Below are 60,948 nucleotides of genomic sequence, written 5' to 3'. Positions count from 1 at the left end.
AGATAGTTTATGAATACAATTTGTATATATACTGTGTTTAACGTAACTTATGACATACTCTCAATACCGCACTTTCTCGAGCTGCACTAAAGATTTTCACTCTTCTCTACATGTTAAGTTGATGATGATGTGACAATAAAGCTTGATTTGAAATATGCTTAAAATATATTTTTCTGATATGAATTCATAGGGGGTGCCAAAAATTGTGCCACACATATATTTAAGATTTTTGGATAGACCTGTCTTGTGTTTGCAATTGTTTGATATCCATAAGAACACTGTATTTTTGTGAATTTTTTTAACAAAAGATCAAAACGTTAAACAATAAAGACAATTTTTCACAGTTTTCTTTGCTCGTATTTACCAAGGGTGCCAATATTAGTGGAGGGTACTGTATATACACACTGCTGATCCAGCTCACCCAGCAGCGAGATCCCAGCGTTGGCGCAGTGACCGTGAACAAAAGACAGGGGAAGCAAGGCAGCATAAGAACTAGGCTAAAGCTAAACCCGCATCGACCATTGCTCCCAAGCATCTTTCTTGCAAATGTATGGTCTCTGGTGAACAAAATTGACGAACTGCGGCTCCGGATAACAACAAACAAATGGATTAAGGAATGCAATGTCATGATTTTTACGGAAACATGGCTTGACACCAACATTCACAGCAGCACCATTGAGCTAGAGGGTCACAGTGTTTTCCAGGCAGACAGAACTGCAGTGGGCTCTGGTAAGCGCAAGGGTGGAGGACTGTGCATTTACATTAAGAAATCTCTAATGTAACTGAAAGTCATTGCTTGGCTCATTTAGAGTATTTGATGATTAAGTGCAGACCCTTCTATTTACCAAGAGAATTCTCAGTCATTGTTTTGACTGCAGCGTACATCGCTCCGGATGCTAATGCTAAGTTAGCTATGGAAGAACTGCACGCAGCCATAAGGAAACAACAGTCTGTACACCCCGATGAAGCTTTTATTAATGCTGGAGACTTCAACCACTCTAACTTAAAAACTATACTTCCCAAATTTTATCAGCATGTCTCCTGCTCTACTAAAGGGGACAACACACTGGACCATGTATATACAAACATTGCTGAAGCGTACAAGACCATTCCCCTACCTCATTTGGGTCAGTCTGATCATCTCTCTTTGTTCATGCTACTCAAATACACACCACTCATCAATCATGTGAAGCCATCAGTGATGACAGTGAAGGTATGGCTAGAGGGGGCCATTTCTTCATTACAGCAACAATTTCAGGACACTGACTGGAATATGTTTGCCTCACAGGCCACCTTGGGCTCACACACAGACATCGACATTTATACATCCTCTGTAATGGACCATATCAACATGTGTATTGACACCGTCACTACCGTTAAATATGTGAAAAACTTTCCTAATCAAGAGCCATGGATGAACTCTGAGGTCCGCCTTCTGCTGAAAGCAAGAGATGCTGCTTTTAAATTCGGCAATGCAGAGGCCTACAGCAGAGCCAGGGCTAACCTAAAAAGGGGCATTAGGAAAGCCAAGCATTCATATAAACTTCACATTGAGGAGCACTTCCACAACAACTCCGACCCCAGACACATGTGGAAAGGCATCCAATCTATTACCAACCACAAACCAACAATACAATCTCTACCAACCAGCGATGCCTTCCTCCCAGACGAGATCAACCACTTCTTTGCTCGCTTTGACCAAGGTATCAGACATCACAACACAAATGGTAACTCCTCCGTTGACCCCCCACTATCACTCTCCACAACTGAGGTGTACTCAGCACTAAGAAGAGTAGATGCACAAAAGTCAGCTGGCCCTGATGGAATACTCCGGCTTGTGCTGAGGGCATGTGTTGGTCAACTGGCACAGGTCTTCACTGACATTTTCAACCTGTCATTGGCCCAGGCCTCTGTTCCCACATGCCTGAAAAGTACAACTATCATACCTGTGCCTAAGCATGCAAATGCAAAGTGTCTGAACGATTTTCGTCCTGTTGCACTCACCCCCATTGTTATGAAGCACCTTGAGAAACTGGTACTGAGTCACCTCATAGCGGGCCTCCCACCTACACTGCACCCACACCAGTTGGCACACCACCCAAACAGGTCGACAGAGGATGCCATTTCCACTGCTCTTCATTCAGCCCTCACCCACCTGGATAACAACACCACATACATAAGGATGCTGTTCACTGACTTTAGCGCTGCATTTAACACGGTCATTCCCACTAAACTGATCACAAAGCTCAGTGACCTGGGTATCTGCACACCCATATACAGATGGATTCTGGACTTTCTATCCAACAGACCCCAGGCTGTAAGGTTGGATAATCACATGTCTTCAACCCTCATTTTGAACACCGGCGTGCCACAAGGTTGTGTGCTGAGCCCACTGCTCTACTCTCTGCTCATCCATGACTGTGTTCCTCTCCATCACTCCATAACTCCAACGTCTTCATCAAGTATGCAGATGATACCACAGTGGTTGGCCAGATCAGTAATAACGATGAAGGGCCTACAGGGAGGAGATACAACACCTGTCAGCATGGTGCTCCACCAACAACCTCACCCTCAATGCCATGAAGACCAAAGAGCTCATTGTGGACTTTAGGAAATCGAACGGCAGCAGACACCCCCCATCTACATCAACAGTACTAAAGTAGAGCATGTCTCCAGCTTCAAGTTCCTGGGTGTTCACCTCTCTGAGAATCTGTCCTGGCATCGGAACACCTCAATTCTAGCAGGAAGGCGCAACAGCGTCTTTACTTCCTGAGAACACTGAAGAAAGCTCATCTGCCCCCTGAGATTTTAACTAACTTTTACCACTGCATCACTGAGAGCATCCTGACCAACTCCTTCACAGTGTGGTATAGCAGCTCTACAGTGTGTGAAAGAAAAGCCCTGCAAAGGGTGGTGAAAACAGCCCAACGCATCATTGGCACACAACTACCTGCCACTGAGCTTCTTCACCATAGCAGATGTTTGCGCACACAAAATCATCAAGGACTCCTCACATCCCAGTCACAAACTGTTCAACCTCCTTCCATCCAGGAGAATATACAAGGCCATCTGCACCAGAACCAGCAGGTTCAGGGCCAGTTTCTTCCCTACAACCATCACCCTACTGAACTCTACACTTCACCATTAGGTCACTGATGTCTCACTGATGCTTTACTGTTTTTCACTGCCTGTAATCATCATGCCGTTCTGCTTCACCCTGTGCTTCCGGTGTTATCTCTATATAATAATAATAATAATAATAATAATAGTAGTAAACAATTGTTAATTCATAGCATGTCCTAGTTATCTTTGTGTATGTGTATATATGTATGTATATAATATGGATAAATGTATCTATATATGTATAATATAGATATATAATATGTATACTATCTGTACATACACGGTGCATTATCATTGCTACTGTTGTACATACTCTATAGATATATTTATATATATAGTCCTACTGCTACCTGCTCAACAGCTTCTGTACATACTCTCTGCCATATCCTATTTATTTACTTGTACATATATTTCTTATATTTAACTGCACTTGTTCATTTGCACAATTCTACTATTTGCACTTCTGGTAGTTGCTAAACCGCACTTCATTGCTGTGTACCTGTACTATGCAATGACAATAAAGTTCTATCTATCTATCTGTTTATTATGTAGGAAGCTCTGAGTTGTTTCTATGTAGCACCATGGTCCTGGAGGAACGTTGTTTCGTTTCACTGTATGCTGCACCAGCTGTATGTGGTTGAAATGACAAAGCCACTTTGACCTTTACCCAACTTTGAGTCATGAAAGTGTACAACCTATGGTCTATTCACAGCATACTGCGAGCACAAGGATCTAAGAGCAAAACTGGGAAAGGAAACTTTACATAGACTACGGCTGAGAACAAAGCAAACTAGAAGAGCATTCAGACAAAAAAAAAAAAAAAAAAAGAGAAACAGTATAAATACTCCTCACAACTTACATTTGATGGTGCAATGCACTGCAATGACAATCCATGCATTTCTCATTTGACAGTTGAGTCTAATGTGTTTCAGATATTAGCAGCCAACCATCATCATGTGATCAGAAATGCTCATAGGTTTAAAGTCATTGTTAAAATATTCTGTATGCTCTTTAAACACATTATCATTTATTTACCAGAGGAAAAAGAGATCAAATAGCACTACCAAGCAATTGAAAATTCCACAGAGTTCCTCAACCAGAAAACTATACCAGACTTAAAGGAGATGAATTGTAAGCTTCGAGCTGAAGACCACATGCTGAAGCTGAAACATATTTGCCATCATATGAGGCAAGATTTTTAAAGAATTTTTGACACCTGAAATATTGGACAAAGAACTTGGCATTACAGAAGAACAATATGGTATATGAGACTACGGGTAGCACAGTGGCACAGCGAATAGGACTGCCACCTTACAGTGCATGGGTGGTGCAAGAGGATGCAAGCTCGATCCCCACTCAGCCCGTACTTTGGAGAAAAGCATTTGATAAATTAAGTAATGTAAACTATACATTGACATATATAATGTACAAATAGATAATGCAATGTAAATTATACACCAACATACTGTATACTATTGAAGATTTTCACAACTAAAACGTAGCCAGCAACCTGTTTTGTGCATTCCCTTTAACTTGACAATAATAATCATATTGCACACTGTTTTGTACATTACTGCAAATACAAATCTGCTCATTCTTGGGAGATTGTGTATTGATATTATACTGCTGTAAAAATGACAATGAGTGTAGATGTACAGTATCAAAAAAAGTCAAGTACTTGCCTATGTTTCTCAAGGCGGAATGTTAATGCGTGTAATGAAAAACAGCTGCCGATAGTCCCGTAACTGTCCACCTAACCGGGTTGGTTCAAGGTTCTAACTGACAGGTTAATAAACAAATGGGCATCTGTCTGGCATTTTTCTGCATGACAGGTGAGAGCTGAAAGCTGCTCAGGTTACTTCTACACTCTGGTATATTAACTATAATGATTGGACAGAGGTGGGTGTGGGGCACACTCACAAATATATTCAAACACCAATACAAAAACCCAAACGGCTTAAAGTAATTTTCCACAGAAGTAAATCTTCCATATGTAAAACATAAGCTTTCTGGATGCCTTATGAAAAAGAACAGGTGACAATGGAGTTCAGCTGTGGTCTAGACAGGATTACTTGGTTGTTTGGCCAATAGTCTTTTCCCATGTGACATATAGTTGTGCCCATTTAGAGTTCCCAGTATATAACTGGAGCAGTTCAGTTTAGAAAGTTCTCTATTATACAAGCACATTGTACAATCCTGTAACTTGAATCAGCAACCAAGTTATGACTCTTGGTTCTTAATCTCTGTACTGCCAACTGCCCTTTAGAAACATGCCCCTTGACATATCATCAACGTTATAGGCTCTCAGATGAAAAACTAGAGCACCTTCTAAAATTTCATATGGTGGATTGTTATGGTGATTTAAAAAAAAAAAAAACATTTTCACCTGCATACTGTTCATCCATCCATCCATCGTCAACAACCGCATGTCCCGAGTCGCAGTGAGCTGAAGCCTAACCCGGCAACACAGGGCGCAAGGCTGGAGGGGAAGGGGACACACCCAGGACGGGGCGCCAGTCCGTCGCAAGGCACCCCAAGCGGGATTCGAACCTCAGACCCGCCACATAGCAGCCACCACGCCCCCCCTCACACTACAACTTAGTAATTTTCCCTGCACATATGCACTTATATGTACTGGGTGTACCTCAGATTTTAAAAAAAAGTCTACATTCAAATTAAAAGGTCGAAGCTCTTCAGCCAGTAGGTGAAATTGCTTTGCATAAGTGTTCTTCATATTCAACTTCTGGGTGAGATAACAGATGCGTCACTGCAGCAGTTAAATTTCTCAGTAAGTGTGGCTAAACAAAGGAGTTCACAACAGTCAAAACAATTAAACAAGAGTATAATCTGTCCTTGAGACCATAATTTGATGTCTTTCAACCTTTTCTAACAATTTGCATAATAAGCCTCATTGAACCATGCAAAGCACTGCCGCAAAGACCCAAACAGCTCAGAGGCAAAGGTAGATTTATTACAAGTTCTCAATGGAGACCCAAATGAATCCAGTGTGCATGCTAGTAAATCTAAACTACCCACAGCGTGCATATGCATGAATCTATACATGTGAGATTGATCTGTGATGTGTTGGCATCCTGTCCAGGGTGGAAGTGCCAGGTACCCTATGCTTATGAGACAGGCTCTGGACCACTGCGATCCTGCAATAAGGAAAGTGTGGAAAATGGTTATCCTAGACCAGGGGTCGGCAACCCGCAGCTCTTTCATCCCTCTGCCGTGGCTCCCCGCGGCTTTGAAAAAAATAATGTGAATAAATGGCTATTTTACTGAAATTATGTTGTTATTTAGTTTTATCAATGTAATAGTTATTATTTTGTAGATTAAGGTGGTCTTGTAGCGTAATATAAATACGTAATAAAACGTAATATTTTGTCAATCAAAATTTACGTCCCAGCTCTGTATTGGTTGATACCATTGTATGCTTCACCTGTCGCCGCCCGGCAAGCGACTTGTCTTAAACTTTTGACCCCCTCACGGATGACAGCTTGCAATCCTGCGTGAAGATCAAAGTGACGTCTTACAGCCCTGATATTAATCAACTGTGCAGTGAGGTTCAGGAGCAGAAGTCACATTAACCAAGTAAACAAAATCATTTAAGGAGTTATTATTTTGCAAATATATATTTTTACATTAGACCCTGAACTGATGTAGTTATGTTTTATATTCAGCTTGGCGGTTGACTGCTGTAGCTATGCGACTGAGGAAATCAACCAATGACGGCAACCTTTAGAATAAACTGGCATTTTTTTGTTTGCTCTTTTGATTTCTTTTAAAAAAAATCCACAAATAAGGGATAAATAAACTTATACGTTCCAGTGTCTTTTTTTTTCTTTTTTTTTTTAGAGTTCAAAAGAATTTGTTGTTTTGGTTGTTACAAATAATTTAGAAATAAAATGTCACTCGTTTTCTCTTTGTAGTTCCTTTATTTCATAAATGTAACAAATCATAGTCTTTATATACATAGCATAAGTGTAATGAAACTATATATGCTGTGTTTTCTTCATTTTAGGGATCAAACTGGGTTTGCGGCTTCAGATGGGTTTTATTTGGTGGGAAACAGGCTCAAATGGCTCTTTTAATGCGAAAGGTTGCCGACCCGTCCTAGACTTTGCAAGTCGGTTTCAGTATAAAATTAACCACGTGGTAGTCAAATGATACATGGGGGCGCAGTGGGTTTGACCGGGTCCTGCCCTCCGGTGGGTCTGGGGTTCAAGTCCTGCTTGGGGTACCTTGTGGCGGACTGGCATCCCGTCCTGGGTGCGTCCCCTCCCCCTCCAGCCTTACACCCTGTGTTGCCGGGTTAGGCTCCGGCTCCCCGTGACCCCACATGGGATAAGCAGTTTCAGACAGTGGGGCAGGCACAGTAGTGCAGTGGGTTTGACTGGTGCCTTGCTGTGTGGTAGGTCTGGGGTTCGAGTCTGGCTTGGGATGTGCAGCGGCCCTGTCTTTCACCCTGTGTTTGCCTCCCACATCATGCAGAGGAAGGACCTGGCAACCCACCTCTGTTCCTCCCTTGACTTGCCTTTGAAACCATGAGAGTGGTCGCTATGGGTTGGCTCCAACTCGGCACCTTGCATGCATGCAGTCAAATGATAAACTATGAAGAAAAATCTACATGCCTGCACTGTTACCAACAGCTGCACAGGTTGGAAGCATGACTTTAGAATACTCTACATGTTGTACTGGAAAAAAACAACTGATTATATTAATACAATAAAAAAGCTAGACCTGCAAAATTGCCAAAAATTAGACCTGTTTTACATTTAGCAGACCCTTTTCTCCAAAGCAACTTGCAATGATTTATCCATTAGTATGGCTGGGTAATATTTTTGCTGGAGCAATTACAGTTAAGTACCTTCCTCCAGTGCACTACAGCAATAGGTGAGATTCAAACTGGCAACCTTTGGATCCCAAGTCAGCAGGTCTTACCACTATGCTAAAAGATGTGTTTATGGAATCAGATATTATGCATTTAATTTGATCTGAAACACAGTCACATTCAAGCCTCTTGCTTTTCTCTATGCTTTTCTCTTCCAGACTTTGTGCTTTTGATGCAAAATAAAGATGTCTTTTTTCTACAGGAACACCACTACAACATTTTAAACTCCTCCCACACATGTAGGTCAGAAGAACTTGCATGCTGTAAAATATGTCGAAAAAATGTTATACATTTTAAAAATGTCTTTGTAAATTCTTGAAAGGCAACAAGCAATTATGTGGCACGGAACAGCTTTCCACAGACAGGATACTGTGGGTGATGGTTTGTGGATTCAAGTGGAGCTATTGAATCAGAACTGAGGATGGGAGGACAGACAAAGCAGTTAAATACTAAACTGTATTGAGAAACAGAAGTCACCGATAACACCATTTGCTCCAATTAAACACACAAGCAAAGGTCTGTAAGTCAGATGCAGTAATTACCTTCATTCAGAAATATAGTGGCTGACTGCTGATATTGAGGTCATGTGTTTTAAAAGAAACGTGTGAAACCTGCACTACCTACAGCCATTCAAGTCCAGTAGAGAAGGCCTAGGTGCAAAAAGTATAAAAATTCACTCTGAAATCACAAGAATTGAATCAAACTGAAAATGAGTAAAAATTATTAATCACAGTTCCACTTCCTGAATCATGAATGAAATGACTGTTACATGCAAGATATGGAGCAATGCGACATCCACATTCTGATCTCTAATCCAGTGGACACAGAAACAAAGGCTCTATCACAGTTGTAATTTACCTAGAAGTATGTGTAAGCCCTGATTGCTGCCACAGATCACAGTCCCAGCAATCCAAAACATCATTTTTTTTGCTCAGAGCAGCAACTGACATTTCCTTCACCATTACCTTTATACAACTATAATTCAGTCAACCTGGAAGTGACAGCCATTATGTGCCACACTGCAGGACACCTTTTGAAATGACCCTGCTCAATGTCCTACCCCCAAACCCAGACATTCTGATCCCTATAAGGAGTTCCAGATGAACCTACAGCATGTCCCACAGGACAAAGATCCTCTTGATATCTGATTATTCATTCTATTGTTCACAGCCACAGGTGCTGTCACTCAAGGAATAGCATCCTCAATGGACAATTATCAAACCGTTAAGCAACTCAGCTCTCAAAATTCACTAGTCTAAGGCATAAACAGAACACTACTGTTTCTTACCGTTACCAAATGCAAAATATTCATTTGGAATCAAATTTTTGCTCCTAGAGGAAGGTATATTGTAGATTATTTTAATCACAGATGGCAGGCCATGCAAGATGACAAAAGCAGAGAGACACACAGCACATGCCAAGCTGCACAGAAAACATTATTAACAGAAACTATTTGAACAACTTAAATACTTGGGGAACAAAGCATAAAGGCCTGATCAATGTTCCTGGCTCTGATGAAATGCTAAAGAGAACATTTAAACTGTGTGTAACCCTACCCTAGAGCCTTTGGTTTCTTGTGACTGAGAGATGGATTGTGACAACAATGGCAGCAGTGTAGCAAAACAGACACACTGCTTCCAAACAAAATTCACAACCCAAATTTGTGTTGTTCTTTCCGTGGGGCCTCAGGCAAACTCAGCTGGAACCGTTAAAACTGGAAACAGAACTGATAAGGTATCTGCAGAGAGTCTGCTAAACTTTAAGCACCCCCTCCGAGTTACCAAACCATGAATAACCATAGTCTAATGTAGAGAGGTTCTATTCCCCAGGAATGCCATGTAAACACGACAGCATAGCAGAAAAAGGACTCAAATGTTAAATAGCAGACATGCTGTAAACTGCGATAAGTAGAGGGAACCACTAGAAAAAAGAATAACTGTGTTATTGATGTGGTGTTTTGTGCATTCCAAAAATGATGGGTGTAATAGATAACTGTAATATTAAAGTAAATCATTAAACATTAAATGGTAGAGAACCTGAGAGAGCAATGCAAGGGCCGACAGTAAGCTACGCATCGTGCATGACTGCCGTGTGAAAAAGTAACACCTGTAAGGTGGGTGAGCACAGGGGGGTGAGTGCAGGTTATTGAATACAATATGAGCTTAGGTGAATGAACACAAGTGGCTGAGGACATCAACACTATACAATGAGGATACCGTAGAGATATATGAGAAATGATGTGTGAAATGCCTCTTTTGCACTCCTGTCATGTGTCATCACCAGAGAGCAGAGTCAAGGTTTTACATACTCACCTCATGTCCAGAACAAGTTTGGAGGGAAAGAGGAGAGGCACTTCTTGTTCGCTCATCACTGGCTAAAAGTGCCTGAAAATAGTGGTTATAAGAGCAGCGCTCATTAAAAAAAGTTTTCAGTCTAGGACACATGCTACTGTAGAGAACAGTGAGCAGTTCTTGTGTGCCAATAACTTTGTTACAAAAATGGTTATAGGCTGTACTGTCATGCCAAATTTAGCCTAAATAAAATGCCCTAGAACATGTTTTGCAAGTTTTAAAATAAATTTGAATGATTTTTAGAAGTTCCACAAGTCTCGCAGCTGTTCTCAGGTTCCTTTCTTCTCCCACACAACATACAAGCAAAGCATCCATATAGGATAATGATTTTATCATGTCCAGTTATCCACTGCCTTACATTTATTCACTGGGCAGATTGTTTTCTCCAAAGTGATGTATGAATCAGCATAAATTTTGATTTCACCATAGGCAAACTGCTTTAAGGCATGATTACTGAAGCGCTGCTAGTCTGTCTGATACCACAGTCTTTACTGTAGTACATTACACAAGCAGCTGCCTCTACAACTGACACAAATAGTCTCCTCGTAGCTTAAAGATAAAGGAGTCCTGAAAAACCCTTTGGGAGGTGAACTGTCATAATTTGCAATTGCCATTAGCTTCACCGGCAGAAAGTAAAGTGGTGGTTTAGATTTCATTTTCTGAAAGGGAATGAGGCTTTACTGGGAGTCCTTATATGGAAGGGGGAGGCGAATGTCAAGATCGCCAATTCAGTAATGAAATCAACTTTGTCTCTAAAGAACAAGGTAAATTTGTCCTCAGGTAGTGTGGAGGAAGGTTGTGGAGAAGGAGGGGTAAGAAGGGTAAATATGGATGAAACAATATCAAAAAGTTAAGGAATTTTGAGATTTCTGTATTGAATAGAAGTTTATTAAAGCATTGCATTTTTCCTCTAGTATTCTTCTTAAAATGTGATTTTTTTTTTTTTTTAGCTACTTTGTCTGCCATGTGTATTTATTATTCTCTGGCAAGAACCATATTTTGTGAAGAATGTTACACAAAATATATATTTCATATTTTCATCTTTAAAAATGTAAAAATGCTATTACATATTCAACCATGTTTAAGTGAAACTGTCATTGTTCATGACCTTTAAAAGAGATTAACACTGAATTCTATAAATTCACCACCGTCTGTTTTGAGTAACCAGTGAAAACAAGTGAATATTTTTTGAAGTCTGAAATGCACTTGCAACAGCTTTCTAATGTCCTCACTATAATTATCTCTCTCAAAAAATAATAAATTTAAATCAACCTGCTTGAAGAGCTCAGCTGGAACAAAGAACTGCACAAAAGATGCCCAGAAAAGGTCCAAGAAATCCATGTTGGGTGGGACAGACAAGCACCATAATGGAGCCACTCCACCATATTTACTGTGTACTCCAAACTCCCCTGTGTTTTTTTAAATCACTTTACATCATTAAATGACTTTTTGTCATTAAAAATTTTGTTGTGAAGGATTGATAAAAACTGAATTTCTGATTAAAAAAAAACACTAATTTATTACAGTCAGTTGAGGCTAAAAGGACTTAAGTAAACATAGATGCCACCCTTAACCTGCCACCACACACCAGCTGAGTCTTGGCTACATCTGAATATCCTGTTCACAAATACAACCAGGATCATAGACAAAACACAATGCCGGCAGAGTCCTACACCCAAACTGAAAGGATTCTACTTAATGCCAACAGTCATTTTCATGCTCAAACTCATCTATGCTCAAACAAGAAAACGACAGTGGCCTGGTACCCCATATTCCTGTAGTACCTTTGATAGCACAAGCCAAGGGACACATTTATACACCTTTTCCAAGTCCATAAAACATTTGTAGACTGGACCAGTGTTTTTCCATTCTCCCCTATGAGAAGTAGAAGAGCTGATCCACTGTCCAACCTGAGGTTCAACTATTGGGCAGTCTGCTTGTCAGTACCTCGGTAAAAACTCTGCAAAAGAGGCTGGGGGCTGTCATCACCCACTGCAAGTTCTGTAAAGGCTTTGAACATAGCTATAATAATAAATATGCTGTAAGACTTTAATTTTAACATTACTTTTAATTTTGGGGAAGCTGAACATTAACAACCTAGATTATCTGATCAAATTTTAAAAATATGCAAAAACTACAAAAAAATTGGTACTTTCTCACAGTAGATACAATTTTCATACAAAAAAAAAAAAATCCATCAATTTTACTCAAATCTGACTTACCATGCTTTATTTGCAGATAGAGACATGTATCCTAACATTGGTCGGTTCAAACCATAGGGACCCCACTATAACACCCTTAAAATGTTGAACCTAAACTCACAGCCGAAGGTATAAACGATTAAGGATCATCGTAGGATCCATGTTGATCCAGCTGGAATCCTTCACTTTCCTTTTGTTCATCTCTTTAACTATAATATTGCTTTTACAGACACTAAGCTGATGTAAACAGACCTGTAGACATCATGTTCTGAACCTGGGTGTCAATCCCTTGGGCAAACTGTCGCATTTTCTATCAGTGACACGGGCACAGGATGTCAAGGGTATGGCAAAGAAATTGAAGTAAGCCCAGTCATTTATTTCCAGTAGTCTGGGTAGTAGAACAGACTGCAGACTCTTGACAGCTTAAGTTAAATCTGTTCTCAGTCTGCTGGAAATGGCAGAAGCTCAGCGTGCTGTATCGTCCTTACTTACACTCACTGGACTTAATTACAATTCTCCACCACATGTCATGGATCTGAGAATCATAAGGGTCATCAGATTCTGTCCCACAACAAACTTAAGACTTGTGAATTTGTTCTGAGGTCATGAGATTTTTATTTTTTATTATTTTTTTTTTTTAATCGTAAACCTCACCTCTGACAATGTAGAGATAGTAAGTCTAGACTACCGGAACTAGAGAGGGATGGAAATTAAAATAAAACGTACCGTAATACTAGAAATGTACAAACAAACAAAGCAGCAAAGAAAATGTTCGCGGCAACGCAACGACGACGTCGCAGCAATTTATAATTATTCTTTTTACTGCCAAATAACACTAACTGAACAGCTACACACAGAACAGTCGTCTGCTTATTAATCTATCAACAAACTACTCATTCAGAAGTTACTGTAGCCATACAGAAATCGAATATTACTTACTCTGAATTTACTGAATTCCATGTATTCAAACAAAACCGCGTCACATAAAGATGTTTCTAGAACAACGTCTGCGCATGACCGTTTCAAGGACTCCATGTGAACTCTTAAAGAGGCAGCGCCATAAAACGGTAAGAGCCGTAACACATCTCGCCACTTCGCTGCTGTTATAAAATAAAAATTATCTCTGATTTCCAGTGGGTTTAACATTCCAACATTTCTCCTGGGGGGAGAGGCGGTTGTGGGGATGAAGAATGAAGAATTCCAAAAGAAGAATTCTATTCTTCTTTTCTACAGGAGACCAGTACCTGAATGAACTGAAGACTGCTGCGCAATATAACGAAATTATACGGTATTCCCTGTTCTTTACACACAGCCACATAAACAACAAACATTAAAGTATAAAAATAGAAAATTAAACAATTTAAGCAGGATAATGCAGTAGGCCAGTAAGACAGTAGGATAACAGCAATAAAGCACAAACACTAAAGTATAAAAATGGAAAATTAAATAATTTAAACAAAATAATAGACTACTGAGACAGTAGTAAAGCCAAATCACTATAAAAGTGCAAAATCAAGTAATTCTAGTGAATCAGACTTTAAGAGAGGGATATACGTTTTGCTCATGGTTATATTCTTTCCAGTCTTTGGGCAGGCAGCGTCAATGTTTGTTCTTTTTACCTCAGATTTTTGCATGATAACCCTGTAGGCCTGTAAGCGCAGGAGCAGAACTCAGTTCAGTTTTGTGTCCTTTAATGTCTCAAAAGCAACATTGTTGGTGATATCACTCACCCGTGTCATTTTTAATTAAATAAATGAAAACTCTGCTGACGTCAGATAAAGCCTTTAAATGACCGAGATCTCCTGAGCATGAGCCATAAAAATAGCTTCACGGATGGAGAACAATAGTTGACAAAAATTCTATATTTCATTGCATTCAAAGGTCTGCCCATGAAAATCTGTGGAACCATTGGAAGTGCGGCCATGAAAGCCTTTTCTTCATCTCAGTCTCGTGTGTTTCAGTCCTGTTCCTGCTCTGCAGTACAACTCTGCCATATCCAGAAGTATGGAAGCTATGCCCAGGGGGCCAGGAGTGCCACGTATTATGGTCACGAGGAGCATACCTTGCCAGCTGTGCAGCATGATCGCCAAAAGCCATTCAGGGAAACGGGCTGCCTCCCTAAAGCACAGATCGCAGAGACAAAATTATAATACAGTTGATATTGAGCTAACAATAACTGGAACATAAATTGAAACCTTGAGTCAAGAAGACAACAACGGCAATGCTTGGAGCTTCTACAACTTGTACTAGCTGTACTTTTAGAAATAAATTATACCAACCAATTAACATTTGGAGCCAGAATGCTAACCACATACTGGAAAATTAGTTACCTGACTCTGAGTGCAAGATATGGAATGTGGTCGTGTCACTAGAGTTTAAAATCCCGTATTTTGCATCCTCTAAAGGTCACATTCATTAAACACCCTGTCTAGCATTCCATCCATGCGATGACACTTTCCAAAGCAGTGCGTTAAAAAACATTTCAGTGTTATGTTTTCACTTTTTCAGTGCATCATTAATAAATGGTTTTTCATGGGTGAAATAGCTGAGTGAATGCAGCACTGCTTTGTTTGGTGAAATTTTATAAAGCAGCCTATCTGAATTATATAAAGAACAAACTATAAGATATTTATAGCTAAATGTTCTTCTAATTTCCATGTACTCATATTCTGCTAAACATATTCCTGCTAAATGTATCTTTTTATCTACAGCAGGACACCTTGACAATTTTTCATCCTCTTGTCTTCAGATGTATCATCTTTGACTGTATCCATTAGACCCTTTCTTCGCTGGCACAGTAATTAAAATAGTCATTGGGCCCTTGAGCCTTCATGTCATGAAAGTTGAAAAATGAGGAACGTGGAGAAGAAATTCACAGTTTGAATTGTGAAAGCTGTTTGGCACTAAGCTGAAACACTTTGCTCATGCCTGTTCAAGCCTCGACCATGAAACGGCTTTGTGTCCCTGGATTTTATACTCATAATCAAAGATCAGGCGGCTCAAATGTACCCACCCTCTAGCCCAAGATTCCACACAGAAAGCAGAAAGTGAAGCCCTATTACCATTTCAACTTTTAATCAAACTACCATGTTCTACTACAACTTTAAGACTGTTTAATACCATGTACACTGAATCAACTGCGTGTATACTGAATGTTAAAAATTGTTTGGAAAAAGAAATTACAAAAAAATTGTATTCGTAACTCTTAACAATGTACAAGAAAATAATGGCTACACAGCTGTCAGAACAGCAGCAGAAGAAATGTTGCTGTGTTTAAACAGTTGTGCAAAGCATAGAGCTTCCAGATGTTCGCATTGGTTGTAATGGGTGTTTCAACACATACGCTAAGCTGAGGGCCTGCAATCCACAGCAATCATGTACTCATCCTCAGGCTGCACTTTATCAGCTGCACAAATGCATTCACCACAGGACTTGTGTTGCAGGGCATGGATCACAACATTATGCTTTCCAGACTGGTTCCCTTGGGCTGTTTATTTGGTGATGTCCCCTTCTGACTGCATGTCTTTTGGATGAAAATAAACTCAGTCCTAAAATTTCATAAAGAATTTTATAAACATATTTCAGTGGTGGGGGGTGCAGTGGCGCAGTGGGTTGGACCGGGTCCTGCTTTCTGGGGTTCAAGTCCCACTTGGGGTGCCTTGTGACGGACTGGCGTCCCGTCCTGGGTGTGTCCCCTCCCCCTCTGGCCTTACGCCCTGTGTTGCTGGGTAGGCTCTGGTTCCCCGCAACCCCGTATGGGACAAGCGGTTCTGAAAGTGTGTGTGTGTGTGTGTGTATTTCAGTGGTGGGGGCATGGTGGTGCAGTAGGTTGGAGTGGCTCCTGCTCTCCAGTGGGTCTGGGGTTCGAGTCCCACTTGGGGTGCCTTGTGACAGACTGGAGTCCTGTCTTGGGTGTGTCCCCTACCCCTCCAGCCCTTCGCCCTGTGTTGCCGGGTTAGACTCCAGCTCCCTCCAACCCTGTATGGGACAAGCGGTTTCAGATGGTGTGGGTGTGTATTTTAGTGGCTTAAATTTAATTGGCAAAAATCTGTTAAATATCATTACAACTCAACCAGAAATCATATTGATGATCCAGTATATTTATCCATTATATGTCTTCAGTGCACTAGAATGAAATAACTGTGTAACACAGAACAGCTAGCAATAATAATAAAAATCTTAAAAATGGTATGATATAGCTATAGGTTGTGAATAAATATTTTTGCATTTTTTTGAGGACAGATGTACTGCTTACGCTGTATCTGTTAATAGCAAGTTGTCACTAGTAGTAACTAACTATAAGAAATAGATTTTAACTTATCTTTCATTCATTTTAGCAATAGTAATTGTTGCTATTTCATTTTGCTGAAGACATCAGTTATTTAGGGGCAAAGTTTCTACACATGAAAGAACTCCTAAGAGGAAAAATTTCTCAATACCAAGATGGTTTTAATCCTAAATGATGAGCAAGAAGTTTCTTCTCAGTGACTTATGGTAACAGAACAAGACTATAGTAACTGGATCTGTTTGGGTTTTTCTGAGTAATAACACCACACAAAAGACAAAAGGAAATCCATCATTCCACTTTTGTCCTGCAACATAAGAGGTCTTCAGAAAATATTGATAATTTTGATTTGAGAGTATGTCTAATGGAGACATGTTTCTTTCCAGTAAGGCTCTTATATAAGATTTCAAGCTCAGTTCTGAATCTAATATGTCTTATTTTGTTTCATAACAGTTTAGGATACTGGTTGCATGCATGATGTTTAATTTAAAATGGTTTGAATTAATTCTGGGGATGAGGGGGAAAGTACCATCTAAATCTGATTTTTAATGCAACCGGCCTAATGTTTAAAGTAACACTATAAGTGTTCATTCTTATTCACAAAATTAGATTATAAAATTGGATTGGATGGGCAGCATATATCCTGAAGAGCCAATTCAGTCATATACCCTTTTATCACAATGGCGCATTGAAAACATGTTTATTATAAGGTGTGTTTAATCTGTTGAGAAAGAGGTCTCAGGAGATTCTGAAGTTGTCACCAGTTGTGAATTCATGGCTTGGCAAATGGCACAACAATTAGAAAGCATAGCAGAGAAAATGTGTGATGTCAGCTAAAATAAAGAGGGATACTGCCTTCAAAAGTAAAGACCATACTGTGTCATCTCGCTAATGGCACATTTTGTTAATGGTCTCTGCAGGGGTCTGAACTTGCCTCAAAAACTTCCTCTCTGTTATTTTCTCCTCTGCGTTGTATGCTAGTTCTTGAGGTCTATGGCATTGTCTTTTAGTGTTGCTCTCCCTTTGAACATCTTTTCAGAGTTGAGTTAACTCCAAACTCCCTTTATGGTGAATAGCTTCTTCTTTAGCTTCCTCAACACCTTCCATGCCTTTTGTGCTCACACAGCAGGCTTTCAGTTTACCTTGGTGTTCCCTTAGATAAAAATAATCTTTGAAACCCTATTAATAAATTCAAATGAATAAACTGCAAGTGAAACGTTTGTATAAATAAATCGCAGGCTTTGAGTAAATTACACCAAAATGGTAAAGACAAGAGAATCAAACAGATTTTCAAAGCTTTGTGGAAAATTGTAAAAAGTATGAAAGAATAAACAAGTATTAATTCCAAAGATTATTTTCCTACTGCTTGATTCTATTTCCCTCACATCATCATGCCATCCTTTGATTTGGCAGGAAAAGCATATATGTTGCTATTCATTTTTTTCTCCCATGCTGTGTTTTGTATTATCAGAACCTCATTGCAGAGCTGTGCTTTGGAATTGTGAATTTAATCTTCACATTTCAAACGCTTAATCTCAGTTTGGTTCCATCTTAAGCAGAACAGGGACAAAACAGTACCAGCTGGTAGGCTTTGTATCTTTGGCCAGTCAATGGCCCTGCATGATGAAGCCGCTGTTGGTTTCACTGGATGAACCTAAGCTAGTAACTCAGTAGTCTCTCATCTTTCACCTGTGAGGTGTAGAACATGCACGTTTACCAATGCAGTTGAAGAAGGTGGCCTTGTGAATTGTTTGGGTAACTCAAGTATCTTTGAGGTGACCCCAGGGAGAATGTAAAGAGTGGACCTGCCATGAATAATACGCTCAGTTGTGAATAGTGGTTAAGGTAGCATAGAGCTACGTAGTAAAAGTTCAAGAGGCTTCTCATATTTCTGTGCTGTTGTGAGATATAAAGGAGCCACTGAAATTGAACAAAAAAAACTTGAGGTATGTGTGTTCAATGGGTGGAAGACCAATATTCTTTTCTAAATGTACAAAAGTGGGAGACTAGACAGTTGACTTAACGGCACAAAAGGAATAACAGTAAGAAAACAGTTCTTGGAAATGTGACCATTGTGGAAACGTGTTTGGCTTTCTAGAAGGTTTGGAATAGTTCAGCTCACCTTCTCTTTAGAACTTTTTACCATGGTATAATCATCTTACTTTCACTGCTCTGAAAGTTCTTGGCTTGGTTCACTATGGTTTGGTACCAGAAAACGAATGGGGAAAGAGCAATTTATTTGTATATTACACAGCATTTACATAATGTCAAGGACTCATTTTGAAGCAGTTTCTCCTTTTATGACTATAATGCCCACTTTTTTTTGAAACTCAGTATCTGGTGGCTAGCAAAGGTAAAGTGCTTTAAGCCACCGGTGGAAATATGAACTTGCAAAGACAAATTTTGCCTGATAATATGGAAGAGCAACTGTAGACAATGTAATCAAATATCAAATAATTATAAGTTTTATCTTCCTGCTGCATTGGGGAGGGGGCGGGGGAGTGCGGTAGCACAGCAGGTTTGGTCTGTGCCTGCTCTCTGGTGGGTCTGGGGTTCAAGTGATTGAACCTTACACCCTGTGGTGCCAGGTTAGGCTCTGGCTCGCCACGACCCCGCTCGGGACAAGCGGTTTCAGTCAATGTTTGTGTGTCTTCCTGCTGCCTTTTCACAAATATTTCTAATGTTGTTTTTCATTCTGTTGTGGGGAAAAAACAATTTTACTTACTGAAAGCATTACTATCCATCCATCCATTGTCATCAACTGCTTGTCCCAAGCAGGGTCGCCGTTAACCAGAGCCTGAGCCAACAACACAGGGCGCAGGGCCAAAGGGGGAGGGGACATACTCAAGACGGGACACAAGTCCATCGCAAAGCACCCCAAGCAGGGCCCGAACCTCAGACCAACCACACAGTGGGCACCGGCTAAACCTGCCACGCCCCATGCCCTGACGCCTGAAAGCATTACTATGAGAACTAAAATCCAGAGAATGAAAAGCACCATCAATACTGCTTTTGAGGAGATCCACAACTAGGAGTGCAATCTAAATAAGCTCCTCCAGGATTAGTGGGATAAATAACACCACATTATGAAAAATATATTTTTCTTAGTATAATCTGTATATTTAATTTAAAATTCAGCAGTGTGAATTTGGTGTTACATGGGATTCACAGAGAATGCTGTTATACTGATGTCACATGAGCCAATTGAAGAGAATCCAAATGGCCTTTTAAAGACCCCAAAGGTGCAAATTCAGCCAAAGGAGACAGAGAGCCCATTGTTATATGAAAAGCAGAGACAACAAGGACTTATTCTTATGACTGGCATCAAGTGTAACATATTATAGGAAACAAGTCCTGAAAAATTGGTGGATAAAAACACTTTAGGCAACAAATTTACAAACATTCACAATATTGAATACAATTAATGACATATAATTAATAACAATTAATATTAACATCCAGGTCTCTGACTCTTCATTTCAGAATTTTATGAATACATTTTCATTGGCACCTGAGCCATCAAGAAAAAACTTACCAAGGCCTCAGATGAGGAATAGAGACATATTTAAAGTAAAACATTTCATGCTGGTATATTTCTTTGGTATATAACTAGGAATTCCATGGGAATATGGGAGCCCAGGGAATCTACCTGCTATATAATACAGAAAGTTTACAGTTGTTGTAGTTTACATCTCACACCACTTTAATGTGATTTGGCATCCAAACATTTAGATGACTGCATCTTTAATTTTGAATTTTGCTTTATGAACTGAAAGCATTGTACCATATTTTTTACAATTTTACAATCTTCTCAGTGGCCAGGCCTCGTGATTTACAACACACAAAGATAAGGAAAGACTTGATGATAAACTCTCTTTGACGCTAAAGTCCAAGAACATGTGGTCAGGTCAGATGAGTTTCAGAGAGATTATTTGTTTGCATATACAGTGTTCGTGTGCTTTGTGGGGGCAGATGGAGAGAAGGTACTTGCTAGATGAGATGCCGCAGGCTGTGTATTGTGTCCAGCATGCAGAAGAAGCGGTTCAGGAATGTGCACCTGCACATTGGCTTTCTGCAGAACGTGCCACTCAGGGACCTGCTGTTAACGTGTGACAGGGCTTAGGGGAAGGTCAGTGGATTCCTCAGCCATCTTAAGATTGCCTTTCAGTTCAAACACACCCGCATTAGCTGAAACCACTTAACCCAAGCAGGGTCACAGCAAGCCTTAGCCTAACCCAGCAACAGAGGGCATAAGGTTGGAGGGGGAGAGGACACACCCAGGATGGGGCACCAGTCTGCTCACAAGGCACTCCAAGCAGGACTTGAACCCCAGACCCACCAGAGAGCAGGACCCAGCCAATCCCACTGCACCACCACCAGTTCAAGCAGAACACCCTCTTTTTATGATAAACTGTTTTTAAAAACACATTCACTTTCTGGAAGGCATGTTGCCACTTTGAAATCTGGGAAACTCGGAATGTCACAAAAAACTGAACATAACAAAATCAAGTCGCTCCAGACCTATGGGATGGAGCCTTGGTTCTAAGGTATGAAAGTATTTGATGCAGGTGCTGGTCACGAAGCATAAAAAAAATCAGGAGACATAAAATCCAATCAAAAGATGCAGGATTGAGCCAAAATGGCTAAAACAATGAAATATTACACATTTAGACTGTGACTGGAAAATAAAGTATTGTGAGGATCCCTTGGCTGATGAAGACAGATTGCACAATTCATTGTGCATCCTGAGTGAAGGCTGGGCATCAAAGACTGTGTGTGACAGTGATAGACTAAATGCCGAAGACAGCATTGTTCATTTGCATCTTCTGGTGTGTATTCCAACAGAGTGAGGTGACTGATGAGGAAAATTGGCTTGTGTAGAAATGACCATGTGCTAGAATAGCCAGGTCCTTAATGTTAAGCGGTTTCACTTGAGCAGAAGGATGGCTTTTATTTGTTTGGGTCTGCAGAAGCACAAAGTCAGGGAATTGCTCTTGTACATATTATTATGTCCAACCTCGGTAATAAGAGTTGTCTAACTAGCATTCCTACTCATGTCACGATACTCCCTTTGATGGTCCACTGGTCACAAATATCTGGGTAGACATTCTTTGCAGATCTTCAGCCATTCGTCTCCAATGTCAGTTGCCAAATTGTAGACTAGACTACTTTTCCATTTCAATTGTCTTTCTTCACCAGCCCATTACACTGCAGCTGCTCACAGACCCACACAGACACGTCCATTCCCAATTGTTAACCCTATTAGAGTCTTTGTTATCAGTAGGTCAGGTGGAGACTCAGTGAAAGAACCACAATGAATCTCCTTCAGACACCTGTCAAAACTCAAAAGGATGCTCCAGCCTTGCCCAACCACTGCACAGCAGTATTGGATAAGTTCTGCTGTTAGCAATGGATTAATTGCCCCTTTGCTTCACAATGCCCACTAATTATTTAGTCAGTTAGTGTCAGACAATGTGGGCATTCCCCTTCTTCGCATAACACCTTCGCTCCATGTTGTGGCCTGACCGTTGGCTGTGCTGTAGCAATTACCATATCAGGTGGAAATACACTGAGATCGGAAAAAAAACTCACTGCATACTCAGAAACAGGTGGGGATCGAAATCATGCCGGCATCTGCGGTAATTTTGCTAATATTGCTGATGGCTGATGCTGGTGAGTGGCACATTAGATGTGACCAAATGAAACATTTAGCCATGTAAAAAGATGAGAGAGCATTACTTCGGTTCGGTTCAGCGTCAAGTTTATGGATTTCCGAAATCACTGAAAATGAACAGAAAATACAAAAATGATCATAAAAATGGCAAGTATAATGACAGCATACTATTTCTTTGAAATATTTTGATCTCTTGAATTGTATAGCACTGTATCTAGTTTATCTGACAACTCCAATATTGAAACCCTACTATTCTTTTCCTATGAAATGCTGCATAAAGCACTGTAGGAAAATGGTTTAATACAGAGTAGTAAATACAAACAATTGATTAATTGAATGAGAATGCAGATTGTTGTTGATTCTATGCATCTCTGATGTGTTTTTTTTTTATTTCATGACTGGGAATTTTGGACTTCTAAGAGTAGAAATGGAAAACAGCTGTTTGTCAATGTGATCTAACATTAAACCCAGTTCAACTTAAATCAAGGAGATGCTGTTGTTTTTCACTATTTCCTTGAAAATTTTCTTGTTTTCTTGCATATTTTCAGCATTCTGCTTTTGATAATATCCATATCCACTTCCCTTTAAATGGATTAGTCAAGGATACGTAATGACTGTCCAGAAGTCCTATTTACCATTTCTTGCATTTTATGATGTTAAAAAAATAAAAAAAAAACAATTTAATTTTGCGCTTCACTGAAGCAGTCTAAATGCTGTGACAATTGTTGGATAAAAATTTCAAATAATGTTTGAAGCTTTGATCTTTTCCTTTTGGGATCCAAAACGTTGACCATTGTTTTCTCTGCCTAGCAACACGCCTATACTTTGACTGTTCGGTCTCTTCTCATTGTGCATACCTGATTCATATCCCTTTGTGTTTGTCTACACTTTCTCATGCCAACTCATCCACCAGAGTTTTTATGGTGTACTATCCTGACTTGAATTAGAGTACCACAGTCAAGGGAATCCTGTGCTTGTGGCTTATGGCTGCAGTCACACAGCATGTGTATTTCTGTGTCTGTATGTTTACGGAATCACAGATATTTCACGAACGTGCAGAAGAATACCAATCAATTTTTGTTTGAAATTTGCCCCTTTCAATTAAGCTGTCAGGACTTAGATCACTGGGCATGATTCACTTTGGGCATAGTAAAATGGAACATATGAAGAAATTATATCTGTTGCAGGAGTTTTCAAGACCCATTGGAACTAAACAAATAAACACTTTCCTTCTCATACTCCAGTGCATGGAAAAGCAGAATTGAGACAACATTTTGTTGCACTTTACAGTGTATAACGGATTTGACGCTCATTTTTGGCTTACTTCCCAGTTTTTCAATTTGCTTATTTGTCACTGTAGTGTTTTCTTTTTGTGTGTTTTGAAGAATAATGAAGGTCAGCACTTGGGGACACAAAATACACACACACACATTTTCAGAACCGCTTGTCCCATACAGGGTCACGGGGAACCGGAGCCAACCCGGTAACACAGGGCGTAAGGCCAGAGGGGGAGGGGACACACCCAGGAGCACCCCCTGTACGGGACACAAAATAATTTGAAATATATGTTTTACTTGTGTTTTGACACACGGTTCATGTGACTGTGTATGGCTTCATATTCTTTTTTCTGTTGGTGTCTTTGGTCAAGTCAAAGCACCATGAAATGACCCTGGGGAAAAAGTGATTAACAAGCCCTTCAATAATTTGAACCTCTGAAAAGAATATGAAGTATAACAAATTTTGATTTTATGATGAATTCATAAATATGCACTTGGATTTTAACATAATTAGTCTTAAAGTTGGTGACAGTGCCATTTTTGCATCTCTTTGAGAATATAAGACAGACACCAGAGTCTGGGATATTATAAGGTCCTGTAAAGCTCCTGTGAAGCTGGGTGGGGGAGAAAGTTTTGTAACTAAATAATGAGGTTATGAATAATGCAACAGCTAGGAGATGAAAGGAACCTGGAGACCCCCCAGCTTGAGGGGTGCTGACATACAGTCACTGTACTATGCATTTTTGCATTGCTGGAAGAGGCTGCTGCCGGTACTCCGGGATTACTTTTGACATTGCCCATGCTCTTGCTTCAAAGACAAAAGACCTGACAATCTCCGGTGCCCCAGTCCCTATCATTTCCTTTTGCTCTAACTTAATTGCTAAAGAGCTAGATGAGGGCAAGTAGAAACTGACTGGAAAGAGAGAACAAGGATCATTCTCTTCTTTGGTATCATTCAGAAACTTGTGTGTGTGTGTGTGTGTGTGTGTGTGAATAGGAGGAAGAAATGAACATAATGGTTTCCTTCAAAGAGTTAACTTCCCTCTGACTGAAGCATGACATTACAGTTGTCAGATCTGTGTAGTGCAGTGGGGACAGAGTAAGGGAGGAGGGAGAGAGAGAGGGGCTGAGTGAGACATGGAGAGAGGGAGATGAGGAAAGGGAGGGAGGGAGAGATGGGAACGGAGAAACCGAGCTGCTTACTGGAGTGTTTGATTCAGCCCCTGGTCGGATTGCCTCTACTCCTTACAGCGCTCTCTCAGTTTCCTCCTCGAGGATCTTCACCCTGTTTTAAAGTCTCGGTGTGTGCAGGTGTGTGTGAGTGTCTGAATGTGGACAGATGTAGATGGCAATATTATGTCTACATGAAATCCCCTTTCTTTCTTTCTTTCTACTCCCGAAGAAGGATAAACATGCTTGGTTCCTGCTGTCTTGCCATCATCCATGAGTTAGTGTAACAGCTGGAATTACCACCCTGAAAGGTAAGTGCCTCTGAACGGCATGCTACGCGAACAGAATGCTGACCTTCAAACTTTGCTAATTAATATTATGTACTGGCAGTATATAAAGTGAAATATAATTCTCATGATCTATGAAACTTATAAAAATGAGAAATGGAGACACTTTCCATATATTGTCTTCCCTGGGTGTTTTTTTTTTGCTGTGAAAAAGCAGAAGGTTTACAGTGATTACAGCTAGAGCTAAATTATTATTAGATAATAGCTAGAGCTAGACCTAAAGGGTCCAGGCTGGAATCCTATCTACCGCAATAATACCCTCAGGAGAGGTACTTATAGTGAATGCTTCAGTAAAAATTACACAGCTGTTAAACAGAGTAAATAATTGTAACCTGCTTTGGAGTAAAGAGTCGTCAAAATAAAGAAAAGAATTGTGTGAGGTTAAATTTTTTTTTTTTCCGGTGTTATTGTTTTCAGTACATTGCTTATTTCTGGGTTATACTCACAAGAGTAGGACCATAATTACTAATCAAACAGCTCCTTACAGTGAACAAAATTTCTATTTGATGGACATGCCATTGAACATCTGAGCAATCAGTTCATGTGTCATAATTTATCATAATGTACCTGTAACACAGTCCACTACCCTTGAGTCAATAGGGCACATTCCACTGTGATGGTGTTCACAGTGAAGTGCCCTGTGCTGTAATCCTCCCTTGTGAAGTACCCTGATAAATGGCAGTGAAACTGTGAATATTAACTGATGGCTGAAAATCATGTTGCATTAAACCCCAAGTACTAAGTATTCTGTCAATAAATGAGGGGCAATCATAGAGCTAACAGAATATTTGATTTTCTTCTCATTCTTCAGGGTGTGCTGTCAGATGTTTCATTCCTTTAGAAATAATTGTGAGCAGCTAGATCCATCTGAGGACAGCAGGGAGGCAGTTGTAATGAAACATTTTTAGAAATGTTTGCTGCATAAGGACAAATGAGAAAGAAGTGAAGCACATTTCTGGGTAGATGTACCACCTCAACGATGCCGTATCCGTAACGACTATATTATGAAAGTCAAATCTTAGTTCAGTCAGTCAGCAGTGAAGCGATGTTTGCAGCAGTGGCTTTTCATTATAGGGGGACCAGCATGTGAGCAACTTTGGCTTGAGGGATGCAAGTGATGCTACTGGCGTGAGTCCTCACTATATTAACCAGGGTGCATGCCTTCATTAACACTTCCATTGTCTTGGTTTATGATTTAGTACTTGTTTCAATTGCATTCAATTCATCCAGAGATGCTGCATATTGAAAAATGTCAGTATAAGATAATATAAAGTCAAATTCATATTAAAAAATCAGTTTTTATATGACATCATGTTTAATCTGTATCTAAGAAATTGTGCTTTAATAACATCTTGTGTGTCTGAAAATATAATAGAAAACAACACATATTTAGATATGTGTGGTATTGTGTTATATTGCAAAGAAAATTATTTTTATGCTTTGTATCACATATATCTTTACGATGGCTGGCATAGTGGTTTGTTCAATGTTTAAAAATGAGTTTAGCAGTAATTATTCATTATTACATTCTAAGTTTATGTCTGTTTCATCAAACCCTGACCAAGTCAACATAGCTGATTTAGGAACAACATGAAAACTGTGATGGAATTCATGTTATAATTTATGATATTAAGAAAACTGACCTTTAGTAAAACTTTTCTATGCTGCGGGGGGTAGGAACTCATGACAGAAAATCCATTTCCACACTAACACCTCTAATGAAGGGTTACTGACAATGGACACTGGAGGAATATGTGCTCTGACTTCAAAAAGCAGAGTAAATATGATAAATAGTAGAACGTTTAGGTTTGTCAACAAGGTGCGAGCCCTGATGATCCCTCTCTCTACCCGTCACAGCGCTCAGTATCTCCTGTCACATTCTGATGCTGCAGACAACAAGGAGTGCTTACTAATCACCTCCCTCTGATACACGAATCATGTTCTATCTCATGTTTTTTTCTCCATAGCAGTAAATGTCTTTCCATCTTTCTGAACTACATGTGTGCAGCCGTGTGTGTGTGGAATGAGCAGCTGATGCATTTGCCTTGCATTTCTGCGCAGAATGGTCTTTATATAGAACTGTATCTGTGGAAATGAGAATACCAGACCCCAGTTCAGCTGAGTTTACCCAACAAACTGAACAGTGCTCTTTGTGTGCAAAAGTTGCAGTTCTTTATTAGATGAGCAGTGGTTAAATGACTATGAACCCTTTAATGACTGCAGAAATATACAGCAGCTGCACATTCCGGCACTAATCTCTACTAGTTTGTTCTGTAAATTTATTCTTTATTCTTCTAAGAGGGTGGTATCAATGAGAAAGAAGCACATGTTTATACTAAGAGGACTGATTTAGGGGTGATTTTTGTGATTGTTAAATTCACTTCAGGGTGGTACAATAAGTAAAGCTGGTGTCTCATTGCGTTTGGACTGTGGGTTCAAATCTGACTCTCCATTGTGGAATTTGTGTATCCCATACAGGATATACCCTGTCTCATGATTTATGGTTCCAGGATAGACTCCGGACCACCATCACCTTGGATTTCGAAGTACTTAAGGGAAAAACATATTAGCAATAGAGATCAATGGGATTACACACACATATTGGCAAGAACCATATTGTGATGTGTGAAATGACTAAAGGGGGCCAGGTTGTGGAACATCTTTATTCTCTGCTGTTGGCAGCTGTCGTAGTAAACTAACAGCCTGTGCTACACTGTGGTGCAGCGGTCCCCAAAAATAATGTTTGACTCTTTCATTATAGTAGGAACAAGCTCTACCGGATAAGAGTGATCCTGTAATAAGGGGACGAAATAATCCTGACACTAGAATGGGTGCAGTCAGGTGTCCTATTGCTGAAAGGACTCATTTTATAAAAAATCAATTTCTAAGACAGTTTTCTTTAGTTATTTCAGGCTTTACGCGAAAGTGGACACTTCAAAGTAAAGGAAATGTGCTGCTTTGAAACAGCATCTGCTCTGCCTACTGCTTTTCTTCACGTGCTACAGCTCACGTGGTGCCAGGCAAGTTAAAGAAGCAACGCATCCCTAAGTGCGGCAGGTCGACGCCTTGCAGGTGACTTACAGGTATCCGGAACAGTTCCATACAGTGACCAGCAGACACAGCCCTGTCAACACAGACCCTCCCATTGTGGTCGTTTTCCAGTCAAGTTCCACCGCTGAACCTCTAAGTCACAAACCTTAGCCTGACTTCTTATTCCCTACCTAGACTTGGATGTCTGAATCATTGTCCGTACCTTTCTGGCTGTCTGGAATGTTCTCCATACATGTAACTACAGTGTATGTGGCGTATTTAATTATATGGTACAAAACAACTGATGCTATAGTGGTATACAGTGGAACCTTGGAACTCGAGTGAAAAAAAATGTCTCAGAACTCGAACCGATGAACCTTTCAGGCTAAAACCTGTCGGACACGTGACGCGTCTTTTTTCCTGTAAAACAAAGGGTGTGTGTGACACATACGACTCAGTATGAGTCAGTATTGCCCGAAAACTCGCAGAGTGAACATCTTGCTGAATTGTGCTGTGAATTTCCACGTGTTTTTTTTTTTTTTTATATATTTTATATTAAATAAGCCATCATGGGTCATAAGAAGGTTACTAGTGAAAGCAATCAGCTGAAAAGGAAAATAGTGAGAGCCATGACAGAGGTTAAAAAGGAAATAACTGAAAAACACGATAGAGGTGTTTGCGTGGTTGATCTGGCCGCACAGTATGGAATGCCTAAATCTATGATCTGCACTGGGTTTTACACTTTTTATTTATGGTTTTAGCATCAGGTATGTATGTATATACGTTTAAATAGGCAATCATTTGGGGGTCTGGAACGGATTAATCCAATTTCCATTATTTCTTATGGGAAAAATTGATTCAGAACTCGAACTTTTCAGAACTCGAACGCCCTTCTGGAACGAATTAAGTTCGAGTTCCGAGGTTCCACTGTATTTTTAACAGAAGGTCCTTCAGACTTAGTGGAAACAGAAGGTAACCACCATTCCACACACAACTGTACATTTTGTAAAGTACATTTCCTTTGACATTATCATCTACAAGAAAAAGGACAATCTAGTGCCAAGAAAACGGCACTAAAGGACGTTTCAGATACTCTCTTAAGGTCTGTTTTCCAAATAATTTCATGCAGAGACCATGAAAGCAATTAATTTCATTGACTCAGTTGTGTCATTTACAACACAGAATTTATTTATTTTTTTATCACCGTAAAAGACATAAAAATAATGCTTGTGAAACTAGAAATAAGTTGTCAAGCTCATTCAGATACATGATAAGAAGAAGCAAATTATGTGGGAAAATTTGCAAAACCTCTGTGCCTTTAGACTAATATTTAGTTTTCCTTGACTATAAAGTAGATATGCAATGAAACTAATTTTCTTGGCACTACCGTGAAGAAATGAATCCTGGTCATTGTAGACACTTTTTTCTAAACCACACACAAGACTCGGTTAAGCCCACTGCACCACCACACCCCCCTTTTCTAAACCACACACACACATGTTGTCTGAAACCGCTTGTCCCAAGTGGGGTCACAGTGAACCGGAGCCTAACCCAGCAACACAGGGCACGGGGCTGGAGGGGGAGGGGACACACCCAGGACGGGACGTCAGTCCGTCACAAGGTACCCCAAGCGGGACGGGAACCCCAGACCCACCAGAGAGCAGGACCCGGTCAAACCCGCTGCACCATAGCACCCCCCTTTTCTAAACCAAATTTATTTAAATTAATATGTTCTGAAGACTGATATTGGGACTCTTAAGATGTTCTGTGGTTTTTATAACCTGTTTTACTTGATAGACTATAAATGTTGCTTCGGGTACTCAGCAAGGCAACTGTGCCTACAATTTTCCACCAATTAAGACTCATTTACATTGACTTGCTTAGCAGATGCTTTTCTCTAAGGCAACTTCCAGTGAACTTTCTGTAGTGTTATGAGCCCACACACCTTATTCACCAAGGTGACTTACACTGCTAGGTACACTACTTACACTGGGTCACTCATCCATACACCAGTGAAACACACTCTCTCTGTGACACTCACACTAAGGAGGACCTGAACAGCATGTCTTTGAACTGTGGGAGGAAACCAGAGCACCCAGAGGGAACCCCACACAGACACAGGGATAACACGCAAACTCCACACACACTGAGCAGGGATCGAACCCATGTTCTCACACGCCACCCAGGCACTGTGAGACAGCAGTGCTACTCACTGTGCTGCCCAGATTAAATTATTTACTCATGTAGCTGATTCTTTTCTCTAAAGAGATTTATACTGTTGTACTACTTCATACTTATTTACCCATATATAGAGCTGGGTAATTTTGGATAAGTGCCTTACTCAGGGACACTACAGGCAGAGATGAGACTTGAACCTATGACCTTCAGGTCCCAAGGCTGCACCACTAACCACTACCCTACCAGCTGTTCTAGCAAATGTACTCATTATGCATTACATTAAGAGAAAGAGACATAGCTGCAGACATGTGACTCAAGTAAACCTAGTTAGTCACCTGCCACTTGCTGCACCGAGGTTCATCGAGTTTCATCATTCATCGTTATGAAAATCATACACTAAGACGAGTTGAATTTGAAACAACAGCAGTCTTCTGGTTGGCCCTTGTGACAAAGCAACACAACAGCAAGTTGCCAGGTTACACTATTGCTGTCCAAGCAATTTCTGCATTTTTAAATCTGTTCACCTGCGTTTTCACGTGTCACCGGTGGCACAGAATTCCCGTAGAATTCAGTTCATGCCATATAAACAGATCATTATGACCCTGCAGAGATTTTAATTTTGGAGGATTTTCAAATGGTTAAGAACACAATTATATGATAGACTGGTGGTAAATGTAGACTGTTATAAATAATAACATGTTCTGTCACAGTACGATAATTTTAGAAGCTTGATGCAAATTTTATTTTTTATCTCCAGAGTGACATACAATGGTAAATGAAAGTGATTTACCGATTTACAGCTGGGTAATTTTTACTGGAACAGTTCAAGGTTAGCAGTTTGTTTAGTGGCGCTACAGCAGGCGGAACAAACCTGCGTCCTTCAAGTGAAGGTGGCAGCCTGAACAACTATGCTTATTGTTGCCCTGCGCTGCAAGTATTATAGCACAAATTGCACTGTGAAATCAGTTTGGTACTATCAATGATATAAGACTTAGATGCTATCAGATCACTGATGCAAGACTTGTAAAAATGCATCCATTATTTCCTCTTAAAATATATCAGGTGTATGCTGTATGTATATTACCACAGGTTAAGAAAAAAAAACAGCACAATATTTTATGGTTAGCTCAAGTGAGATAGATTTTGTAGAGTAAAAATGTGCAATGTGAAATAAATAGTAATTACAATATTTTTATAGTATTCAGAGTTCTGCAGTAGCATGCGCAAAGTTCATAATATTAGAGAAGAAACCTTGTAGAACTCACAGCAACACTGCATACATTCATCAAGCATCTCTATCATACGGTAGCAAGATAAATTATGAAGTGCAAATGTGTACAGTAATAATTTACCACACGTTTTCTTTGCACCCTAAAGAGAAGGCTGGACACAATGAGCTATTAAGCTGAAAAATCACCATCTTCAGCAATGAGAGCACATTTATACAGTTTGCCTTGCAGAATACCTACGGCATCAGCGTTTTTTGAGGATTTACACTCTATTTATCTTTATAAATAGCAAACTGCTCAACAGACATATGGCTTATGAAGATTTTAATTCTAGCACTTCTCAGTGCATCAGTAATGGTTTGTCATAGGGTTTGTTTGGCTGCATGTCACTCTGTGAGTTCCTTCTATTAAGCATTGTGACAACTGGGGTAGACTGTACACACAGTACAGATATTTCTTCTGTTTGGACTTTAGTCAGGAGTTAGAATAGCTGCTTGCGAAATGAGCAGAAAACCCAAAGGCGTGTATAAAAAGATGAAAGCAAATCATACGATCATCCAAAAAATCACACAAGCTAAATCGGAACAGTTTCAGATTTAGATTTATAGAGTAGCGAGCACGAGTTTCGACTGCGGCGGGGTGAAAGAAGACATACAGAAGCGATCCGTTTTGGAACATTCATTGGCAAACTGGCACACAGGAAGAGGTACCAGCGAGTACAGAAGAGAAGAATGTTCTCAGTGCGGGGAACCAATTTTCCTCAAGGACGTGCACCTTAAGCCAGCCTTTTACGATGTTCAATAGGTGCTCACCCTTTATAGTCCCTGATAGTCCCTTCCGTTGTTCCACCACTTTGTACACTTCCCAGCAACCTCCTTTCGCATCGGCTATTTACAATCAATATCTGTTCCTGCTCGAAGGGAGTGCCTCTCGGTAGCACGAGTCATTACAATACATTTTTGAGATTGGTTCATTTAGACATTGTGACTAGGAAGTATGCACTTCACAGTGATTACAACAATTTATCCTGAAAAAGATGAAGATGAGGCAGAGAACACCCTGGAGGAAAATGACAGAGCAGTCGGACATGGTCCACAATAGTAATACCGCCCACCCTTTTGTTATCAAAATGTGATTGTCCAGTACACGGTCATGGCAGCCCACAGCCTATACTGAAAAGATTTAGGGTGAGGCAGAGTACCACATGGATGGAACGCCGGTCCATCGCGGGACAGATACATACAAACAAAATCATTCACGCACACATACACACTATGGACAACCTAGCAACTCCAATTCACCCGAAACACGAGTCAATGGACTGTGGGAGGACACCAGAGCACCCGGAGAAAACCTACAGACAGAACTGTAACAAACATAAGTCCAAATAAACTGCCCAGGAGATGTGAAGCACCCACACTACAGGCCAATGTAAAAACAGTGCATAATACTTCAACAGCATGCAGTTAAAATCCAGTTCATCTATTGCTATGTACTGGCAGACATTGTCAGTCCTAAATGCACGTATCCCCTGTTAAGTGGTTATGATTCGTTAATGAAAAATAACCGCATATTAAAAACCTGGATCATGACATTATTACCCAGCAAATTAAATTACTTATTCCATTATTTCTTATGGGAAACACTTCAGATCCTTCCAATCTCATTCCACATACACAGTCTGAAACTGCTTGTCCTGAGCTGGAGCCTAACCCAGCAACAGAGGGCCCAAGGCTGGAGGAGGAGGCAGCGACACACCCAGGAGAGAATGTCAGTCTATCACAAGGCACCCCAAATAGGACTTGAACCCTAGACTCACCGGAGAGTGAGACTCGGCCAAACCCCCTGGGCCACCACACCCCCTTTGAGTTCTTTCCAAGATCACCACAATGATGCCTAACATCATAAGGATATAGTTCAGTCACACATTAAAACAGAGTGAGTTAACTTTTTAAAAAAATTGATAATGTTTGCAAAACTTTTGTGAATTGTGCATGGTTTAGTAGTAAACATGGGCCCGATGTACCATTCTACATCTGAGAGTTTTCAAAACTCCACCATTGGAATAGGAAAAAAAGGACAATAGATTTTCCTTTCATTTCATTATATTTTACATTTAAGTATTTTTTTCCGTAAGGCTCCAGCTCACTGCGACCCCACTAGGGACTAGCGGTTTCAGAGAGTGTGTGTGTGTGTGTGTGTGTATTTTTTCCGCCCTGATAAGTAAGTGCAGAAATTATGTTTTTTTTTAAACTTTATATGTCACTGTTGTATAGGGGGCACAGTGGTGTGGTGCGTTTGACCGGTGACTGCTGTGTGGTGGGTCTGGGGTTTGAGCCTTGCTTGGGGTTTCTTGTGGTGGACTGGTGCCCTGTCCAGGGTGTGTCCCCTCCCCCTTTGGCCTTGCACCTCGTGTTGCCGGGTGGGCTCCGGCTTGCTCTGACTCTGCTTGGGACAAGCACTCGTGGACTGTGTGTGTGCGTACGTGCTGCTATTGTCTATAGGTTTACTGGTTTATAGAGTAATGGTGAGCTCTTTATGTACATTTCATGGGGGGGTCATCTATATAAAATAAATAGATAATACTTTCATAAAGTAAACTTTGCCTGACAGTTGGACTTGTTTGGACTTGCTTGAGGAAAATAAAAGCAATATGTACCATTTAAATAATGGAACTATTAAAAAGTTAAGGCACAGTGGTGCATGAGAACCTTTTTCCGAACCTCTCGGAAGGAAACTGGCATGTCTTTAGCAAATTGTGTCTAGGAATCAAGCCGCAAACAGACTAGTTGTTATAGGCAGGAATTTTTTCCAACTTTCTGAAATCTTAGTCTTGTACTCCTTTTGAAACCTGACAACTGATTTCACGAGCCACATAAATAGTTACTGTCAAGACTGGTTCCATAAGCCACACTCAACAACCGTCACTTGTTGTGCAGTGTAATGTGAATGCAAGATTGCTAATTCTATTGGTCTTATCAGGAGTAAAGAAAGCTATGTTAAATGTATGAATTTCAGTGCATTTATCCTCTGTTCTTCATGCAATACTAATGCATTTAGCTGTTCCAGTAACACACAGGCTACTCACCATTTCAAACTGCAAAACAGCACAGTGGACTTAAGAGAGCATTTTGTATGCTGCTCAGGAGAGTCGCTGCCATCCTAGCTCTTCTGATTTGGAATATGATTAGTTCTAAAAGAGAAAAATAAACATTGTGCATTGCTTACATAGTTCAACAGACACCCTGCATAATTCAGCCCACAAATACACCAAGACAAAAAAGACCTGGGTTTTCTATATCAAGAGAGGGAAGGAAAGAGCTGTAAAGGAGACCCAAGAACAGTGACCACTGAAAACATGCCCTGAAAACCAGAGTGAATTTGATTTTCTTGTGTTGAAACATTGAATTCCATTTATATTTGTTGGAATTCTGTAAAAAAAAATATATTAGAATCTCAGCTTGAGCATAGATGCAACAAAAAATCTATTCTCTGGTGAGGAAGATGTGTACTGCTTTTACAGAATTACAGTTGAATCGAAGAATCCAGGCTGAACTTACTCAGAGAGCTCATCCATCAAACAAACAATGTATGAAAATTGCTTGTTTTTAAATATCTAAAATCATTTATAGCACATTAGAGAGACTGTGTATCATTTCTGAAAATCTGAAGCAGATTTAATTTCAGTAAAATGGGAAATATATTCATGACTTTATTATTCTGAGCAGTCACACTATGAGTTATGCAGATCCAGAATTGTTTGCTAAGTGCTGTAGTTACAGTCCTATTGCCAGTCTCCAAACAAAGACAAAAAGAGACACAAGTTTCCTTAACACAAGCCATCAAAATGATAAACTGACCTTTTTGTACACCTTGATACAAATCCAAGCCATGATCCATCAGTGTTTGTCTTAATGATATACTGAATTTCCAACTTTCGTAAGTGACGGTCTCTGTGCAAGAATGATTCTGACATTTCCAGATATTATTTCATATATCCAGATCTAATAAATCCAGATTTAATTTTTTTTTTCAGGAAGAGATTTGGGTCACCTGCAATTAAAGCTGCACATTTTGAGGTAGTCGCAAAAATGTCGACACAACAGCATTTGTTTTCCCCAGTATCCATGTCTTATGTTCAATTTTTGCTTTGACTGTTGTCCTTCACTTTTCTTTACCCTATTAACATATCTTTGGAAGCATGAAGGCATGTGACCTACAAATATGAGGATGGCCAGAAGGTTTAAACTCCATTCATGCCATTCACAGTTGTATTTCTCAGCTTGGCCTCCAAAGTAAAACTACTGCTTCATTTTATTAAAGCTCTCCAAATAGATAATGGAAGACTGAATCATCAAAAGATTTTTCTTGTAGTCTTACAGTATTTGTGGAATGTCAATTTACATGTAGAGTAGGCTGTAGTAAATATGTCTTTGCACTAATTGATCCCTATGCTCATGAAGTGTGTTATGCTTACTGAAAGGCTTTGGGGCATGTGGACTGTATAGTTACTTCTTATTGGTCATATTGTACTGCTTTGAATGCTGGAGGAAATAGAAATAAGTTCCTGTTTGCGAGGACAAATTGCAGGAACATCTCCAGAGTTGGAAGGCAATAGAATTACCATTTAATATGGCCTTAATGAAAGAATATTTACTGCATGGAGCTAAATGTTAATTATCAGCTGCCCAACTGGAGGTCTTTCTGAAACCCAATGCTGATGGACTTTTGAAAATTGTTTCTTGACCCTCATTAACTTATGTATTCATACTCATAAACTTCCCACATCCACCTTGGGGACAGAGTTAATGTGCAAGCCTTTTTGAAAAAAGAATATATACCTTCTGCTTGTGGAAGTCAAATCCAAGTGCACAATGTTGGGGATCAATGTACTCTAAAGGAAAATGAAAAGCAGTGGTATGCCGTTTGAAACAAGGAATAAAGGACTGTATGATTCTAAGGCAGAAACCAAGAAAGGTGAATTCTGTGAACTAGAGAGAAATGTTTTTTTCATTGCTTTTTTCTAAGATCTTACCACTTTGCTGGGAATATATTACACCCTCAGCAGATCCCAGCTGAGTAATGCCTGGGTCTTTCTTTCGCCAAGCCTCTTTCCACTGGGCTGTATAGAACACATGGAGAAAAAGACAAAAGACAAAATTCTGAACCAAAATTTCTTTAAAAATAATTCATTATGGTCTTTTCTAGATGTGCTCTGAAAACAATATTGACTTTAATTACATTTTCTCCAAAAAGTGTGTTTCATTTTAATTCTGTGAAGAAAGGTCTGCAATGTTATTTCAAAGAAATGACAAAGTACATTTAGTTTATTATGCACAAGTGCAGATCCATCAACATTCTTGTTAAAAAATGATAATAAATGGGAGAGCCTCATTTTGTGCTAGCTTCCAGCCATATCTCTTCTGTATTCATAACTCTAACAAGAGCTATTTCAGCTAAACAATTTGCTTAATTTTTCATTTTCAAAAATTTCTGTAAAGCTCATAGGGTATGAATGCAAAGCAACTTTTACCTTCTTTATTAGAGATTCACATATTTGTCACAAAGAAAAGTAAATTAAGGAGTTTCGTCTTGCCTGTCCTGATAGTTGACACCTGATTCAACCTGATTTGCAGAAACACACACAAACATTTTCTGAACCACTTGTCCCATACGGGGTCGCGGAGCCTACCCAGTAACAGAGGGCGTAAGACCAGAGGGGGAGGGGACACACCCAGGACAGGATGCCAGTCTATCGCAAGGCACCCCAAGTGGGACTCGAACCCCAGACTCATCGGACAGCAGGACCAGGTCCAACCCACTGCGCCACTGCGCCACCGCACCCCCCACAAACATTAAAAGGAAAAAAGCAAGTGTGGAATAAAGTGGAGAGTATACAGGATTCAGTTACATGGCATTATGTCATCTGCCTAAAGACACTGAAGGAAACCAGATTTCCTTCCCAGGCAGTGAAAATTAAATTCAACCAACCAACTTCAATAACCACTTGTCCTAAGCAGGGTCACAGTGAGCTCGAGCCTATTCCAGAGACATTAGGCACAAGGGGTGGTGGGGCACACTCCGGACAGGATGCCAGTCATCAGAGAGCCACAACTAGTTACCCAAGTACACAGCCTGGTAGAGGTACCAGAGCAACTGCAGGGCAAGCAGCTTGCACAAGGGCACTACAGCCAGAGACAGGAATCGAACCAGCAACTTTCAGAGTCAAAGACACTTGCGCCAACCACGATGTCACCAACTGCCCTAAAAAGTCAATCAGAAGTCACTGATGAAGTGCATTGAGTACACACAAGTCAGTGCAAGATGGTACAGTATTGGGATTTCAGCAGTTCTGAACCACGGGTAAAGAGGTTAACAATGAGCACAAAGTCGAAATGCGTATGAAGCAATTCACAGAAGCTTTGGGCAATCAATCTACCTGCTTGCCTTTCTGAGCCATTATTAAGTGCCAAGGCATTCATTTTCAGAAAAACAATGCAACATAGAGCAAAGGATAACGTTTCTGGGACACGTGCTTTTTGTGGAGACAAGGACTTTTCTGGAACTGCATTGTGGTCACCAAGCAAAAGGAAATAATCCATTCCCTTAAGTGCAGCAACTATGCTTTACATGAAATGAAAAAAGTAAGGGGAAATCCAGGCCTAAATTTTACTGCAGTTTATCAATTGATCCATTATTAACCTCTTGTCCATGGTGAATTGCAGAGTCATTTAACTTTTCCCTTAGTGTAATAAAACCCTTTTTTAGATTTGCGTATTTTATTATTATATGCAAATAGTTTGTTTATTGCATGAATAGAAGTAGCAAGAGATTGGTCCACTTTTGCATTTTAAAAAAATAAATGAATTTGCACAGTGAGACATCCACATGAACGTGGCGTTTTTGAAATAGTCGAAAAGGAGATAAGTCAATTACACATGCTTTGAAGCATGATAAAAGAGGTTATGAAATACTGCATCGTTACACCGTGGAGCGAAGTCAGAAGTTCTAAAAATGATAGATAGATAGATAGATAGAGAGCCCCTGCTCATGCCACCTTCCAGAATTGGCACAATGGATTTGTGAGCAACACTATAGTGTGATGTGTTCTAAGAGTTCACCCCTCCCCTGTGTTAGTAACAAATGCATGTGAACCAAAACCTCGGCCATCGGTTTGTCTCAGAGTGTCTGATTTGGAGTAGTTCTAGTGGCACTGTGTACGTTTGCCTTGACCTGAGTTCCGGTGGAATGTTAGAAAAAAGGCAGGAATGCAGCTCTGAGTATTACTGCCCTCAGTGAGCACACAAAACAGTAATACTTTCCAGCTGGGAGTCCTTTGTGTTCCAGTGTTCAGCGCAAGGCATGTATTGAGGTGATGAAAAAGCACAAGGACATGTTAGATGTTCTTACATATTATGAATACCAGTTTTGAAACATTCTAAATGGATTCCCATGAAAGCAGTTTTCACCTCCGTGAAAATAGTGTGAGATTAAGACAGGAATCATGTGCACAGGGTTGAAAGGACACAGCCTTATAACCTGAGGGTTATCAGCTCCAGCATGAGGAGGATTCTTGCTTAGACACCACATCCAAACAACAGTTCTACTACTACCACTAGTATTATTATTATTATTATTATTATTATTATTATTACTACCATACATCAGCTGGCATGGTGTTGCAGCAAATATTGCTGTTTTTGCACAGTGCTTGGACAAAGGGAAAGAACATGCATTTGATCCTTGTTCAGTCTGTGTGGCGATTGCATCTTTTCCCCAAAAATGTTCCCAAAGATACATGTTTCAGGTGAACTGGTGATGTTAAACGATTAAATGAATAAATGTAAATGTAAATACCATTGGTTAGTCAGGGCTGGTCCCAAGCCTGAGTAAGTGGTGAGGGTTCATCTCTGCCAAATAAACAAATAATAAAATAAAATAATAATTACATGTGTTTTCACTTCATTGTGCATAGACATGTATGCAATATATAATCTGTAGGCACATGCAATTATATCATTTAAATGTGATGTGAAAATTTACAAGATTTTTTATTTATTTATGAAAAGGCAGATTTATCAATGAAATATAAATTAAGAAGAAATCATCACGTCCTCACAGTCTAGAGGCAATTTTGCTACATGTTTCTGCTAGGGGTTGTGTAGAAATAAACTCATCTGTTAAAAACAGTGGTGCATTGACGAGGACACAATGCTTACTTTGATACCTTAATTGAAATTAAATAAGAATTGCTAGGGGTGCAGAGCTGAACGTTGTCAGTTGAAACTGGGCTGCATTTTTTCGTAAAGGAAATACTTCTTCATTTAGTGGGATAAATTTAGTGCAGAAAAAGTTTGCCATTGAAGCTCTGCGTCTTGGGACTGAACTGGATTCTATGCTACTGTGGGTGTCATTTGAGGTGAAGTTCCGACTCATCACGGGACCATGATCTTTTCATCACCAGTTGCTTCATCACAAGTCAGCAAATTAAATCAGCATTCACAAGTCTGAGGGCTGGTTGTTTTCATACCCGCTTTCATTCCAGTTTGTTTTCGTTTTTGTTTGCAAGAGGTTTAACAAAGAACATTGAGAGCGGAGCTTGACTTGTATAATTGCCTTGCAGGAGGAGTGAGGACTGTTACTCTTGGGGGAGGTGAATTCTTGGAGGAAAGAATGGAATAATCTACTACATGGATGTGTAAATCAAGTTCAATAGGCATTCCACTTCTGATACATGAATGAATGAATGAATGAAACTTTATTTGTCCCAGAGGGCAATTCTGTGCTTGCAGCAGCATGCCATACACAACATACATACACACTAACAGACAGACATGCATCAAAGACACAGGGATAAATAAGCAGATGAATATGTTATGTAAATGAATATTAGCTAGATAAATAAACAAGTGTATTTACTCAAGAGAGGGCAGAGTGAAGTGTGGTGGTGCCCTGCGTACCAAGATGGCAAAGAGCAGCTTGGTGCCATTCGGTCATCACGAAGTCACCACCCTGGTGACATGAAGACTCATTGTCACCTTCACATGACAACTTATTGTATTTTGGACAAATTCCCTTGGGATTTGGACATGCTATGTTCACATTATGCTGGTGCAGGCAAACAAGAAATGAGACAGAGATGAGGCAGGCTGCAGTTTGGCTCGGGCACAAGTGGAATCAGGCCCATTGAAGAGTTCTGCTGATGCCAGCTTTGTAGGTTTAAGGGAAGGGAGATCACAGGTAAAGCATCAACAGGTTCCTCTGAAATGGAGCAGTCCTTGATCTGTGCAGGCTTGGTGCACCCACATGTCCCATCGCAGCTGTTCCCACAGCCTCGTGTCTGTTGCTGAAAGGAATCCATTTAACATGTGGTAGAGTGTGTCTCAACCAGATTGCTGTGTGTGACTTTTCCTACACTTTTTAAATATTAATATGTCCTGGAGCTGAGGGTTTCTTAGCCAGCGCTTTAATAACTGTGGGGAGTGGGATGTGGTGGTAGCAGTGCAGCTAAGGGACTAACAGGACATGGGACTCATGGGTCCATAACCTCATCCACTCTTGCAGGTAGGGCAGCTGGTAGTGTAGTGGTTAGGGCTCTTGTCTTTGGACCTGAAGGTCACAGGTTCAAATTTCACCTTCAGCTGTAGTACCCTTGTGCAAGGTGTATATACTCTGAATTGCTCCAAAAAATTACCCAGCTGTATAAATGGGTAAATAACTGTAGGTACCTGAACATCATAAATCAAGAAGTGTGTAAGGTAAATGCACATGCACACACATTGGCTGAAGCTACTTGTCCCTAGTGGGGTTGTGACAAACTGGAGTCTAACCTGGCCATACAGGGTGTAAGGCTGGAGGGGGGTGGGGACATATCCAGGATGGGAGCCAGTCCATCACATGGTGCCCCAAGCAGGACTTGAACCTCAGGCACATCAGAGAGCAGGACCTGGCCAAGCCACTGTGTCACCACAACCCCCATATGTGAGGTACATGGATATCTGTAAATGTATGGATTTTAATGCAAGGACTTTCATAGAATCAAAAAATTGCCCCTAAAGTGCGCAAGCTTACGGTTTTGCTTTCATTTGTTTCTCCTGAAGGAGCGTATTTAGAGTTATTATTTGCACCGCATCTGTCTGGAAGAACGTGGGACTGCAGCAATGGTAGAATCTCACATGCAGATCACAAACACACCCATGACGTGCTTGCCATTTGCAGCGGGGAGCATAGTCTCATCCAGTCCTTTCCAGTCCTATGACACTTTCTGATATGACTACTGAAGGCATCTGCAAAAAATATTTTGCGAGAACAAAAAGTGATTACACACTCAGCTACCTTGTGTCAAATAAATAAATTATTAGTAATAAGTCATTTACATGCATGGATACATATCCCAGTGCAAATTACTGTATCAAGACATACCTGCAAGAAAATAAGAAAATATCCATGCCAGAGGATTATTGACTTCTGTAAACTGTAAACTTCACAGAATTTTTAATTGCTTTTACATCCTACGGTCATATTTGCCCTTTATTCGGCACTATTTTTCTGCTACGTTTTTCCATTAACAGGAGAAATATAAGACTGAGGAGGGAGTGACAGGGTGATCACTGAAACAACTCTTCACACATCTCTGTCCTTTTCATAAACTGAATTGCGTACGGAAACTGCAGTGAATTCTTAATTATGTCGTTGTCAGTGAGCCGTGTAGAGCCATGCGACAGTGCCGCATTCATCCACGGTGCGCATTGTTCTTGACAAAGCTCTAAGGAGGATTAATCTTTGTGGTTCATATTTCCAAGGGTCTTGCTTGGGCTGTGTTTGGAAATCAGGCTTTGTGAGAAGCGCTCAGTGACTCACACCAGTTCAGAGCAGTGACGGCGCCAAGTGTGTTTGGTTCGAATGGAGTTGCCCTTGTTGTCTCATTATCACTGCTCCAGCAGCCCGATGCTTTGAGTGTAACGTATTTATTCTGCAGTTGCTTTTTTGTGTCAGAGGAGGATTAGAGAACAAACGCATTTGTCTCCTGAAAAAGAACTGCCGATGGGTGCTTATAAAAGCAGCACGTGTCCGTTGTCCATATAGGAAATGTGATGGTCTGGAGTTGCTTCCAGGGACTTTCTAGCACAGTGCAATGCTTGATCTGACATGTCTGCCAGGAAAAAGCTATCATGCATAATGTGTCAATGCAACATAACCCTAAAACCCCCAAACTACTAAAAGCTGTCTGGTGGCTTTGGCTGGACGGACCGGGTAGCAGAGACAAGAGTGCTAATGACTATGCCATTGCTCTGAAAAATCACAACAGTCAGCAAGTCCCTTCCCACAGACGAGTCCCCCTCAGGGACCAAGCCATCGTCCCTTCCAGGCAGGAGAGCGACAGGCGGCAGGGGGACAAACCTCCGCCGGTGCTCCTCGGAGGTTGGAGGACCTTCTCTGACCTGTCCTTACTGACAACATTGCTGAATTGTTAAAAAAAGAAAGCTGATTGCACTCCAACATCTCGTAGGGATCATGTACAAACCTTTTCTCTTCAAAAAAAACCCTGTTTCAAACAAGGATCCTCAGCATTTTTCACATATTCATGTGGATATAAAAAAGTTTTATTAATTAAAAGACAGATGAGGACATGAATATACTGCAAAATGTGCATTCTTAATGCACGTAATCTCTTGTAGTTTTTGTATGTTCTGTTGAAATATGTGTGATGTGAAGAACACATATACATAACTGGCACTCATATTATATGAATATGTATTTGAAGTGCAATGAAAGAAATTGCATGTTTATTAGCATGTTTGCACCTTCAGGGTGTGTGCCATGGATAATGCATGGAGATAATCCAGAGTGGACATGGGATCAGCTGCAATTGCACCCCTCCCCATATATGAACTGTAACTACCAAGCTCTATTCACGTCAGATCCTGTTTCACTGTGATTTACATTTATTCATTTAGCTGACACATTTTCTTGAAACTCATACTGATTAATCAGCTTATTTATACATCTGAGTAATTTTTTTCTGGAGCACTTTAAGGTGAGTGCATTGCTCAGGTGTATTACAGCAGCGGGTTTGATTCAAGCCTTGATACTTTGAGAAGAAGGCAGCAGCCTTAACCACCGCACTACCTGCCACTCATATGGTGTGATTTGAGTGAAGAAGCCCTATTCTGTAGAAGCATGAGTTGGGAAACCTACTCGCTGGAGACGGGATTTGCTTGCGTGCTTGTGTTTGTTGGGTTCTGGCACCAAAAACAGTCTGGAGACAATTCAGTATACCAGAGCTCTTTGAAAGAAAAGTGATTCCTCTTACTCCCCGTTCCAGTGGTAGAGGCACACTACCTCATTTAGTCTCCAGTGTGCCAGGGGACAGGAGCGAACTATTTCTTGAAAATGCTGGCCTTATTCTGATTTTTTACTCATGCAATTGTCTAAATTTCCTTACAGTTTTTACCATTTTTTTGTGGAAAAAAAGGCATTTGTGTGAAAAATAAAAAAAAATTAAATTACATTAATCATTTTTCCCACCAATATACCCCCATTTCTGTGAGCCTAGTAATTGCTGTTTTGTGCAACATTTGAATTTGTTTGTCCCACAAACAAAAATTGAATACGCTTCTGAACTATCTATGCGACCTCATAATAATAATAATAATTGTCATCATCATCATTAAAATTAAATTTTTGATTTTCTGGGGGTGCTGGCAAAGTTTAACAATTTGAACAATTTGAACAGCTGGATTTTATGCAGTTGGATGCACTTAAGAGTAACGCTGCAAGACCTTTACTGGGAACTGAACAGTCCACGTTCAGTCTATAAATCTGTATTCTTGAAGTGCACACCATCTGTCATATGCAACCAACCAATCAGCCAACCAATGTCTGCAGCTGCTTGTCCCGAGCAGGGTTGCGGTGAGCATGAGCCTACCTGGTAACACAGGACGCAAGGCCGGGGACACACACACACACCCAGGATGGGACGCCAGTAGATCCAATAGATTTTATATACAATAGTTTTCATTTGCATATTTATTTATCTGGAAAACTACTTTCAAAGAATCCTTATATCACGCCCCTGACCACACCGCAGTCTACCGTACCTGGCAGGAATCAGCGGGATCAAATATAAAGAGCTCCCAGGTTGCGCAATCTCCCTGAGACAACAGTCCCCTCTCAGCCCCCTCGCAACCTGCATCTCTCGTCCTTCGCCTTGTGCTCCTGTCTCGTTACCCCAGTCCTGTCTCCTCACCCCAAGTTCAGACATCCTGACCGCAACCGTGGCTTCGTCCTTCAACCACGACCTCGGATCATCCCTTCGTACGACGCTCGCATATCGACTCATTGACACACGCCCGTTCCCGACCACGAATATCGCTTCGCTCTTCGGAAAAGTAATAAAATAATTTCACCCTTGGGTCCTACCTCCAGTCTCCTGCAGTCATATCCCTGACACCTTAAGACACCTGGCAGGCAGATGCATTTCTGAAGCACAAGTTGATTCCTGTTTTTATGATACACTGATAAAAATCTTACTGAGTTTTCAGCTGCTTTTTAAATTAGCCAGAGATACAAGTGTTCTACACATTTCCTAATGTTTTTGTGTCCATGTTAAATAGGATACAGCAACGATTTATTAACTTCTTTATTTCTTTTTTCCAATAACCCACTCACAATGGACATGTTGTCTTTATTAATCTATTAGACGCATAAGAGGCTAAAATATGACAGCAGAAACCAGCATCTTTACGTGTTCAAAAACGGCCCGAAAAATAACACATGAATGATGACTAAAAACACTAAACCTGACCTTAAAAAATGTAGAAGTCGTTGAGGTGATCAATTCACGCAAATAATATGCATTCCAGAATGATAAAAATGACTCTCTGGAGTTCTTTTCATTTCTCCTGTGTTGTAATTTTTCTGTGCTTAGAATATAACCTCAGGTGCTTTAAGATGATATGATGAGCAAATACATTTTTACTGAGAAAAAAACATCAGCGCAAACTGCACTCTTGCAACTCTGCATATGTTGTTAATTTTGGAAGGTCATGGAAGAGTGTTAAGCAGTCAGTTAATACTAAAACCTTATAACTGGTTTTAAGATTATAAGTGTAGTGGACAAGGACATGAACTTAGAGCCAGGTTCCAGCCCTACTCCCTAATACTGCCTCAGAACCCATCAATAAGGTACTTGCTCTGAAAAGTTCCAGTAAAAATGCTGAGCTATATAAATGGGTCAAATACTGTATTTACTTTGGATAAAAGCATCAATTAAGCAACAAATTAACAATAAAAGTGGTGTAGTCTTATGCAACAGAACTCAAGACATAAATGTTTCATGTCGAAATTACAATAGAGAAACACTTTCATATTATAGGTAACAAGAGTACAGAAGGGATTACAGGTTTAGTCTGTTAAGTGTCCAATGTCCTCCACCACATCTTAGGGAATTGTGGTATATGAGCTGGAAAGATTGTGGGTGAAAAAAGTATACTCAATGGTGCGGTTTATTTCTACTGTGGCAGGGACGTGATGCCACAGAACATAATGTCCTTACCATTTCATAAAAAAAAGAATTCACACAAATAAGTTGAATACCACTTGAAAGAATCAAATTTCTTTTAAAAATCCATAGAAAAAGCCAAGAAAACAGCAACACATATTCAGTCAAAGCACCAAGAGGGAATTTGAGACTGCGACTGTCCCGGTGTTCAGACCATCTGTCATAAATACAGTGCTCGTTGACTCTTTATTGTGCCTCTCAGCACCTCCCATTAATATCTTATTTTTGATCTGAAATAATCAAAAGCAGTACTATATCTAGCAAACACTGAGGGATATGTCACTGTTAGGGTAAACACCTGAACACAGAAATACATCCGTTCCTCATTTTAATGGGGCAGATTGAGGGGACAAAATGTAATAACAGAAAAGTAACACTTTGCACTTTGTAAGTATTTAACGAAAAGGTCAACCGAGCTGCACCTTTCCGAGATGGTAAAAAATAAACACTCCCGAGCCTTCTGATCTGACATTTCGCAACAATAATATCATAAGCAATTCTCCTATCTGTCTATCAGTCTCTAACATCAGATGGGGAAATTTTGGCTCATTCCTCCGCACACTTTCGTCTGCTTGAAGGCCTTCTCCCAAGTGTAGCCTGCTCCAAGTGCCTCCCCCGAAAGAAAAGAAAAAGATTTCAACTAAATTTAGGCTTTGACTTGATTGTTTCAGAACAATATTCCACTTTGACCTTTTGTACATGTACGGCAGTGTATTCAACGTCCTTGTCATGGTGGAGCTCGTGACGGTCGAGGCGGAATGAAGCGCGAGTGCTTTTCTTCGTGGAGAATCCAAGAAGAATGGTCGCGGACAGGCGAGGGTCAGGCGATTCGTGTTTATCGTTGACAGGGCTGTACAAGAGACAGAGTCAAAGTAAAAGCAAGAAGTCAGGGAGACGGGGGGGATCGCGAATTGGGAACTACGAGTAAGAGGAAAAAGGGAAAACCAGGAGCAGGTCGAGAGTAGGGCACACAGCACAGGGTAACGGTTGCTCATGGAGGTTCCGTGGTTTGCTCTGGCTCGGTTGGATCCTTTTATGCCAGGCCGCCCGGATTGCCCGCAGGTGTGGCAGCGGGCTGAGCGGCTTTGGGCGTGACAGTGCTGTTGTCAGCCCCATTTCTGTTTCAACTTTAGATTCTTGACAGGCCCCACATTGTGCTCAGTTATATTCCAGAACGCTGAAAAGTTCATGATTGAAGCACCGATCACAACTTGTACCAGGCCTGAAGCAGCTTGCAACCAGTTTGGAATCAGAACATTCCTACCATGAACACAACATCTGGCACAGCAGCCAAACAGCTCCTCATGCGTCACGTCCACGTCCTTCTGTTGATTGACCGCACCTGCCCTGAATTAGAGCGGCCGGGTATCAAGGAAGCCGTGCCGGCTCGTCTGGTTGCGGAACCTCATTGAGTCTGCCCGCTTCTCCAGCGATAGTGAAAGAACCCCACTTACCTACTCATCCTTCCAGTCCCTCTTCGTCCTTTGCCCTTTGATCCCTGTTTGCTGCCTTCCTGGTTTCAGATCTCCTGCTTCAGTCGATTCACTTAGATTCCTGTCTCATTTCAAGAACAACGTCTACGCCTCAAACAACCCATGCCTGTCCCCGACTACAATCCTCACTTACTCCTTGTTTTGGTTTCCGCAATAACTGAATCTGCAATTTAGTCCACACCAACTCCTCGGTCCCCCATCCTTGTCCCTGACGACATGAGCGCAGAGCATGTTGTTCCATAAGTCTCGTAAAGTTCCAAGATGATCTCTAGTAAACGCGGGTGGCAGAGCGAGTCGTGCTGCTGTTTCACAGTGCCTGGGTAGTATGAGAGAACGTGGGTTTGATTCCCTCTCAGTCTATGTGGAGATTGCATGTTCTCCCTGTGTCAGTGTGGGTTTCCTTTGAGTGCTCTGGTTTCCTCCCAAAGACATGCTGTTCAGGTTCACCCAGTGTGTGTTCCACTGATGTATGGAGGAGTGACCCAGTGTAAGTAACGTATCTAGCAGTGTAAGTCACCTTGGTGAATACGGTGTGTGGACTGATAACACTACATAGAGTTCGTTGGAAGTCGCTTTGGAGAAAAGCATCTGGTAAATAAATAAATGTTAAAACAAGCACATTGTGAGTGCTCTTTTTCCAGAAGAAATCCTTTGTCTATCTTGACTGTACATATACCAATTTTGTCTGGTATTAGACTCATGAATGTAAATGGATTTCTGATAATTTTGGTTAAAGTATGTTTTTTGTATTGTTTGTCACACTGGGTTACCTTTATGAAGATTTGCTATACCACACATATGTTGAAATATTCCAAAACAGACAGAAGAGTATGGTTACTTTTCACACCTCTGCACGTGGTGGAGCAATATTTGTAATATTAATAAATGTGCTATCTACACAGCGGTGATAGCAGCAGGCTGTAAAGTAAGCAGGCGGCATAGCGATTAGAGCTGTAATCCTAATCAATCCTGGGTTCAAACCCTGCTCCTGCTATAGAAGCTCTTAATCAGCATACACACCTTGAATGCATGAGTAAGAAAGCCCAGTTGTATAAATGGATAAATCATTGTTGCAAAGTCATCAGCATGAAATTGAAGGAATAAGTATATTTATTTACTGTATATTTAAAGGAAGGTTTTCGCTATCAAATCATCTGCCAGTGCATGAAACCTGAACTCAGGCCTCTCAGGAAGAGTCAGTGGCCTGAAGTGTGGGACAAGACAAAAGGCATGGTTGGCATCCTCAGACTGTCTGCACTGTACTTTTCATCCCACGATCACAGCAAGAATTCTGTGTGAACCTGAAAAGGAGAGAAGCACTTAGGCTACAGTGTCATTCAGAAGATATTGCAATACTCTCAGTTGGAAACTGTGGAAATCTTGCTTACATATCACTCAGTTTAATTACCTTCTGACACATAGGGTGTCTGAATTAAAACATATCTTTCAGTTTTTTAGCTACCTCCGTGCAAGAAATATGACCATCTTTCTGTAGGACCTCTAGAACCAATAACCTTGAATGTAATCGCTCATGATTCAGTAAAATTCTTGGTTATCCATGAAACACGACCTATTCTGGATAAAGTAATTGTTGTTTCTGATTAATGTCTATAAGTTGTACAGTAAACTATTTGCATTTTCTGGTGTTTAGTCAATGCATTAAAAATTACCAGGGAAGCCTTGCTCTATGTGTGTGCATATATAAACGTGTATTTGTGCAATGTCTTCTGGAAAAAGTGTTCTGTTCTTTTTCTCAGACTCTTAGATCTTTGTGTTTATTATTTTCCCAATGGGTGCGGTGGCGCAGTGGGTTGAACCACAGTCCTGCTCTCCAGTGGGTCTGGGGTTCGAGTCCCCCTTGGGGTGCCTTGTGACGGACTGGCGTCCCGTCCTGGGTGTGTCCCCTCCCCCTCTGGCCTTACGCCCTGTGTTACTGAGTAGGCTCCGTGACCCCGTATGGGACAGGCGGTTCTGAAAATGTGTGTGTGAAAATTTTCCCAATGTTAATGCTTCATTACAGTGATTACAACAGATACATTTATTTTATTTAGTTTTTGTTGTGGTAAAATTATATGACATAATACTGGGGCAACTGGTAGCGTAGTGGTTAGCACTACTACTTCTAGAGCCCCAGGTTGCATGTTTGATCTCCAGCTGTAGTACCCTTGAGCAGGGTACTTACCTTAAATTACTCTAGTAAATTTACCCAGCTGTATAAATGGGTTCAGTAATTGTAATTTTACATTTATTCATTTAGCAGACACTTTTCTCCAAAGCGCCGTACATCTCATAGAAATAGAATTTGTGCATTACATTTGGAGAAAGAGACATAGTTGCAGACGTGTGATTCTTAAGTAAACCTAGTTTGAGTCTTACCATTTTATACACCGATGTTGATCTCACGAGTGGGTGCGCAAGACTCAGGATAAACTAATCATGATCACCCCTTTTAACACTGTAATTGGAGAAAAGCATCAGCTCAATGAATAAATGTAAATTATATTGTAAACATTTTTGTGACGATGTAAAACGCAGTAAACGGATTTTTTGCTGTGAACTCAGTTTGACACTATAATATTTGTAATCGTCACTCCTTTTTGCTGTGGATATTACAGTCTTCTTCGTTGAGGCTACGCTGGAATTTGGAGTTCTTGTGTTTATTGCATGTTTTAATACAGCCAGGGATTATGAGATTATCAGTTCCCAGAGTTGCGGACAACTTGGAGTTGAGAGTGGCAATTACATCTAATCATTCTAATCATGTAATTTAAGAGTACGACTGTATGAGTCTGATTGCAGAAACTTGGGAAATTGCCCAAATGCTTACATTACCATGTACCTAATTTTATACTGCGGGTTTCATACCATTCATATACTCTAATGACTGTTGGCAGCTCCATTTGGTAGGATGCGAGTTTTCATCAGGGGATATTGCACATGATAATACTGAATGCATTCATTCATGACTCAATTAGATGCTTGTTTGTTTCATCAAATGCTACAGGGAATTCTGCTTTGGCCACAGTGTTGCTCCCCAGAATTGATTGTTAGCTGTAAATTGATCTATATGACTGTGCTTGCATGCATTCAGTTCACAGGGATTCTTCTTTTTGTTGCTGAATACTCATAACTAGCCACATTCTTTTACTGTTTGTGCTTACACTATAAGTTTTTCACTTTCAGTAACTCTTTCTTTAGAGTCAGGTTTTCTTATGCACATCCCGTGAATTCCGGTCGGCATAATTCTTGGGATTGGCAGGATTTTGAAACCAAAAACACTGGGGACTGAGTCTCAGTTGATCCCTGTCTACCATGCACAGGCTTCAACACTTACAGTAGGGCTTGGCTCATGGATAAACCTGAGAAAATGGACCTTCTTAAAAGGAACACATTGTGCATGCACTGTGACATACCTCTAGCTCTAAATTTGGAGGTGTTATTTGTGCATAGGGAAAGAAAAAAGGAAAGACTTGACCTTCTCCAAAATTTACCACTCAACGGAGGTTACTTTTATACCTAGCAATAATTACAATTACAAATAATCATAAAATCTCTGTTTCTCAGTTCCTTGTAGCTTATTCCTCTTTACTTGGATATCAGCACTTGTTGTCAATACAAAAATGAAGACTGCAATATTGTACACCAAATGACACAATATGAATGCAAAAAATTCAGTTCAGTTCTGTTACTTGGTTTCCCTTTAGGATGATGCATAAAGGTACCTGGTACCTTTGTTTTATACTGTATATTCAGGTTCTGTACTGATAAGTAAACCTGCAGGAACCGGAATAAAGGTGGTAGACTCCCTTCAGAGAACATTTATGCTATCTGTTGATTAGACAAAATGTCCCCACCTATGAAAATGCCAACTATGTACTTTTTCATCCTACTTTCATGGAACGAGGTAAAATTGTAATTTTTCAGCTAAGCTCATTTGTTTCAGGTGTACACATAAATAGGTGAGCTTGTGAACTGCCTTCTTGCCAGAATTACTTTCTTGCTCATTACTTTAAATTTTTAAATCGAAACTTTCAGTGCTGTGTGATTTAGCTAGTTATCAATAAAAAGTGTTAGTACTGTGCTTCTGACAGTCGAAAGGTATAAGCTTGTCATTGCAATGTTCAGTTTCCTATTACAGGAATAATGAGTTTAGTTTGAGTTTATGCTAACATTTTGTATTTACCTGTTAATAGCTGACACGTTTTCCTCATTTCTGAAGTGCTCAATAGCCTTTCTGTTTAATCAAAGCAGTTGCCACTAAGAGTTTTGCTTGTGGTTGTGTTACTCATAATTATGAGACTGAGAAATAAAGATTCTCTTAAATGCTCCCACCACTGACACACCCCTGCATGTAACAACTTCCTGTTTACGGGTTAGATCCAAATGCCTTAGAACAGAAATGACATACATTTGGAAGAAGAAGGTTTTTGTCCTCTCAACCACAGGACAGGAATCTAACAAAAAGAGTGTTGTTGTTCCATTCAATCTGTGCTCTGTACACTGTCAGTTTTACCAATATTATCGGCATGATCAGTACCATCTGTAATGGGCACGACCATACCAGACCAAAGAAACATTTGTCCAAGCATTGTGTCCCCTATCAAACCACAATTACACATCTGTGTATATGTACCAAATATGCTGTAACTATTTTTACATATTCTATGTAAACTCATATTTATACATATTGCACAGTTTTTACTACCTACTGAAGAAAATTTGTCCAGTGCTTTTGGTATTATGGCTGACATGGCACTTCTTACTATCAAATTCCTTTGTGCAGAAAAGGCGTCTGAGCTGACATGCTCTGGAAACAGTCTAACTGTAGCATCAGTGGGCAGCATGTCCTGAGATGGGTCTCAGAGTCATGAACAAGAGGTGCTATGCTGCAAAAGGTGGAGAAAAGAAATCTAAGAAAATAATATTCAGACCTGTTCACTTTCGATGCAGCACATTCTTTAAAAGATCCAAAGTATCCCTGCAATAAAAAGGCAACATCAAAGTTATTCCATACTCAGATATTGCTACAAGATGTCTGCAAGTATAAACTCATTATGAAAATAGTAATATATTGCTGTGATCTCCATTTTATAAAGAACAAACACTTGGGAATTTAATATTTGGTTTAAGCTTTGAATACATATGTACATAAGAGAACATCTTTATGAAAAAAATCCCATTTAAAGAAAAAAGCCTTCTTTTGCCTCCAGTTTGCCTGAACTGTTAAAGAAAAAAGAAAAAAAAGAAACACTAATTCAATATGCAATAAGATGTGAACTTTCATTTTCAAATGTTCTTCAGAGAAGATAACCCTAATTCCTTTTCTTAATTTGCCTTTTCAGAGAACTCTTCGGTTCTCTCCATACTACCATTGTGTGCGTTCGTCAACTGTGGCTGTCGTGCACGAAGGCTGCTCTGCGATTAAGCCTGAACTGGCAGTGGTCAGGAAGGAGGCTACAGACTTGTTGTGGAACCTGTCACATTATTTATATTTGGGAACCATTGTATGTTTTCATGAACCCACACGGGCACCACAACCAGGCTTTTCTCTTACTTGAGATGACACTTGTCACTTAACAGGTCAAGACATCTACCTTTCTGTCTCACTCTGTCTTAGACTTGTGCTCAGGCAAGTTAATCATTAGTGAAAAGTTGCAATATGCAATGCTATTGCCTCCTGAAAGGAACCATGAAGCAGTTCCTTGTTATACTCTAGAGTACTATACAATACTTCTCAGAGACATATGTAGCTTTGGAGAAAAGCATGTGCAAAATGAATAAATGTAAATGTAAATATCCTGTCTGGAAGAGCTGGAGAAGACATGAGGTCTGCAGAGATAAAATCACCCCGATGCCATACAGTGTTACTCTTCACCCTTTCATTCGCTCTTTTCTCTCTAGATGGGAAATGCCTCAGAAACTGCCCTTTTTGTGTCCAGAATATCAAAGGAAAATGACCTCCTCATGGGAACCACATATGCCATTTTTGGTAAGTTTCAACAACACTAGAACATCCGTTCTTTCAAAATCACATTCAAAACTACCTATCCTGGTGAGAGTTGTGATGGCAACAGCCATCTAGACTTTCCTTTCAACAGGAGCAGGCTCCAACACTCCCCCAGGGTAGCCAAACGATATAATATCTCCACCCTAACCTGGATCTGCCACAAGGCCACCTTCTCAGGATCTGACTGACACGTCTCCCATGAGGAGCGCATAGAGATACCCCTCTAACGTTAGGATATGCTGCTCTTCACACAAACCTCCAGATGCACAAAATATATGAGGACTGGAATCAGTAAAATCTTGTGTTGCTTGACTTCTGTTGTTTGCCTAACAACACAAGAATACTAACATTGGATGTTAAGCTTCTTGGTCTCGAATCATGGAGATATATGTTGGTAATGCTGAGTGTTGTTCTTTGTGGCTTCATGGTGAAGCCGGTTGGTCTGGATCCTTGGATACAGCTGTTGTAATATACGCGTGGGCTGTAACATCTTGTCCTGAGTATCTTGAATGAATGTAATTTTCGGAATAATCTCAGCATTTTTTGTAAACTGATCTGTGCACCGTTCCCCAGGGAAGCCTCCATTTCTGTAGGTACTCAGGCCTGTAGAAATGGCTTTTTGACAAACAGCTTCAGCTATCGCTAAGACCTTCTTCTTTACGTTAAGCGACTTTTCTCCACTTCCACTTGAGCTAATAAAATGTTCACAGGGAATCAGCTGTACAAGTAGCAATCACTGTTGCTTTGACAGTCTCTCTTGTTCTCTCTCATACGCCCATTGCCTCTCTCTTTCTCGTCAAGGTGTTTTGTCCCTTTTGGGAAACGGAATGCTACTCTTTGTTGCCTACCGCAAGAAGTCCTCTTTAAAACCAGCAGAGTTCTTTATCATCAATTTGTCTATCAGTGACCTTGGGATGACCATCAGCCTTTTCCCCTTGGCCATCTCATCATCTTTTGCACACAGGTAAGAAACATCAAGTCCTCCATTGCCATAACCCTCAGCTTTTACACAAAAGCATGGGAAATAGGTACGTTCAAGTTTCCCCTTCCACCCAACCATACCATGGTTCATGCACAAAGGAAAGCATAGTGGCCATCGTCACATATCAGTACCAAATCAGGTTTAACTTATTTAATCTATTGCATTGAAATTCTGTGCTTTTTATCTAGTATGAGTAATTATTTAGTGAATGCATGTCTCAGAATCAGAACAAACATCACAGATTGTAAGATGGGTCTTCAGATTCTTCATGTGTGCCTCAGTGTCCCTGGGCTTAGGGGTCACCAATGACAGACTGAAGTTAACCACTACAGGAAAGAGGGAGGGTGCTAAGAGTTCTTCTGGAGTTCCTGCACCTGCCCCATGATTGTCTGTCTCTTGGTCTGTCTGTCCAGGTGGCTGTTCAATGACCTGACCTGCAAGTATTATGCATTTTGTGGAGTACTCTTTGGCTTGTGCAGCCTCACAAACCTCACTGTGCTCTCCAGCGTCTGCTGCCTCAAGGTCTGCTATCCGCTTTACGGTGAGTAGTGAACCGCTACTGTAGTGTAATATTTACCATCGCAACCCCACCACCTGCTAATGTTCCTTTAGAGCTGCCAGCTTTATTAAGAGTTGTGAATGACACCATACTGGGATGATATACTACAGGCAGCATTTTGTCTCATAGGAAATTAAGTCCTTCCAAAAATCCATGCATGTGGAAAAGTCAGCAAAAAAAAAGTCAGAGAGCATTTCCTCTGAGAAACAGGACTTGTTATTGTTGCTCAGTAACAGCCCGGAAAGCAGGAAAGGCTTAGTCCTCCTATCGGAATGGGAAGATGTGTCCGTTTCACTTAAATGCAAAACCTTCCCAGGAGGTCTGAAATATACATAAGAGAGGAAAATGCAAAGGAAGAGGAAGCTTAAGAATAGTACAGATACTACTTTGGATCTAAATCTAAACAGATTTTGGCCATTGCTGCAATAAAAAGCTGTTTTTACCATTGATTATAAATTATTGTGTTTAAGATAACATTTATGATTGTGTAATGTGAAAAATAATGGGCCAATGAGGACAATATTACTGTATCTCACTGATAGATAAAGGGACATATTCTTAAAAAAAAAAATCACTGTGGTGTTTTACTTTCATTTAATTCTCTTTTATTGTTTATGCTTTTCATCAATGGAGTATTAACTATGTCTCCTGTCAATGTGAGCGGTCAGTATGAGAGATCTCAGAACAGTTTGGTGTCAGGGTAACTTTTATTCCCATGTTTATTTGCCAGGACCTTGAGGAAAACATTCAGGGAAATTTTTCATGCGTTAAGGGAAGATTATCTGCAGTAACGGAGCGAAAGCTGTACTAAGTTTAGTCACCGAGGCTGGATTTAACAGTGCAAATTATGTCTCGTGGAATGATGTGTAGTTACTTTCATAAAGATTTAGCGCAACACTTACTGTTTTCATTATTTATAAACAGAAGACAGTTGTAGGTTTTACAATGTAGGGATTTATTATGAAAAATATACCCTTGATAGCTAGTTTTTTTTTACTATGTATTGAATGAGCAACTTAACAATCGCACAGGTGTCACACAACAATGAAATGTATTACCACTGTGGTTGTGGAATAACTAAAGAGAATTAACAATGATTAATATATGGGATTAATGGGGCGGCACGGTAGCACAGTGAGTAGAGCTGCTGTCTCGCAGAGCCTGGGTGGTGTGAGAGGACAGGGATTCAATCTCTGCTCAGTCTGTGTGGAGTTTGCATGCTCTCCCCATCTCTGTGTGGGTTTCCTCCCACAGTCCAAAGATATGCTGTTCAGGTTCCCCCATAGTGTGTGAGTGACAGCAAGAGTGTGTTCTACTGATGTATGGATGAGTGACCCAGTGTAAGTAGTGTATTTAGCTGTGTAAGTCACCTTGGTGAATAAGGTGTGCGAGCTGGTAACAATACATAGAGCTCATTGGAAGCTGCTTTGGAGAGAAGTGTTTGCTAAATAAATATAATATTGTGGTGTGCATCACTCTGGGTTCAGAGGAGTCAAAGAAGGAAGTACAGGCAATGTTCATAATTAACATTTTATTAGAACACCAGCAGACAGGGAAACAATGTTCTCAACTCAACCAGCCCTTTTCCTCACAGCACTGTACTACAAACCAGCTCTCTAGCCTACTTAGTACCCCCAGCCTTTCTTTCCACACACTACCAAACACAGCCACCCCTTTCACTCTCCCCGGTATTCCCCCCAGTGGTTGAACACTTTTACAATTTACCCATAATCCAACTATTTACAATAGACCCGTTTCCCGCTCAAGCTCTCGGTAACGTGGGTCGTTACAATATCATCTTGCTTAAATGAAGGGCCAGTTTAAGGGCTTTCAAAAGCTCTAATTCTTGGTTGCAAACATTGTAAGACAAGTGCAGCTGTTTGTTTTTGCAACATATTTAATAAATAATGATGAAAGATACAACCCTTTACAGGAATTTAAGGCAAAATGATGTAATGACAAGCCCGTTGTTAAACATTTAACAGTAAAACTGGAGAATAGAAGGGCTGCCATATGACCTAAGAAAACCACTACCACAAAATAAAAACAGATCCAATGGCTAAGCAGCACCTCTTCATTAGATTAATTAGAGACTAAACAACTTAGCAGTAAGTGGGAGTAACTTTTGAAACCCCTCACCAATCCTTCAACCACTGGCAACATTATAGGTGTAGCTGACATTTAACAGCGTAGGGCCGGATGTGTACAGCTCTACTTTACTTCGCTGCAGCAAGGTAGGTTACAAAAAAGCACAGCTTTTACAATTATTGCGCATGCATAAATGCCAAGCAAAACTGTCACAAAAACCAGCAAAAAAGTAACATTTAGCCTTTTGTTTTCCCATTGTAATGATTTAACCTTGGGTTGGTTCATTTACCTCTATAAATTATGAGCACCGGACAGCAGGTGTCTTTATCGGTTGCAACTAAACAAGGTGTAATATTTAAGTAGAAAGAAAAAAATATGTAATTCTAAAGAAACTAACTGCAAATTAATTTTTAATTCATTATTAGGGTTACAAATGATCTTATTACTGGCTGAGTATGTTCTGATTAGTTACTGGTAAGACTTAGTCATTGTGCTTAACGTGCAAATTATTTACATATTAATGAGACCACCAGGGCATCTGTTTTGCATGTGTGATTCTGTGTGACTGGTGGGGAAGTGCTGGGGGAAACACAAAGAAAGAGAAAAATCTGTGGGCATCTGTGTAGTTTGAGAGTTCATGAATAAGGACAGCTATGTTCACAGCCTGAGCAAAGGAGACAAGAAAAAGGCTGTGGGGGTGTAGATGATGCTGAGCAGGGATCATCACAGGTTCCCTTAGAGGGAAGCAGGACCCTCACATTCATTGCTAGTGCCCCATTGGAGCATCTCTCTGTGGGGATGAGAACGGCACCATAGTTCCATGAAATACAAAACACATCTGAAATTCAATTCATTTAATTTATTCATTTAAATTCACAATTTATGTTTTTTTTTTTGTAAATATTCAGTTAGAATGCCCTGCTGCGTAAATGGGTAAGTTACTGTAAAGATGATTATCTAACATTATAAGTGGTCTTGGAATAATCTATTAGCTACAAACAAGTGGCAGTAGTACTGTTTATTGCACATGGAACGTCAACACCAGGTCTGCAGTGTTCGGTGAGCAGGGGCTGTGGAAGCACATGTTATAAACACAGATATTCTGAGTGCCTGCTTCTCCTCTTATTAAACCAACTTCCAGATACACTTCTTTTTAGCTCGATCCCCAGGAGGAAAGAACCGAGAAGGATGTCTCCTCTAGAGCCATAAACACATGAAAGAAGGGATCTTATGAAGCTGACTTCTGTACAAAAATGAAAAGCATATTTCAAAACTTTTGAATTAGATAAATCTACCTCATACTTAATTTTCCCACTTTCATGCACACTGGACTGAATGCATTCTCCATTTGGGGATAGCTTGGAAAGTCCAGTCATGAAAGCGGAGAAAGAGAATGACTCCTGAGAGTACTTCCTTAACTTCTGCAGCCTGAGCCAGGAGATCTGAAACTCTCGACTGTCCCCTTTAACTGGACCAGATCATATTTATACTTACACATGAATAATCATGTGACAATGAAAGTAGTTTTATTGGTTGTAATGAAGTCAAGAAATTAGTTGCTTACAAGTAAATGACTTCATGAAAGGAAGTCCTTGTGTTGTGTCAAAATGCTTGTTGTTTACCAAGTTAACGTTTTTAAAATTCCTCCAACATTATTTGTGGTTAGACCAGCTTTGCTTTCAAGTATAGCATGAAAAGGATAATCATTCCCTCCTTTCGACCACTGTGTCTGCACCACTTCTCTCAACGGCAGGTAACAAGTTCTCGTCGTCCCACGCCCGCATCCTGGTGGTGGGTGTGTGGTGCTACGCTTTGGTCTTTGCCGCGGGGCCGCTGGCCCAGTGGGGGCACTATGGCCCTGAGCCGTACGGCACGGCCTGCTGCATCAACTGGCACGCCCCGAGTAGCGAGAAGTCTGCCATGAGCTACATCGTCTCCCTCTTCCTCTTCTGCTATCTGCTTCCCTGCACCATCATCTTCCTCTCCTACATACTCATCTTGCTGACCGTCCGTGGCTCCCAGCAGGCAGTCCAGCAACACGTCTCCCCCCAGAACAAAACTGCCAATGCCCACTCCCTTATTCTCAAGGTACGGGACCGGGGTGGAGGTGTTAAGGTGGAGCATGCAGGTCAGGATTGTTAGTGCCAAGGCTCATATACAAGACAAATGATAGTGAAATACATTAATAATGGTGAATTTAACCGTGCTAGGACTGGAGGTAAATGGCTCTTTAATGTAATAATCTGTGTACGTGGTGCATTCAGTAAGTCCTAAGACTGGCTGCCATGTGTCGCTGCTGTCGTTAAAATAGAGCAGTTATATACCATTATCTACACACACATGCAGCATTGACTTGCAACAACAACACTGCCACACAGTGGCCAGTCTTAGAACTAGTTGACTGTACCACATATTTATTTTTCAGGAGGATATACTCTAGTGTTGCAAGAAATAAGAATATGGTAGGAATTCTGTACTTACCTTGAGAAATCTAATGTAAAAGAGTAGTATACTTAAAATTCATCTCCTCTGTGAGAAACAAACTTGGCAGCTCTCAGTTCCGTTTCTGTCTCCCTGTCACTGTAGCTCTCTGTGGCCGTGTGCATGGGCTTCCTGACGGCGTGGAGCCCCTACGCAGTGGTTGCCATGTGGGCAGCCTTTGGGGACTCCCAGCGCGTGCCAGCCATGGCCTTTGCCCTGGCCTCCATCTTTGCCAAGTCCTCCACCCTCTATAACCCGCTGGTCTACTTGGTGTTCAAGCCCAACTTTCGCAACTCCCTGTGTCGTGATGCAGCGTACTGCTGGCGCATCTGTTCTTGTCTTTGGGGCTGTGAGGCTGGGCTCCCGCGAGGCACCTCCTCGCACCGAGGCGTCAAGGAAGCCAGCAACTCCACACGGCTTTCCAATGGCCTGGCCGAGAGCCACGGCGCCTGCCGGCACTGCCCTGAGGAATGGAGCGTCTACCAAGCCGTACCCCAGCGGACAGCTCGCATCATCGCAGGCTCCACCCACAGTGAGGTGGCCGTCAGCCAACTCTCCAGTGACCTCCAGAGCGACTTCCTATAGCTAGAGGAGCTGGCAAACAGGGCTCTGAGGAGAACAGCACTTTTGACAGGGTTCATATTGGCAGGGTTAAAGCACTTTGAGCTAAATTTCCTCACCCTTTCCTGACAACCAATGCAACACTGAGGGACAGACCGAAGGACAAGTCTGAAAATAAACACGGACATTGGATGCTGGGTTGGACCAGAAGGTCTTCAACGATAAGAACCACACAGGAACTGTAAAGCAAGGAAAAACACAACAGCAAAGTTCTATAGGATTGTGGTAAAATACAGTATAACAAAATTTAATTTCTGAACTCACAAAAGACTGAACTCGTATCTCCGGACATCCACATTTCAGTGTGGCCTCTCAAGCTCAGCTTTAGACAGTTTCTTTTACTGGGAAGTTACCCTTCTCAGAACTTTTTTTTTTGTGGTAAATGAAAAAAATGC

The 60,948-nt window shown here is 40.6% G+C and overlaps 1 protein-coding gene and 1 long non-coding RNA gene across 2 annotated transcripts; both read left to right on the top strand.

The window, feature by feature from the left end:
• The first annotated feature begins 13,606 nt into the window (after positions 1–13,606).
• LOC108936959 (uncharacterized) lies at positions 13,607–15,155 on the top strand. Its single transcript, XR_001966314.1, has 3 exons — positions 13,607–13,636; positions 13,741–13,857; positions 14,531–15,155. It is a non-coding gene; the product is annotated as an uncharacterized LOC108936959 (long non-coding RNA).
• Positions 15,156–25,219: 10,064 nt separating this feature from the next.
• Positions 25,220–60,602, top strand: LOC108936957 (opsin-5-like). The gene is made up of 6 exons (XM_018756619.1): positions 25,220–25,286; positions 53,717–53,804; positions 54,624–54,786; positions 55,218–55,345; positions 59,205–59,539; positions 60,038–60,602. The coding sequence occupies exons 2-6, from the start codon at positions 53,717–53,719 to the stop codon at positions 60,515–60,517; spliced, it is 1,194 nt and encodes a 397-aa protein (XP_018612135.1). The 5' UTR covers positions 25,220–25,286; the 3' UTR covers positions 60,518–60,602.
• The last annotated feature ends 346 nt before the right edge of the window (positions 60,603–60,948 follow it).

The sequence above is a fragment of the Scleropages formosus genome, chromosome 2 (genome assembly GCF_900964775.1).
Source record: "Scleropages formosus chromosome 2, fSclFor1.1, whole genome shotgun sequence".
Classification (NCBI taxonomy): domain Eukaryota; kingdom Metazoa; phylum Chordata; class Actinopteri; order Osteoglossiformes; family Osteoglossidae; genus Scleropages; species Scleropages formosus.
The sequence above is the reverse complement of the archived record's forward strand: the minus strand, read 5'-3'. Positions and strand labels throughout refer to the sequence as shown.

Bases quoted from the DNA above. Each gene is read 5' to 3' on its own strand.
- LOC108936957 (XM_018756619.1), top strand. From the start codon at position 53,717: ATGGGAAATGCCTCAGAAACTGCCCTTTTTGTGTCCAGAATATCAAAG. The intron at 55,346-59,204 runs GTGAGTAGTGAA...TCTCAACGGCAG, and splicing joins GGTCTGCTATCCGCTTTACG to GTAACAAGTTCTCGTCGTCC. The intron at 59,540-60,037 runs GTACGGGACCGG...CTGTCACTGTAG, and splicing joins CCCACTCCCTTATTCTCAAG to CTCTCTGTGGCCGTGTGCAT.